The sequence below is a fragment of the Hypanus sabinus genome, chromosome 12 (genome assembly GCF_030144855.1).
Source record: "Hypanus sabinus isolate sHypSab1 chromosome 12, sHypSab1.hap1, whole genome shotgun sequence".
In the NCBI taxonomy this organism is placed as follows: domain Eukaryota; kingdom Metazoa; phylum Chordata; class Chondrichthyes; order Myliobatiformes; family Dasyatidae; genus Hypanus; species Hypanus sabinus.
In genome coordinates this window covers 48188642-48260730 of record NC_082717.1, presented here as the reverse complement: position 1 = coordinate 48260730, position 72089 = coordinate 48188642, and the positions used below count along the sequence as shown (strand labels likewise).

Genomic DNA, 72089 nt, shown 5'->3' with positions numbered 1-72089 from the left:
AAATTTTGATCGCATTCCTTCAATTCTCTTCTTCCAAATCCTTTTAAAGGCTGGGTTTGAGATCAAACAAGTATGCCAGTTCATTAATACTTCCCCTAGCAGGTGGTTCGACAATTGAGAACCCAAGCAGACCAATAAGTGATGAGCCAGACCATTAAAGAATAGACAACATAACTATCGATGCCAATCCTATCCACATTGACACTACAGTCAGAATGATAATAGCTGAAAACAAGTTTTTACACTTCCCACCAGCCCTCCCTCCCCCACCCCCATTCTCAGGCTGAGGCCATTAGCAATGCCTGGAATCTGGCGCTACACCTGAGCACACTGACTCAGAACGGACCGGGAATTAAAGTGGCAGTCCTTCACTGGTTTTATTCAGTGATGCATTTGATGGTTTACTCCCCAAATTTATGGGAACAGTAAAATATAAACACAGTGAAGGAGAAGTATTTAGTTATTATGCTCTTGTTATATTGAATTAAATTTTCAATATATGCTGCTTATTTACAGCAGTGTTATACAGGTACAGGTAAGTAACTAATAAATTATTATCCATGTTGTTTTGAATGATTTTACTTCTGAAACAAATTCCTGTGGTCATTTCATGTGTTTTATTCAGTGTGTTTTATTTTCTATGTGCTGCCCTTGATAACTATTATGTGGTGGTGGCATCCATCGGTCTCGAGAGACCATGGATCTACGCCTGGAGTTTCCAGGGCGCAGGCCTGGGCAGGGTTGTATGGGAGACCGGCAGTTGCCCAAGCCGCAGGTCTTCCCCTCTCCACGCCACCGGTGTTGTCCAAGAGAAGGGCACTAGGACTCATGCAGCTTGGCACCGGTGACATCGCAGAACAATGTGTTGTTAAGTGCCTTGCTCAAGGATACAAACACACTGCCTCAGCTGAGGCTCGAACCAGTGACCTTCAGGTTACTAGTCTGATGCCTTGCCCACTAGGGCACGCGCCAACATTATAGTTACCAATACAGGTTAGTGAGCTATCAGGGCAGAGAAGTCAGCTGCAATTGGGAAATGACACATGCAGGAGCAGAAATATAGAGGCAGGCAAAAACAATAACTAACACTCAACTCATCCTTACTTTACACTGAAAAAGACATGAATCAGAAGAACAGGGAACTAATGTAGTGATTCCACTTAGAATGGAGCATATCCCAGGCACTCACTGCTTCCTCCTGTCGACCAGGGAGAATAGTGGCAGAAGCCTAGGAAAACCATCAGGTGTTTATATTTAGTCTAGACATCAAGCCAATGATGGAGAAAATTGGAGTAAAGCACAAATTAAAGAAAATAGATCAATTAAAATAAAGTCAAAATCTGACGGTGTCAAAATCTGACAGTTTCAAAGTCAAATTTTGGTTGAATTCATTTCTAAAAATGAAAATGATTTAGAACAAGAAATAAGAATAATAAGCTATAATTTTTACTAAAAGGTATGTTGTAGGGAAGTTGCATTACATTAGAGACTCAGTGTACAGATTCAATTTTTAAAGCTTTTTAAAGATAGTCTAGTCCACATGGCCTATATGTGACATTCCATTTCTCCAAAGGACAGATTAATAATAGCCAATTTTCAGGTTATAAAGTATAAAACGTCCTTTCTCTATCTTTCAAACATTCCACTAAGCCAGAAGACAACAAAAAGATGTTAAACATTTCCAGGTCACAGATGTGTCATCTTGTATACATCTTTATATTTTATCTTTCATATTCTGGCTCCTTTTCGACCAGCATCCATTAAGACAGTGTGTTTGTTTTAATAAACACAAATGTCAGAGACAAAAGAATAGTCATATTCCAAACCATATCTTGCAATAAATAAGAAATCGGCATAGCTTACATTAAGCATTTAAGTGAATTAGTTAGGAATCTTCCATGACCAAGGTCAAGTAAAAGTATATTTTTAGTATAATTTATGAGGAGATTGTCAATGTGGTGTAAACACTATGCTGACTCAGTCTGTGGAGGAGTACTCAATAACATTAAGGACCCACCCTGAACCCTTGGTGAAATACTGTCCCTATCAAGACTGAAATTTACCAGGCTTCACTAACTATAATGAAAATATGCTCAGGTCACCTGACTTTTGTCACATGCACAATAATTAAAGCTAACTTGAAAATAAGCAATGAAAAAACATTTTGTTAATGGCATTGACTCGGTCCCATCTTCTGGCCTGCTGAATTAACTGTCAAAGAGCAAAACAAATGGCACACTGTACTCTCTTTTGCCACATTGAACTCTCTAGGTCACATATGCCACTGTTTACAAATCTTTGTATTTTGTCATTGATACCCTATGGGTTTTGATCAAAGATCATCAAGACAGCATATTTGTTTTCAAAAATCACAGTTCAGGGGTGGAAGCATTTCAGATCTCATCTTGTAACAATTAAGAAGTTGTCATTCTATTTCTAACGTCTAACATCCATCAGCAACCTCGATCAAATTGTTCAGATGTTGGATTTATTCAGACTTTTGTCAAATGTTAAATAGTTAAATAGCTTGATACTTTTCATTGTCAAGGTGTAGGCAAGGCAATAAATAGAGTGTAAGCACTAATTGTGGAGAAAGTTCCTGGCAAAGTGTCAGTATCTTCAGAAGTTGATGACTGTGAATAACAACAGGATGAATGAATGCAGTTTGTGCCCTTTTGCAGAGCTTTATTCCAGTCTGCTCCTGAACAGAAAACACTCCCAGGACTAAAGAGTTAAAGGAAATTGTAATTTATCAAATTCCCAGGAAGTTCAGAGGATTACCCAAGACCTTGATGCCACGAAAAGAAGCTACAGAGATGAGACATCGAGCATCTCTGGGGGAGTCACATGTAAGTATTCTCATAGATCTAGAGCTACCATCATGTTGTACAAAGCCTGCTGTTTAGAAGTTCAGACTGTCACTACCTCAGGTCATCTGTAGAGTATTCTGCAGGCTCTAATTTTTTTTTTGCTGCTTTTTTTGTCATTTTATTAATTATAATTATCTGTATTGTTGCACTTTGAGCCTTTTATGTGTTACTGTTAGGTCTTCTCTAGTTTACATTTAAGTTGCAATTGTCCTCAATTACTTCCAATTAATTCTCTGAAACTTTGCAGGAATCTAATTAAGTATCTTTGGACTTTTGTCTCTTATTCGAATAGTTACTTGTAAACTTGTAACTAGTCTGGGGTTGTATCAGATGGGCACAGATTCTTTCGTGCCCTGGAGTGTATTTAAAAGTGCAGTGGTAACTCCTCATTGGTTTGGTTGTCCTGATCCTTGCCTAGTGAAGTTCTAGCCACATTATCTAAGAACTTTTAAGTTCAACTGTTTTGTTTTGTTGATAAAATTCCTATTTTTGCCTAACTCTTCTGAGTCTTTGTGTGATCCTGGGCTTGGGTCTGAAGATGCAACATGACATCAGAGAGTTTTGTATCAGTTGTTGGAACTAAACCAACCTTATCTAGGGAGCTTGGAGAGAAAGATGAAACAAACAGATTCCATTTTTTTTCCAATCCCAATCTTCAGAAATTTACACAAAAAAATAAGCAAAAAGAAATAGAATTTTATGCAACTCACAAACTGCCATTTCTATTAGTATGGTTATGTCAAAGTTATTTCAATTATTTTTTACTTTATTTCAATTAGGACTAAACCTGTGTGCTAAGTTTAACCCTTGTATTTTTAATCAAAAATTGGCAATTTCATTAAAATGCTAACTTTTAACAGAGACTGGAAATGAGCCTATCACTCAAAACAGAAATGTCACGTGTGCTGACAAAATAAGGCAAGAATATTGGTGGGATACAGTCCAAAGGATCAAATGTTCAGGAGGCATGGCAACTCCAATATCAGATATGAGTATCTACAGTCATTTTTATGTGTCAGCAATATGATGAATACACTTTACTTGCCTGGATGAGCACAGTGTCAACATTTCAGCTATTTCAAGACCATTGAAGACCAAGGAGCTCTCCCTGTTAACCACCAATAAGTCATCCTTTCTCAAGTACTGAAGCTGCTGGTACCCATCTGGAGCATGATCTGGAAGAGCTCAGCCATTGGTTCGTAAGTGGTAAGTAGAGTGACAAATGTGAATGAATCCACCTCCCTTTGCAAGTATTGTGGAAAACAACTCACTCCTGACACTCCAAAGCTTTGCCACTCTTTACAAAGCAAGTCATAATTATCGTGGAATACTCCCCACACCCCTGAATGAGTAAACTTTAATAATGTTCACTGGCCGTGGAGTGGTACATTCAGTAATAAGGCTGTCTCAAAGCTCCACACAGCCATGTCTGATCCTGGCCTTGGGTGCTTCCACATTCTCCCCATCTCCACCACCACAGGGATTTACTACACATACTCTTAGTTCCCCCCACATCCTAAAGCCATGGGGATTGGTGGTGGAATCTCTCTGAAGGTGATAGAAATCACAGAGAATGAACTGTTGAACGGAAGGCTGCTGCAATGGAAAGAGAGGATGAGAATTCGATCCTTGTCTTGTCCTGGAAGAGAGAGGATGACAGCAGAGATGCAGGAAGTGGATGAAATGCAGTCCAAGGCTTTGAGAAGCTGCATTCCGTCTGGTATTGGAATCTCTTGGGAAGGACCTCTTCTGACAAAGGGTCTCCGACCTGAAACGCTGACTCTTTTCTTCCCACAGCCTGAACTGTTCAGTATTTCCAGCGATTTCTGTTTCACAATGTAGATAATAGATGGTACTATAATAAGTTTTCCAATTAACCCAATAAGTTTAAAAAGAGCATAGGAAACAGAGTGTACAGTTTAAAGAAAATTTGTGGACTGAGGCCCTGGTGAGTGAGAAGGGAGAGCATCTGGTGGGTCAATTCTGAACCATCAGGATTTCCAAATAGTCAGGTAGTGGCTTATCAATATTTTTATTTGTTAATACATTTTATATACTATATATATCTATACTTTTTTATTTTAATTAATTTTATATTCTGGAACTTAATGGTCAATATAACAGGAACACCAACAGGAGTTAAACTCGTGCCATGATTTGACTTTTATTTCTAATCTAGGTCATTCTAGACCTAATTTTCACTCTAATTTCAGATGCAATTTGCAATAGTTTCTCTGAAACTCTGAAACTGGTTCCCAAAACACTGGCTATTTCATACACCTTAAACAATATAAATAGAATATAAAAGCAAGGAGATAATAAGATAATAACAAGCTTTATAAGACACTAGTCAAGCCGCTCTTGGAGTCTTGTCAACAGTTTTGGGCCCTGTATCTCAGAAAGGGGGATGTGTTGTCACTTGGGAGAGACCAGAGGAGGTTCACGAGGATGTCTCTGGGAATGAAAGGGTTAACATATGAGGAGCATTTGGCAGTTTTGGGCCTGTACTCACTGCAAGTTAGAAAAAGGCCGGGTGATCTCATTGAAACCTACCAAATGTTGAAAGGACTAGATAGGGTGAATGTGGAGAGGATGCTTCCTGTGATGGGGGTATCTACAACTAGAGGGCAACAGCCTCAAAATTCAGGGGTGACCTTTTAAAACTGAGGTAAGGTAATTTTTTTTTAGCCAAGGAGTAGTGAATCCATAGAATGCTCTGCCACAGACTGCGGTGGAGGTCAAGTCCGTGGGTATATTTATGGCAGAAGTTGATCATTTCCTGATTGGCCAGGGCATCAAAGGATATGATGAGAAGGCAGGTATGGAGTTGAGTGGGATCCGGGATCAGCCACGATGGAAATGATGGAGCAGACTCGATGAGCAGAACGGCCCAATCTGCTCCAATGTCTCGCGATCTTATGGTCTAATATTCCCTCTCAACAACTGAGTTAAAATTAAAATGCATCCAAGAACTGCACACGGATCTCAACACCACTATCACAAACAAAAAAGCAAATACCTGATGAGTGATTCTTAAATTTAATACTGTATAGAAGTTTTAACATTGTATTCTTTACTATATCCACTTCAACTATCTAATTGGGTTTTTTGTTATTCCAAATGCGCCCCACAGCTGACCTATGTTTTCAACAGACTAGTAAAATGTCCATGTCATTTCTACCGGAGTCTAGAAGCTCATTATAACACACCAAAGAATGTGGGTTAAAATCTCACTTTGGAAATTCAGCGATATAAATTCTGCTTTTTTAAATCTTTTAAACTTACCTGTGGATTGGTCAGACTGATTTTAAAGCCCAACTATTCTTGGGGGGTGGGGGGGGAGAAACTTATGATGTTTATCCATTCCCACACTGTTGATAATTGTTAATAAGTTCAGCTATAACAACTTAATTATTCATTTATCTCAAAATGATAAAGCAGGCAATGTGCAAGTATCTTTACCACATTGAATGCACAGTACAAAAAACTTCACCACCTTCTCAAGGCCTATGAAAGCAATATATTATGGCCTTGATGCACCCATTTTCCAAAGATGAATAAAAAAGATCTTATACAGTTTTGCTGCTCCCTGCATCCCTGCAGTATTGAAACAATCTTATCACATCATTTCCTATGCTAACTCATTTATTCCCCAAACATCAAACTCTTCACTCCCTCACTGTTCCTTTCCTCCCACAACATACAGATGGAGAGAAAGCTACTTTCCATCCTTACAGTCATGTTAAGGAAGAAATAGGTACAGGTCACCCCAGCCAAATTTACTGCCTATGCAATCTCCTAATCAAGACCACAGAACTGAAAATTGTAGAAAGATGTAAAAGTAGGCAAATCAATCCCTTATGTAAGGTAGATGTGAAACACATTTGAAATAGGATAGAGTCAGATGTGTACTGGAAGCGGAGGATGAGACCACATAGAAACATAGAGTTATAAGCACAGAAACAGGCCCTTTGGCCCAAGTCAACCATGCTGACCAAGGTGCCTTCTTGAGCTAGTCTAATTTGCCTGCATTTGGCCCATGTCCCTCTACATCTTTCCTACCATGTACCTTTCCAAATATATATTAAACATTGTAATTGCATCCAGATCTACCACTTCACCTGGCAGCTTATTCCAGCACCCTTTTGTGAAAATGTGGCCCCTCAGGTCCCCTTTAAATCTTTCTGCCATCACCTTAAATTTATGTGCTTGTAGCGGTGTGCTACACGCAGCACTGAAATAACGACACGGAGTCGGTGAGCTGCAGTTGCAAAAAGAGGTTTATTCAGACCTCATGGCCTCACTTTAAAACCTTTCTGATCCCGCCCTCCCTGGACGGGAATACAGTGTATTCACAGTCCCGTCCCACGCGCGGGCTTTTCCCCTTGCTGGTGAAGCAGGCTTGGCGCCCTCTCTGGGACTGGCCTCAATGCCAGCGCGCGCCACTTTGTGAGCCGGTTCGAGTGCACTGGGAAGTGGGTCGCCACAAGCTCTAGTTTTAGACACCCCTACCCTAGGGGAGAAAAGACTGGGAGTATTCACCTTATTGATGCTCTTCATGAGTTTCTCAACCTCAGCTCCAAGGAAAATAATCCCAGCCTATCCAAACTCTCTTTAGAACAGGAAATGGGATTGTCACATATACTGCGATGCAGTGAAAAGCTTGACTTGCACACAGTTCACACAGATCAAATCATTATACAGTGCATTCAGGTAGAACAGGTTAAAACAATGCAGAAGGAAGTGTAACAACTTCAGAGAAACTGCAGTGCAGGTAAACAATAAGGCACAGGATCGTGAAGAGGTAGATTGTGAGGTCAAGAGTCCATTTTATCATTTAATAGTCTTAAAGCAGCAGATAGAAGCTGTCCTAGAGCCTGGTAAAATGTGCTTCCAGCCTTTTGTATGTTCTGTGCAATGGCAGAGGGGAGAAGAGAGAATATCTGGGGTGGGTGTGACCTTTAATTATGCTGGCTGCCTTAATGATGCAGCAAGAAGTCTAGACAGAGAGCATGGAGGAGAAGCTGGTTTCTGTGACATACTGAACTGTATCCACAATTCTATAATCTTGTGCAGTCATGGGCAGAGCATTTGCCATACCAAGCTGCTGTGCATCCAGACAGGATGCTTTCTGTGGGGCATCGATAAAAATTGGCAAGGGTCGATGAGAAGGTGCCAGATTTCTTTTTGAGGAACCAGCAGCACTGGTGACCTCTCTTGACTGGGGCGTCTACATGGTTGGACCAGGACAGGCTGTTAGTGTTGCTTTCTCCTCGAAAACTGAAGCTCTCAAACTCAACACTGTTGATACAGGCAGGAGCATGTGCACAGCACACCTCCCCCCACAGCTTCCTGAAGTGAATAACCAGCTCTTTTGTTCTCCTAAATACAAAAGTGATTACTTCATGAGATTACCACTATTGGTAGAAAAACCTTCATCTGTAAAATTTATCTGTAAAAGTTCATAAAGAGTAACATTTCACAGAGTGGTACAACAACAGAAAAACAGACCCTTTGGCCCATCTAGTCCATGCCAGTTATTCTGCCTAGTTTCATCAACCTGCACCACTACACACCATACCCCTCCCATCTATGAGGGTATCCAAATTTCTCTTAGATATTGCAATTAAACCCACGTCCACCACTTTCACTGGCATCTCATCCAACATTCACACCACTCTCTGAATGAAGAAGTTTCCCCTCAGGTTCCCCTTCAATAATTCACATTTCACCCCTAACATATGACCTCTAGTTTTAGTCTCACCCAACCTCAGTCGAAAAAGCCTTTTTACCTTAACTGTATCCTTCATAATTTTGTATATCTCTGTCAAATTCTCCTACACTCCAGGGAAAATAACACTTAACTGTTCAACCTTTCCCCTCAACTCAGAACTCCACAAGTTCCAGCAACATCCTTGTAATAATTCCCTGTACTATTTCAATCTTATTGATATCTTTCCTGTAGGTAGGTGGCCAGAACTGCATACAATACTTCAAATTTGGTCATACAATGCTTTATACAACCTCAAAACAACATCCCATCTCCTCTACTCAGTATGCTGATTTATGAAGGCCAATATGCCAAAGGCTCTCTTTATGACCTGTGACACCACCTTCAAGGAATTATGGATCTGCATTCCTAAATCCCTTTATTCTGTCACACTCCTCAGTGCCCTTCCGTTCACTGTGTATACCCTACCCTGGTTTGTCCTCCCAAAGTGCAACACTTCACACTTATCTGCATTAAATTCAATCTGCCATTTTTCCAGCTGGTCCGGATCCTGTTGCAAGCTTTGATATATTTTCTTGCTTTCATGACATCCCCAATCTCTGTGTCACCCATAAATTTGCTGATCCAGTAACCACAGTTTTGTTATGTTTTGTTATTGTTATATTTTATAACTCCAAAACGTAAAAACTAGTTGCAAGAAAAAGACAAAATCCCAGTATTTCTACACACAAAATTCCTGAGCAACTCAAGCAGACAAGGCAGCATCTATGGAAAAGAGTAAACAGTCGATGTTTTGGGCCGAGACCCTTCACCGGGACTGGAAAAAAGAGATGCAAAGTTAGAATAAGAAGGTGGGGGTAGAGAAGGAAGAAGTACAAAGTAGTAGGTGATAGGTGAAAGAGGTGAAACTGGGAGGGGGAAGGGTGAAGAGCTGAAAGGTGATTGGTGAAAGAGATAAAGGGCTGAATTATTTAAGTGAACAATAATGCTTAATCAAACAATATACTTGCAATATTACTTAAATATTACTGAAATATTAAATACACAACAGTCTTCCCAGTCTAATTAAAAACTCCATCTCAGCTTGTATCCAGAGTACACTATATAATGCAACTGCTATACAGACGTCCACAGCATAGTAAATTTTAAATTGTCCATTCAGACCTATAAATTTAATTGCCTGGTGGATTATGTAGGATTGTAGGATTATGACTTTCCTGACAAGGGAGGTCACTGTGGTTAGCAGATGAGACATGTGACTGTGAAAACAATCCCAGGTTCTTTGGCCTCCTCCGTGGCCATTGTAGGGGTTGATTATAAGACTGTGTGAAGTGGTTTTGACAGGTCTGGACACCTTTCATCTTCTTTCCTTGGCTTTTCTCTCTGGATCTACTTTGATCCTTGATCTCTTCTGGTCTCAGCTTCTTTCTCTCTCTTGATCCCTTTATCTGTCATGCTCCCTTTCCTTGTACTTGGTTCTCTCACGATCCCTATCACAGTCTCTCAACTGATCCTGTTCCTGCTCACGTTCTCATTCCTATCTTTTTCTTTCTCACGTTCCTTCTCTCTTTCAGGCCTTTCTCTTCCCCTCTATCTCTTCTCTCCTTTTTAAATTCTTGTCTTTCTTTTTCTCGCCTTCCTTTATCTTCTTGTTTCTTAAGAGTATCCCTGAAATTGCTAATTATTTGAGAAATTAGTTCTTGTTTATCCTCTTCCATTTCCATAGCACTTATGTCATCCTCCTCTTCCTTTTCTTCTTTCTGTGATATGAAGGTGAATTTAGTTCACTGGAGTATTCTCTTGTTAACGCTTCTATTGCTCTGTTTATGACCTGATCTCTCCTCTTGGTTTCTCATCCAGAACATCATTAAATTAATCCTCTCTGTTTTTGTATCTCCGTTGATTCCTTTCTCTTTGGCCTTTCATTCATGCAGCTCTGCATCTACTTTATACACCTAAAAGCCAAAAGCTTGCAATTTTACTGAAAATCCTTTTACGTTCTTCCAGTTTAACACCAAGACAGATTTCGCAAATGAATGCCAGATTAACATATCAGAAGCTTTCTCAGATAAGGTGCCTGCAGAAACCATTGTAGTTGGACCACTGCCTTCATCACTTTCACGATTCCCTTGAGCAGCTTTGTCCTCCCTTGGTTTAAAATGCTTTCAACCAGAAGCTTAGGGGTTGGCACATAAACCTCTTTATCCTCTGTTGGGAACAGTTCATGGTGTCCAGTAGTGGTCACCTACATTTTTAAGCCCAAGATCCCTTACCTCCGCCCTAGTGAAAGGCAAGATCAACCTACTAAATTGTTTAGAGAAAAAACAGCTCAGATTGTACTTGCAACTTGAGGCACTTCATTTGGGCTATTTGTATTTTAATTACATAAAATGCTTTTGTCAAACTTTCAAATTAATGTAACCAAGAAAAATCCGTAACTAGCATATCAAACAAGCCATAGCGGCATCGAGCTCATCCAATAACGCCTTGAATAAGCGGTGCTGAAGTGCTTTTGCTCGAATCAAGTTTATCAGTTTGACCACCAGTGTCATTACATGAGAAAAGTCCATGACCTTCCCAGCCAAGGCCTGCTGATGAATCACACAATGATAATCCAGGAAGTCGGGAAAATCAAGAGTCATTACGGCAAGGCTATAAAAACCAATGCGCACACCGCACATTGCTGAGGCCCCATCAGTAGTAATTGCCACCAGTTTATGAATGGGGATGTCATATTCACAGGCTTTTTTTTAAACTCATTGTAAATATCCTCACCTCTTGTTCTCTATGTGCAAAAGAATGAAGAAGTCCTTTTTTGTAAAATCCTGGAAAGCCATTCTGACAAATACAACAAGCTGAGCTGTTTGCATTACATCCAGGGATTCATCAAACTGTCGCGAAAAAATATTCACGGAGTGACAAGTCCTTTCACGCTTGTAGATCCACGTCCTCTGAGCAGCATGTTTGCTGGGCCTTCAACCCCGATTTCAGCTCCTCAACTTTCCTGGTATTGGTGAACTGTTACTGAGACACTAGTATAAGTTTCCGGGGTACTCAAGCTAATGACACCACTGTTTTTGTTTCCCATTTCTTGTACATTTGGGGAATGTTGGAATTTAAAGGGGGAGAAGGGTTGTAATGTGAGCATTATAAAGATAAGTTAATACCAGTTAGGATCATGGTAAAGCTGTTTGTAAAGAGAGATTGTTTCTGGGGTTGCAGGGTTTTCCTTCCGGTCTTTTCTGCCTGGTGCACATTAGTGAAAACCTCTGTATGCAAATGTCATTCTACCATCCTAGAAAAAGTTGTTCCTTTTGGGCCTGAAGTTATCAAGTAGTCCTTTATCAAAGTAGAAGTTACTACATATTTGCATCAAAACGTCTATCAGGCATAATGTGTTTATGTATTTATTTTTCTTTTTTTTCTGGATCTAGTGGGTAAGTCTCAAAGATTGACCAGTCAATCACGATCGACTGGTTGGTGACCACTAGTGTACAGCACGGAGACAGTTGTGGCATCATCCATTTCTTAATTTCCTTTCAATTGACTCTATTGCAGGCAAGTAAATGGTGGTTAAAGCTCCAATCAAGTTGCAGTAGCCTCAGCCAATCATGTCCCTACAATGAGAAATACCACAGACATGCTCAATGTGGTTTGTTGGTTGTTGTATTGCACTGTTACGAATATAATTCCCACCGTATAAGTTTGGAGGTCTACATGCTTCAGTATAGTATCTTTGAAATGCCAGTCAATCATTTTGTGGAATGACTGAAATAGTCAAGCCATTTTAATTAATTCACCATTAACTTCTGGTGTAAGCCACATTGCTTGTCTATTGTTTGTTTTCACATTGGAAATCTCAAGAATACACAGTCTTATGTCTCTCATTATTATCAAATTGTCTTCAACAGCATGCAGATTAGTGTTCTTTTGGAATCTGTAATTTGACATTTTATCTCTTCCCTATGCAGCCCATTTATTTTTGGCTGTCTGACATGTTCTTTGTATGTGTTCTACTTTGGTGAATTTTCTGCAAGTTTCAACTTTAAATCTGCATTGGACTGGTGCACGTGAGCCACTGCTACAACAGTAACACATTTGTTCAGGCAGGCAGGTTTCTATTTAGACAATGCAATTTTGTTCAACTCATTTTCATTCCTGACTGCAACTCAATTGTGTCTCTCTCTGCCTGCTGTTTCCATTGATACAGATATTTCAACTGCTCTCTTAAATGTGAGTTGTACATCAGTTAGAACCAATTTTTGAACATTTTCTTGTAAGATTCCACAAACTAAATGATCTCTCAGTGCATCATTAAGTCCATTACCGAACTGACAATACTCTGACAATCTCTTCAAGTCAGCCACATAGACTGAAATGGACTCCTGTTCCTTTTGATACTGTTTTTGAAACTCAAAGCATTTTGCTATCAACAATGGCTTTATTCTAAATGTTCCTGTATTATGGAGCTATGATGTTGTAGCCATTACAGAGGCTTGGATAGCTCAGTGGTAGGAATGGTTACTTCAAGTGTCAAGTTTCAGAAAGGACAGGGAGGGAGACAAAAGAAGTGGAGGCATTGTTGATCAGAGACAGTATCACGACTGCAGAAAAGGAGGAAGACATGCAGGGATTGTCTACGGAGTCTCTGTGGATGGAAGTTAGGTACAGGAAGTGGTCAATAACTCTACTGGGTGTTTTATAGACCATCCAATAGTAACAGGGACATTGAGGGGTAGATAGGGAGACAGATTCTGAAAAGGTGTAATAATAACAATGTTGTCGTGATGGGAGATTTTAATTTCCCAGATATCGATAGGCATGTCCCTAGAGCAAGAGGTTTAGATGGGGTGGAGTTTGTTAGGTGTGTTCAAGAAGGTTTCTTGACACAATATGTAGATAAGCCTACAAAAGGAGAGGCTGTGCTTGATCTGGTATTGGGAAATTAACCTAGTCAAGTGTTAGATCTCTCAGTGGGAGAGCATTTTGGAGATAGTGATCACAATTCTATCTCCTTTACCATAGCATTGGTGAGGGATAGGAACAGACAAGTTAGGAAAATGTTTAATTGGAGTAATGGGAAATATGAGGCTATCAGGCAGGAACTTGGAAGCATAAATTGGAAACAGATGTTCTTAGGGAAATATACAGAAGAAATATGGCAGGAAATGTGGTGTACAAAGGCAGTTATAAATCTAGTCAAGAAGAAAAGAAGATCTTACGAAAGGTTCAAACAACTAGGTAATGATTGAGGTCTAGAAGATAATAAGGCTAGCAGGAAGGAGCTTAAGGAGCCAGAAGGGACCATGAGAGGCCTTGGTGAGCAGGAAAACCACAAGGCATTCTACAAGTATGTGAAGAGCAAGAGGATAAGACGTGAGAGAATAGGACCAATCAAGTGTGACAGTGGAAAACTCTTATGGAACCGGAGGAGATAGCAGAGGTACTTAATGAGTACTTTGTTTCAGTATTCACAACGGAAAAGGATCTTGGCAATTGTAGGGGTGACTTACAGCATATTGAAAAGCTTGAGTATGTAGATATTAAAAAAGAGGATGTACTAGAGCTTTTGGAAAGCATCAAGTTGGATAAGTCACCAGGACCAGACGAGATGTACCCCAGGCAAGGGAGGAGATTGCTGAGCCTCTGGCAATGAGCTTTGCAACATCAATGGGGACAGGCATGCTTCCGGAGGATTGAAGGGTTGCAAATGTTGTTCCATTATTCAAGAAAGGAAATAGAGACAGCCCAGGATATTATAGACCAGTGAGTCTTACTTCAGTGGTTGGTAAGTTGATGGAGAAGATCCTGAAAGGCAGGGTTTATGAACATTTGGAGAGACATAATATGATTGGGAATAGTCAGCATGGCTTTGTCAAAGGCAGGTCGTGCCTTACAAGGTTGATTGAATTTTTTGATGAAGTGACTAAACACATTGATGAAGGTAGATGTAGTGTATATGGATTTTAACAAGGCATTTGATAAGGTACCCCATGCAAGGCTTGTTGACAAAAGTAGGGAGGCATTGGCTCCAAGGGGACATTGCTTTGTGAATTCAGAACTGGCTTGCCCACAGAAGGCAAAGAGTGGTTGTAGACAGGTCATATTCTGCATGGAGGCCTGTGACCAGTGGTGTGCCTCAGGGAACTGTTCAGGGGCCCCTACACTTTGTGATTTATATAAATGACCTGGATAAAGAAGTGGAGGGATGAGTTAGTAAATTTGCTGATGACACAAAGGTTGGAGGCGTTGTGAGTAGTGGTCTGTCAGAGGTTACAGCAGGACATTGATAGGATTGAAAACTGGGCTGAGAAATGGCAGATGGAGTTCAACCAAGATAAGTATAAGGTGATTCATTTTGGTAGGTCCAATATGATGGCAGAATATAGTATTAATGGTAAGACTCTTGGCATTGTGGAGGATCAGAGGGATCTTGGGGTCCAAATCCACTCAAAACTACTGCACAAGTTGACTCTGTGGTTAAGAAAGCATATGGTGCATTGGCCTTCATCAATCCTGGGATTGAGTTTAGGAACCGAGAGGTAATGTTGCAGCCATATAAAACCCTGGTCAGGCCCCACGAGCTCAGATCTGGATGCCTCATTACAGGAAGGACATGGAAACCATAGAAAGGGTGCAGAGGAGATTTACAAGGATGTTGCCCGGATTGGGGAGCATGCCTATGAGAACAGGTTGAGTGAACTCAGCCCTTTCTCCTTGGAGCGACAGAGGATGAGGGGTGACCTGATAGAGGTGTACAAGATAATGAGAGGCATTGATCGTGTGGATAGTCAGAGGCTTTTTCCCAGGGCTGAAATGGCTAGCATGAGAGGGCACAGCTTTAAGGTGCTTGGAAGTAGGTACAGAGGAAATGTCAGAGGTAAGTTGTTTTTTTTTTAAAAAACGCAGAGAGTGATGGGGTGGTGACAGTGGTGGAGGAGGATATGATAGGGTCTTTTAAGAGACTCCTGAACACGTACATGGAACTCAGAAAAATAGAGGGCTCTAGATAATTTCTAAGGTAAGGACATGTTCAGCACAGTATTGTGGGCCGAGGGGCCTGTATTGTGCTGTAGGTTTTCCATGTTTTCTATTACTTTCATGATATCAGCAGAGCTAACATCAGATGGTTTGGTTGGAGCAGCCAAACTCCTAAGCAAACCATATGCCCTTACATCCAATGGACTCAACAAAATAGGTACTGTACTTATTTCTCATTTGCCATTCCATTTGCTTCAAAAAGCTATTCAGTCCATTTAGTAAATAAAATCCATTTATCCGTTGTGTAATCAAACAGGTCAGTCTTTCTGATGTAGCCAGTCATTTCTGTTTTTTCAATTTATGATTGTTATCACTCGGCTCTCCCTCTTTATGAACACATGAGTTCTTCAGTTTCTGTCTTTTTAAAAAATTTGAATGTCTTCTCCCCTTCCAAAGAACACATGCTGTGATTTTTTTCAAAATCAGCCATTTTTCACTGCGCTCTTTTTAAAACTCCAATGTCTCACTGTGCTTCATCAGGTAGGTAGTTGTCCCAGATTCACTTAAGACTTCCTCATCACCACTGTTACGTTTTGTAACTCTGAAACACAAAATCTATTCGAAAGGAAAAGAGAGCTGAGGGATACGAGTCTTAGTTTTGTTCCTCACTTTAGAGACATTCACCTATTATGTGGCAGTGTCATAATGAATGCAATTCTCTTAATTTTACATATAACCCTTAATGAATTATTTAAATAAATAAGCAAGCTTAATCATGCAATATGTATACAATATTACTGAAATTTTAAATGCACAAGTATCATGCAGATTGTTGTTACGGATGCCAAACAAGAATGGACCCAATACCAATCACTATGTTGTGTATCCCTAATTAGGCCCTGTCTATCCTGTCCCTTAGAATGCATAGAACATAGAAAATATACAGCACATTACAGGCCCTTCGGCCCACAATGTTGTGCTGACCATGTAACCTACTCTAGAAACTGCCGAGAATTTCCCTACTGCATAGCCCTCTATTTGTCTAAGCTCCGTGTACCTATTTAAGAGTCCCTTAAAAGACCCTATTGTATCTACCTCTACCAATAATTTACCTGCTACTGACATCAGTATCACCAGCCAATAATTTCCCAGTTTATTATTTGAGTTTTTCTTGAACAATAGGACACCATTCACTGTCCACCAGTCGTTTGGCAACTCACTCATAGCTAAGGACATATAAAATTTAAATAATCTAATAAAAGAACATTATTTGGTCTCTCTACTCTCTATTTACCCATGACTGTGTGGCTAGGCATGGCTCAAATACCATCTTTAAATTTGCTGATGATACAACCATTAATGGTAGATTCTCAGGTGGAGACGAGAGGGCGTATTGGAGTGAAATGTAGCAACTAGTGGAGTGGTGCCACAGCAACAACCCGGCACTCAATGTCAGTAAGACAAAAGAGCTGATTGTGGACTTCAGTAAGACGAAGGAACACATACGAAGGATCCCTCATAGAGGGATCAGAAGTGGAGAGAGTGAGCAGCTTCAAGTTCCTGGGTGTCAAGATCTCTGAGGATCTAACCTGATCCCAACATATCGATGTAGTCATAAGGAAGGCAAGACAGTGGCTATACTTTATTAGGAGTCTGAAAGAGATTTGGCATGTCAACAAATAGGGTTGTAAAGAGAGCTTTTGGTACATTGGCCTTTATAAATCAAAGTATTGAGTGTAAGAGTTGGAATGTTATGGTGAGGTTGTGTAAGGCATTGGTGAGGCCAATTTTGGAGTATTGTGCGCAGTTTTGGTCACCAGGTTAAAGGAAAGATATTAATAAAGTTGAAAGAGTGCAGAGAAGGTTTACAAGGATGTTTCCCGGACTTGAGAAACTGAGTTACAGAGCAAGGTTGAATAGGTTAGGACTTTATTCTCTGGAGTGTAGAAGAATGAGGGGAGATTTGATAGAGGTATATAAAATTGTGATGGGTATGGATTCAGTGAATGCAAGCAGGCTTTTTCCACTGAGGTTAGGGGAGAAAAAAACCACAGGACATGGGTTAAGGGTGAAGGGGGAAAAGTTTAAAGGGAACTTGGGGGTGGGGGGGGGCTTCTTCACACAGAGAGTGGTGGGAGTGTGGAATGAACTGCCAGATGAAGTGGTAAATCCGGGCTCACTTTTAACATTTAAGAAAAACTTGGACAAGTACATGGATGAGAGGTGTATAGAGGGATATGGTCCAGGTGCAGGTCAGTGGGACTAGGCAGAAAAATGGTTTGGTACAGCCAAGAAGGGCCAAAAGGCCTGTTTCTGTGCTGTAATGTTCTATGGTTCTAAATACACTCAAAAACTTCTACAGTTGTGCTGTGGAGAGCAAACTGACAGGCTGCATCACTGTCTGGTATAGGGGGGCTACAGCACAGGACCGAAAGAAGCTGCACTTTAGAGAGACAGCTCTATCTTAGGTACTAGCCCACAAAGTACCCAGGACATCTTTTGAAAGCGGTGTCTCAGAAAGGCAGCGTCCATTATTAAGGATCACCACCACCCAGGTCATGCCCTTTTCTCACTGTTACCATCAGGTAGGAGGTACAGAAGCCTGAAGGCACACACTCAGTGATTCAGGAACAGCTTCTACCCCTCTGCCATCTGATTCCTGAATGGACATTGAATCTTTGGACACTACCTCCTTTTTTAAAAAAAATACAGTATTTTTGTTTTTGCACATTTTAAAAAATCTATTCAATATATGCAATTGATTTACATGTTTATTTATTATTATTATTTTTTTTCTCTCTGCTAGATTATGTATTCCATTAAACTGCTGCTGCTAAGTTAAAAAATTTCATGTCACGTGCCATTGATAATAAACCCGATTCTGATTCTCTATAGTGAAATTGGGGCTGGATTTCTTATCCACAAGCTCATTATTAAACAGCCCTGTTAGACAGGGCTTATTACATTTTGCTGTTTTCTGTAAGAGTTGAATACTTGTCACTGTTTAGAATAAACAGTTTGCTTCATAGGCAAGTAAACTGTAATGATGTTTTAGCAAATCTTAAAATTTATGAATGAAGTCTAGCAATATTTGACAATACTTTGTTGCTGAGGAATTAATGTATTTCAATTAAATTTACTTTAACATGTTTTTAGGTGGATAATTTCATAAAATCGTGACCCTTTGAAGACTGTCAAAAAGAACCAGTCTGAAGTTATTATGTGCCTGAATACACACAGTATTGGTGCTGCCATACAAATATTGCACTGTTCTCTCACTGAAGAGTTCAACTACTCCTACAAAAGTAGAGAGTCGGAAGAACATTTAGCTCTTTTTTTTGTATTAAATAACAAATAAATAAAGCTTTTCTGCAATTCATATTGGTGTCTCTCCTACCTGTTTAATAATTGTTTATCTCAACTAGTTGTAAAATTAATATATAGAAAACTATCTAATGTTTATTCAGTAACATTTGACACTCCTCCCTGATACTTTTTGTTCCTCTCTGACATCACCTGCCTCTGTCCTGCCAGAGTATAACAAAAGATCATTAACTTCTTTGAACAAATTTACAATGCAGACAGAAGAAACAGTAACATTTCCGTGGAAAATTCAGTTCACCTTAAGCAGAAGAGAATCTGAAATTAACAAATCATAACTGCATTAGTCTTGGCAGTTAAAGCAATGCTATTTCCACAGTAAAATCTGCTACACAAATAATCATTTTTCCTCTGTTATGGCATTCAGCTGACAAGAATTGTTCACAAATGAGTCCTTGTGGATGATAAATGTAGGAACCATGTGACTGCAGGGTGATCGATTGGTGGTTTGTTTACTGAAACCCATCTTCATTGACATTAGCCAGAACTTTGGAAATGAGCAGAAAGGAAGACTGCAGCTGTCACTCTGTCCCATGAGTCTCTGAACCCACATTCTAATAGGTGTCTAAGTAATCTGATGTTACCTTGACATAAACAATGTAGCCCAATTAACACACTGTGACTGAAGCCTAGCAGGTGTACAGCTGTAGGATGAGCACAGATGCAATATTATGACTAAAAGACATCTATTCATACCTTTATAAAGATGAACTTTCCCTTGTCATTCTCCAGTTTGCTCTGACGGCATTATGGGATAAGGTTACTTAGGGCACATTATAGCCAAACCTGTTCCAGTTATCCTCCAATAATTTTGCATACTTCTCCCAGCTGTTGTCATTGCAAAATTGGTCAACATTCCCATCACTCAATGCCTTATAATGAACATTTCAACAATGTAGAATTGAATGACATGTACTCGTGTTCGAACAATATGAGGCACAGTATAAGGTCAGAGGAGACAATTATAAATTCCTTAATTGTCTTTTTTTGATCAAGTATTTAAATTACCATTAAGTTACTCTGTTTCTTTAAAACAAAATCTATCATGTTACTCAAGGGCATTTGTAGCACAGTTCAGTGCAATGTTCCCTTATAGGTAAACAGCTTTATTTTAAGCACAATCTGGGAAAATTCTTCCACACACTTTCAAAATAAGCTTTCTTGGCATAAGAATATAACACAAACTAAAAATTACAAGATTCCCTTAATTTTTAGCAGATGTTTATGTATTGTACGAAATAATTTTACAGAATTGTCATTCCGACCTACTTACAGAAATGTTGACAGTAATTACCTACTGCACTCACTACCCAACAAGATGTACATGTCACTCATGTCCAGAGAAGCAACTTCCTAACAAAAGATGACAGGTCATGTATTATCAGAAAGACTAAAGAATGACAACAGCAGACTTAGAGGCAACCAAATTTGAAGCAATAAAGGTTATTTGTACCTGAGGTTATTCACATTGACAAATACTAAGGGGCTTAATGTAAAGTTTGGAATAAATAGTGGAGTTGGATAAAAAGCAATGGAACCTTTATGATCATATAAATACAATTTATTTTTAATGCTGCTTGCTTATTCAATAACAATGAGATCTACAAACTCTCATGATTTCAGTGAGCCACACAACTTTGGTTTTTATTTCTCATATAGCATAAAAACACAACCTAATTCTTTTCAAATCTATTACACTTAAAGTATTTAAAAATAGAAACCAGACACATCAGCAACATTTTTATTTGAAACTAGAAATTTAATAAAGGCTTGTGGAGAAATGTGCTAGGAACCAAGCAGTGTCACAAGAAACTAGATGTACATGTACAGTTATAGAATAAATGGTATTTACTAATGAGGGTAGATTATAGATAATAAAAAGCATCATCTTACTATTATTCAGTGTCCTCTACAGTGTTTTAAAACTTGACATCTGAAAAACTGCTTGTTTTTACTAAAAATATTACAATCTGCAGATTGCTTTTGCAGATAATGCTACCTTTCTTGTCAGAAAACTTTGCTTTTCATGTCTTCATTGTTATTATATTAATATTAATAGCTTTAACATAATTCTCAAAATCAACAGCAAATACCATTCAAAACAGATTCACAATTGCAGCCTTTCACATCCATTGCAAAACATCCCAAAGCACTTTTCATCAATTAAAGGCTTTTAAAGTATGGTTACTGTTGTAATGTAGGAAACATGAAAGCTTATTTGCAGACACCATGCTCCAACAAGTCATTTAGGCCAAATAATCTGTTTTAATAATGCTGAGTACTGTAAATATATTTCTCTTCTCTATTTCAATTTAAAATAATGGGATTTTTATGTGCAGATGATAAAGCAGACATGGCCTCAGTTTAATATTTCATCAGTCAGACAGCACCTCCTTCAGTACAGCACTTCCTGTGCACTCCTCTGGCAAATCAGCATAGTTATTTTGTGTTCAGTTCTCTGGAGTGAGACCTGAACACATAACCTTCAACCTCAGAGGTGACAGTGCTACTAACTGAGCCACAGATGGAACTAATAGCTGTATGCCTTACAGAATAGTTAAACAATTTTTCATAGCATACAGTCCCACATCATAATGTCTAGCAATTACACATTGATTTACAGTAAGATAAAATTCAGTTATGAGTCACATCCAGCTGTACACTGCAATGCTGTAATATTCTACAGTACAGCACCGCTATAATGGGACTTGATAAAGTATATCGCATTACATTGGAACATGCTAAGATAAGAGATTCTAGGTAACTTTATAGTATAATATAGAGCAATTCAGTCTGGCTATGCATCAATAAGAAAAATAAAATTAGATTAAGATGGGTTATATTTGTGTTTTATACTGTAATATGCTAAAGCTGAGATCCACGCAAGATCTCATAGCAATACTATATATAATGAAACTGCAGTCTCTGTAACATCCCTCAGAACAGTCCACACTAATCACGATGTTCCACTGCTTTCCATCTCCATGTAAAACATAGAGCACAGGAATAGGTTCCTTGGCCCACAATGTTGTGCCAAACCAATTAAGTTAGTAATCAAAAGGCCAGCTAAACTAATCTCTTCTGCCTACACAGTGTCCATATCCTTCCATTTTCTTCATATTCATGTGCCTATCTAAACATCCCTTAAAAGTCTTTAATGTCTCTGCCTCTTACCACCACCCCAAAGCAGTGCATTCCAGGCACCCACAGCTCTGTGCTTTAAAAAAAAACTTGCCCTTCACATCTCCTTTGGAATTGCCCCCATCTCAACTTAAATGCATGCCATCTTATATTAGATATTTCAGCCCTTGGAAAATGATATTGTCTGCCTACTCTAGCTCTCATAACCTTATAAACCTTTACCAGATCTCCCCTCAGCCTCTGTCACTCCAAAGAAAACAATCCAAGTTTGTTCAGCCTTTCATTATAGTACATGCCTCTAATCCTGGTAAAACTTCAGCATCCTCTCTAAAGCCTTGACATCATGACCAGAACTATATGGAATACTCCAGATGTAGCCGAACTGGAGTTTTATAAAGCTACAATATAACTTCTTGACATTTGAACTCAATGCCTTGACTAATAAATCATGCCATATCCCTACTTAACCACTCTATCAACCTGTGTAGCCACTTTCAAGGGGCTATGAACTTGGACCCCAAGATCCCTCTACTCTTCAACATTGTTAAGGATCTTGTCCTTAACAGTGTACTGTCTCTTTCACTTGGCCTACCAAGGTGCAACACTTCACATTTAGCTGGGTTAACCTCCATCTGCCTTTCCTCTATCCATTCCTGCAACTGATCTATATCCCATTGTATTCATTGCCAGTCTTCTATGCTATCCACAATTTCTCAATTTAAAAGTACCACACAAGATTTGAAAATATTTTATCCATATGATTATAAAGGTATGATAGGGGTTCAAAACCTTCAAAGTTAATAATTTATGTTGTCCTGTTGATATTGTAGTTAAATTGTAGTTACACTGCAGAGCAAAATGACAAATAGAAATTCTGTGGTTGACTAGAGCTCGTTGAGCGTTTGTATTTCGCATGGACCTAGTGCTGAAGGAATGAGACGTCTATGAAGTTTGATTGCATAAAATAATTTTAGGATTGTAGATGTAACTAGTTAACAGATTAACAAATGAAAAAAGAAAATGTCATAACAAAATTTCCCTCAATTTTTGCCTGCAGTCATTTAGAATCGGGATGTCAGGTTCTGTGCTCATCCCGCCTGTATTCCAATCTATCAGCTTTGAGGGACAGAAAAGCATAAGCTGGATGCACTTACATTGTTTTAAATATATACATTAATTGGATGACTGTCTCATGTGGCATCGGGATGCAGATTTGTGCAGAATATCAAATTATTTAATTTTACAATGACTGATAATTAGTCAAAGATGCAATTTTATTTAACAATTTGCAAATCCTTTTAAAACAAATTTTCACATTGGCCAGACAGAAGTAATATGGACCTTGTCTTTTCAGTGATGTAACCCTACAGGAGCTGAGGTTCCCACATTTTTACTTGGACCAAGTAGAAATTGGTCCTCTTAAAGATCAGAATGGTAATCAATGTGTGGAGCTGATGAGATGGGCGAGTTCTTCAACGGATTTTTTTCATTGTACTTTCTGGGGAGACGGACACCAAGCCTTCAGATACGAGGCAATGCAACAACAAGGTCATGACCCCTATACAGATTACAGAGGTGGAGGTGCTTGCTGTCTTGAAGCAAGTTGGTGGATAAATCCCCAGGGCCTGACAATGTGTTCCCTTGGGCCCTATGTGAGGCTAGTGCAAAAATTACCGGGGCCCTAGCAGAGATACTTAAAATAGATACTTGGCCACATGTGAGGCGCCAGAGGACTGGAGGATAGCTAACACTGTTCTGTTGTTTAAGAAAGGCTCTAGGAGTAAGCCAGGAATTTAAAGGCCAGTGAGCCTGACATCAGTAGCGGGAAAGTTATTGGAAGGTATTCTAAGAGACCAGATATATAAGTATTTGGATGGACAGAGATGGATTAGGGATAGTCAACATGGCTTTGTGCATGGTAAGTAATGACCAACCAATCTTATAGAGTTCTTTAAGGAAGTTACCAGGAAAGCTGATGAAGGCAAGGCAGTGGATATTGTCTACATGGACTTTAGCAAGGCCTATGACATGATCCTGCATGGGAGAATGGTCAAGAAAGTTCAGTCCTTTGAATTCAAGATGAGGTAGTAAATTGGATCAGACACTGGCTTCGCAGAAGAAGCCTGAGAGCGTTGTAGGTGATTGCCTCTCTGACTGAAGGCCTGTGGCTAGAGGTGTGCCACAGGGATTGGTGCTGGGTCCATTTTTGTTTGTCATCTATATTATTATCTGGATGATATGTGGTAAACAGGATCAGCAAATCTGTGAGTGACACCAAGATTGGGAATGTACTGGACAGTGAGGAAGATTTTGGAAGTTCGCAGTGGGATCTAGACCAGCTGGAAAAATGGGTTAAATAATGGCAAATACAACTTAATACAGACTAGTGTGAGGTGTTGTACTTTGTACTGCCAAGGTCTTACACAGTGAGTACTGAAGAGTGTAATAGAATAGAGGGACCTGGGAATACAGAGTCATAAATTCATTGCAAGTGGCACCACATATAGATAGGATTGTAAAGAAAGCTTTTAGCACATTGGCCTTCAAAAATCAATTATCTGGGTTCAATTGTTGGGATGTTGCATTGAAATTGTACAAGACATTGACAAGACTTAATTTGGAGTATTGTGTTCAATTTTAGTCACCTACCAACAGGAAAGACGTAATTAAGATTGAAAGAGTGCAGAAAAAATTTGCAAGAATGTTGCCGGAACCTGAGGACCTGAGTTACAGGGAAAGGTTGAATAGGTTAATACTTTATCCCCTAGAACATAGAAGATTGAGGGGAGATTTGCTAGAAGTATATAAAATTATTGTCTTATTCACTCATGTGATGGTGAGAGAATGGAATGAGCTGCCACCACAAGTAATGCATGAGGGGTTGATTCAATATTTAAGAGAAATTTGGATATGTAGATGGAAGGGATGGGTATGGAGGGCTAAGATCAGGGTGCAGATCGATGGGGCTAGGCAGATTAATAGCTCAGGCTAAAAGGCCTGTTTCTGTGCTACAGTGTTCTATGACTCTATGACAATAATTGCACAGAAACAGACCAGGATAACTTGTGCTCTAATGTATCTTCAGGTCTTTCCTGAAGCAGACCACAGCTGGACACTAAGGAATAATAGATTAGATACGATAGTGGGTACATCTACTTTCCCTTCACTCAAGACTGTGATAAAATCCAGAAAAGAAGATGACTCCTCAGTGTGAACTGTTTGAGCAGTTTAAACCCTGTTGTTCATGACTTTTATGAGAAAGTGCTACTCAGTGGAGTTTCCCTCATAATGGTCACAAGAACAGCCGCAGTAAAGATGACCTTCAGCTTAAAAAATGTGTAAAAGGAAATTCTTCCAGACTAAACAACCTACTTGTACAGATACAGGAGATCATAAGACAAGTCAATTCTCTAGTCTTAATTGTAATTGTGGAAAATTTTATTCTGCTTGGCAGAGACTGGAACATAACGGGTTATAATGTGTTCAGAGATTATTAAAGAATTCCATGTGTATTTTTTAAAATGATAAATAAGGGAACCTGCAAGTGAAAAACAATATTCAACTGGCTCCGATGTAGTGAATTGGGAATAATAAGAGAAGTTAAATTAGGAATCCTTTGAAGTTTGTGGTCATAAAGTTGTTAGATATAAAATGGTCTTTGGCAACAGTGCCAAGCAGTGAAGAATTAAATGGCATATATTTTACGAGCCATCTGATTTTACTTTTCGTTCTTTGTCTGCAGCAATCAAAGACCAATTTCACCCAAGGACCAGTTCTGAGGACAGAACAGAACAGTTAAAAAAAACACAATTAAGATTTGTGAAGAGCACAGTCTGAAGGAATGCAATGCTCCAGGAACAAGACAGAAAGAACTTCAAAAACAGAGGAATGTAATGAAAATAATAAAAAGCACAGAGGAACACAGCAGTAAATGACACAATCTCATTAAGTATTCCTGAGGTTACACAGCATGGAACTGATCTGGGGAATTTGGTAAGAAGAACATTAATAAAATCAGTAAATGTCATATTGGGCAAGAAAAACAAATAAACCATTGCTACCTATGGCAACATCACTTCAGTGATTTTGAAGTTACATCTTTCCTTAGTGTAACAGGAGCAAAGGGGAAATGTGAGCTTTTTTAATGGATGGTAGAGTTTTGATAGAACCAGTAGATTTAAAAATGGATTCATGAATTTCTTTAGGAATGGGGATTCGTGTCTAAGCTTCCATAATCAAGTTTAGAACTTGAAAGGTTACGCTCAGAGCAGCAAGGTGTTCACAAACTAAACACGATATTTTTTCCAAAACTATTAACCAGAGCAGTATGTTACTAAACACCGAACACAAATAACAGCACTGTCCTAAGCTGTTTAACTACGTAACAACCTCTTCAAAGAAAATATCTGTATCATGTATTTCCCAAATTTATTTCTGTTATTGCATTGTACTATAAAATTTAAATGCGATTCTAAAACCATGCATTGATTCAATCCTACCTTTCTCTCCAAATTACAAAATATACAAAATGATTTACAAGCTTTGGAATTAGGACCAAGAGCACACTCATCCCGGAAGGAATTAATAGCAGAGGTACAGGAGAGTGAAAAACCGAAGAGCTTATGCAATTTCAATTTTAAAAATGTGGTTTATTTCCCAATTAACCACTGCCATGAGTTGTTTGTCTAGTCCTGAGTACAGTCAGTGAGTACATCCAACATTGACTCTCGGGAAAAATAAATTACTGAAATTAACTGACCGCTGGAATCACTGAATGGCAGTTTAAAAATACAATATCCATTAGGGAAAATAGATGGAGCAAAGAATCTATGTAAACCACCTGCAGCAGCAGACATGGACTCTCTGTGAAAATCATTAGAAGTTCAGGTTTCTTCATGCAATAAAGGAGCATCTTTAGGTAATAAATTCAGCAAAAGGGCTCTACTGTCCTAAATATCATTACATTGGCTATTTTCACTTCTTCTTTTAAAATTATGGAAACATTACTCCGTTATACTACCAAAATCATTCTCAGCTGTTCTGGATTCTGGCACATAAGCAGGCAACACAAAGGGTTGGAAAAACAATTTATTTTTACCATGATAGGAAGTGGAGTTGATATTGACTGAGATCAGTCATTGACCTAATAAGTTAAGGAGACAGTGGCTTGATTGGTTACTTCACTTTAATGTGCTTGGTCAATTCTTTAAGCCAGTTCCCCAAACGGATCTTTAACACCTTGTGTTCCATTTGCAATAAACACTCCTATAGTAACTACAATGTTTTGTGCTCTTTCTTCCAAGGTAGAGTACATCACACCAAAGCTACTATACAGTACATATGCCTTTACCAACTGTTTCAAAATTCAGATGGTTAAAGGTAGTCTAAACGTTGTTCTGAGCCTTATGTTGAGCTGGTGCTCAATGATGGTAAGGGAATGAGTCAGAAGGAAGCAAAACATGTTTTGCCATATACAACATATTGGGCATTGGGAGGGGTCTGTCATTGAAAGAGGCAGGGAAGTGGAGTAGTGGATAAACAGGACAGACTTTAAGTGTTAGGGGGTTGATTGTGATCAGTTAGTGAGAGTATACTCAAGGTGTTCAGTTAGCGAAGCTGATGATGGTACGTTTGGGGAATGCGTGGGGTTGGTATGAAATTTAGCTGCTGCAAGGGATGCCAGAGTGAGTAAAATGAATCAACCTACAGCTGGATGTTGGGGGTCATGGATTGTTCAAGGCTGGCCATGCAGAAAGAGACCTCTCTATTCTGGTGGACTCTGCTTCTGACTTGAACAACCTCACGCAAGCAGATTTCATCCAATGTCAGAACATGACTGGCACGTCCATTGAAACCACTACATCTATCCATCCAATGACTAAACAAGTATCACATTGTGAGTATCTGATTCCACTTTGGGATTAGTTTTTGATTAAATCTCTTTCTGCAACACACAATAATAGTTCTAATATCCAAAATAATTTCTAATAAATTATTTTCATGAAAAATATACCAACAATATGCATTGATATTTTACAAGGCAGATTTAAATACTTCATGCCAATAGAACTTTATAACATGTTTCATATAATTCGATCTTCAATTTTTTTTAAAAGAAGAAGCCTTACCTGTCAAGTAAGGTAGATTGCAGGTGAAAAATCTGGTTTTAAGTCTTCAGTTTATGAATCTTACAAACTAGTGTTACCAAAAGGAAATACATTAAACATGTAATAATTTTACAAGAGATATAACAGTCTTTCAATCTGCACTCCTACTTTTCAACAATCATATACACAGGGTCGCCGACTCGAATCACTCCTGCTTTGTCAATTCCATAGTGCGAACCAAAAATGGGCTGGGACTTGTAAATATGTTTCTCAGCTGGGTCACACTGGCGATATCTGGGAGGAGAAATACAATGAGTTGCTGACATGGACAAAAAACAAATCATGCCATGTTAAAACAAAGAATAACTTAACATTCACATTTAGACAGAGGCAAAATTCATCAAGGCTCAATTAGAGTAAACAGAGGAGGCCCTCTGAGCATCTGTTACAAGAACTGATTTATAAAACGTTTATTTCAAGAACAATAATGAAGGTATAAAGCCCTTACTGAATTGTGGAACCTACCTCAAAGTGAACTAACTGCAACTAATGAAGACAACAAGCTTCTGAAAAATTATTTATTCCTATTAATCATGGTTCTATTTGCTTGTAAGAGGAGAAATCACTTAAGCTACATAAATGCTCATTTTACTTTGTGAAACATTTAAGTCATATTCCTTAATCATGTCTCTGGACCATTTTAGCTTGGTAATTATTCTCTCAAGTCACATCCCTTAGTGCACTGTGGTTCACTGCTCCAGTGCAGAGGTGGAGATAGTCTGGTTTGAGGGATCTGCTGCAGACTCAGATGAGACTGACTTCTCAGACTGAATGGATAGACACTCGGGCTGAATGTAAAAAAAAGGACCAACTTGGCCAACTACAGGTCCCTTACAGGTAGATATTAAATAATTTATAATAAGGAGTAATTAAATGGGCCAGCTGGTGGTGTAGTGGCATCAGCACTGGACTTCAAGGCAGATGGTCCTGAGTTCAAACCCAGCTGGGTCCCAACCTGGGCAGCAGCAAAATCTGTGCGGAAGAAAGGCCTGGCCATCTACTTCCGTATCTTGCCACGAAAACTCAGTGGACCCTATGCTCCATGAGATTATAAAGAGTTGGAGTAGCCTTAATGACTGAACAACACAACAATTAAATGACAGAGAAGTTAAATAAATAATTTATGTCCTATCATCAGGGAAGACACAAATAACTGTCAGAAACTTTAAAGAACCAAGGATCCAGCAAGAGTAAGGAACTGAAGGAATTAAATATCTGTCAAAAATAGCACTAAATGATATTGGTGAATCTGATAAATCCCAAGGAGCTGTTGATCTTGATCCCAAAGAGGTAGCTTTAGGGATAATGAAAGCTCGAGTTATCATCTTTCAAGGTTCTACAAATTCTGGAATGGTTACTAAGGCACTAGAAGGTAGCAAATGTTACCCCACTAGTTAAGAAAAAGGAAGAAATAGAGAATATCAAACTGAAGGCTAGAATCCATACTAATGGACGTGACAGCAAGACACCTTATTTGTAAGTTTATAAGGAAGCAAGTTTGATTGACTATGAGGTCATCCACTTTGGAGTGCAAATAAAACAGTGCATTTGTTATAATACAGAGAAATTGATGAATGCTCAAAGGAACGGAGGTGAGCTTATACAATGAAACCAATCTACAGGTACAAGAAGCTATTAGGAAGGTAACCGGCAAGGTACGGAACCAACCTCCCCTCCATGGACCCTGTCTATACGTCACAGCCTCAGTAAAGCAGGCAACAAAATCAAAGACCACATCCACCCTGTGCATTCTCTCTTCCCCACTGTGAAGATACAAAGGCCTGGAAGCACATAACAGTAGGATCAAGGGCAGCTTCTGTCTACTGTTGAAAGATCATTAAACAGTCTCCTATTATGATAAAATGGACTCTTAATATCACCACCTACCTTGTTGTGGTCTTTCATCTCATTGTCTACCTGCACTGTACTTTTTTGGTAACTTTTGAACTATAATTTCTTATTTTTTTTCCTTTATACTACTTCAATGCACTGTTGTAATGAAGAGATCTGCACGTATGGCATGCAAGAGTTTTTCACTGCTCCTCAATACATGTGACAACAATGAACTAATTTACAAGTTAGCAAGTGAACTGGTGAACCACTCCTCTTTATCATGTAAGCCCCAGGGAGTTGAGAGGGAGAGCAAAACCTTCTGAAGTAATTGGTGCTTTGTAGTTAAAGTCAGATATTTTGGGATTTGCAATGTATTCATTTTTACAGTTTCCAGAGGGCCTTATTTATTAGTCATAGGTTTCTTTTTTCATCTCACAATGCAATACTTCAGTTGTGCTGTAGATGGCAGGCTAATACCATTGTGACTGTCACAGCAACAAGGTATTTCTGATTGTTGCATTACACAGACATAGATAATACTGTAGCGATGTGTTACACACAGCGCTGAAATAACAACACGCAGTCAGTAAGTCGTTTCGAGACTAGTTTATTCAAACTTCGCGGCGCTGGCATTTAATCCCTAACGCCCGCCCTCTCCAAGCGGAAATGACATCAGAGGTGCATTACCAAAGTCTCCACCCGCGCACTAGCTATTTGTGAGCTGGTTCGCCTGCGCAGAAAGTGGGTCACAATGTAACCCCCCCCCCCCAGAACCGGCAATACACCCCCCAATGTCCTCAGTCTGGGTCGGACTCTGTTTGGGAGGTCTGCCTCTGCGCCGCGGTGCCTGAACCTCGGCCGGCTGCACCAAGTCCACATGGGCTGGTTTGAGTCGGTCCACCGTGAAAACCTCCTCTTTCCCCCTAATGTCCAGAACGTACATGGACCCGTTGCTGTTGATCACCTTGAACGGCCCCTCGTACGGCCGTTTTAGCGGTGCCTGGTGTCCGCCCCTTCGTATAAACACAAACTTACAGTCCTGCAGGTCTTTGGGTACATGAGTCGGGGTCCGTCCGTGCTTTGAAGTTGGTACGGGGGTCAGGTTGCCAAGCCTCTCACGTAGTCTGTCCAGGACTGCTGCGGGTTCTTCCTCTTGCCCCCTTGGGGCTGGTATGAACTCTCACGGGATGGCCAGGGGTGCGCCGTACACCAACTCGGCCGACGAGGCGTGCAGATCCTCATTGGGCGCTGTACGAATTCCAAGCAGGACCCAGGGAAGCTCGTCCACCCAGTTAGGTCCACTCAGGCGGGCCATGAGAGCCGACTTCAAGTGACGGTGGAAGCGTTCCACTAGTCTGTTCGACTGTGGGTTGAGGCAGTTGTGTGGTGTAGCTGCGTTCCCAACAGACTGGCCACAGCCGACCACAGGCTGGAGGTGAACTGGGCGCCTCTGTCGGAGGTAATGTGGGCCGGTACCCCGAAGCGTGCTACCCAGGTTGCGAACAGTGCTTGGCACAGAAATCAGCAGATGTGTTGGTGAGTGGGACCGCCTCTGGCCACCTCGTGAACCGGTCTACCATAGTTAGGAGGTACCGCACTCCTTGGGACACTGGTAGGGGGCCCACGATATCCACATGAATGTGGTCGAACCTCTGGTAGGTGAGTTCGAACTGCTGCGGTGGGGCTTTAGTGTGCCGCTGCACCTTGGCTGTTTGGCACTGTGCGCATGTTCTGGCCCATTCACTGACCTGCTTGCGATGTCCGTGCCACGCAAACTTGCTGGAGACCAGCCGGACGGTTGTCCTGATAGATGGATGCACTAAACCGTGTATGGAGTCAAAAACCCGCCGCCTCCAGGCTGTCGGGACAATGGGGCGAGGTTGGCCGGTAGTCATGTTGCACAGGAGGGTCCTCTCACCTGGGCCTACGAGAAAATCCTGCAGCTGCAAACCCGAGACTGTGGTCCTGTAGCTGAGCATCTCGTCGTCTGCCTGCTGCGCCTCCGCCAGTGCTGCATAGTCCACCCCCAGGGACATGGCCTGGACAGTTGGTCTGGAGAGTGCGTCCGCCACGACGCTGTCCTTTCCCGAGACATGCTGGATGTCTGTCGTGTACTCGGAGACGTAGGACAGATGTCGCTGCTGGCGAGCCGACCAGGGATCAGACACCTTCGTGGACGCGAAGGTCAACAGTTTGTGGTCCGTGAATGTGAACTTCTAAGAAGTACCTGAAATGCCGGATTGCCAGATACAGTGCCAACAGCTCCCAGTTGAAAGCACTGTACTTGAATTTGGGTGGTCGTAGGTGCTTGCTGAAGAATGCCAGAGGTTGCCAGCGCCCCTCGATGAGCTGCTCCAGCACCCCACCAACTGCTGTGTTGGATGTGTCCACCGTGAGTGCAGTCGGAACGTCTGTTCTGGGGTGCACCAGCATCGTGGCATCTGCCAAGGCTTCTTTGGCTTTAACAAAAGTGGCCGCAGCCTCCTCGTCCCAAGTAATGGCCTTGCCTTTACCCGACATCAGGGTGTACAAAGGGCGCATGATACGGGCTGCTGAGGGGAGGAAACGGTGGTAGAAGTTCACCATACCAACGAACTCCTGCAGGCCTTTGACCGAGTTGGGCCGGGCAAAGTGGCGGATGGCGTCTACATTGGCAGGCAGAGGTGTTGCCCCGTCTTTGGTAATCCTGTGGCCCAGGAAGTTGATGGTATTGAGACCGAACTGGCATTTGGCCGGGTTGATCGTGAGGCCAAAATCACTCAGGCGGGAGTAGAGCTGGCGGAGGTGGGACAGATGCTCCTGACGACAACTGCTGGCTATAAGGATGTCGTCCAAATAGATGAACACAAAGTCCAGGCCGCGTCGCACTGCATCCATTAGCCGCTGGACATCTGTGCGGCATTCTTCAGGCCGAATGGCATTTGGAGGAACTCGAACAGGCCGAATGGGGTGATGAGAGCTGTTTTGGGGAGATCTTCAGGGTGCACCGGGATTTGATGGTATCCCCGGACGAGGTCTACTTTGGAAAAGATTCTTGCCCCGTGCAGGTTTGCTGCAAAGTTCTGTATGTGCGGCACAGGGTAGCGGTCTGGAGTTGTAGCCTCGTTCAGTCTGTGGTAGTCGCTGCATGGTCTCCAACCCCCGGCTGCTTTGGGCACCATGTGCAGGGGGGGAGGCCCATGGGCTGTCGGACCTCCGTACGATCCCCAATCCCTACAACCTCTTGAACTCCTCCTTCGCCAGGCGGAGCTTTTCCGGGGGGAGCCTTCATGCGCGGGCGTGGAGGGGTGGTCCCTGGGTCGGGATGTGGTGCTGTACCCCTTGTCTGGGCATGGCTGCCGTGAACTGCGGTGCCAGAATCGATGGAAAGTCCGCCAGGATTCTGGTGAATTCGTTGTCCGACAGCGTGATGGAGTCCAGGTGTGGGGCCGGCAACTTGGCTTCACCCAGGGAGAACATCTGGAAAGTCTCAGCATGTACCAGTCTTTTCCCTTGCAAGTCGACCAGCAGGCTGTGAGCTCGCAAGAAGTCCACCCCCAAGAGTGGTTGGGCCACAGCGGCCAGCGTGAAGTCCCACGTGAACTGGCTGGCGCCGAACTGCAGCTGCACTGTGCGGGTGCCGTAGGTCCGTATCGTGCTGCCATTTGCGGCCCTCAGGGTGGGTCCTGGCTTCCTGTTGTGAGTGTCGTACCCCGTCGGGGGCAAGACGCTGATCTCCGCTCCAGTGTTGACCAAGAAGCGGCGTCCTGACTGTTTGTCCCAGACGTACAAGAGACTGTCCTGGTGGCCAGCCGCCATAGTCATTAGCGGCAGCTGGCCCTGGCCCTGGCAGGGCGGGCGACAACAGTGGGCTTTTGTGCCCCATCACTGGTGGTAGAAACACCACTGTTTACTGTCCTCCTCACTCCCGTCTCTGTGTTGTGTTCACCCCCCTGCCGGGCCTGGTCTGGTCCGCTGTTGGGCGGATGGCCTGGTAATCTTACCGATGGACGCCACGCTCTCCCTCTTGGCTTTCCACAGCATGTCTGCCTGGGCCGCTACCTTCCGGGGGTCGCTGAAATCTGCGTCGGCCAGCAGCAGATGTATGTCCTCGGGCAGTTGCTCTAGGAACGCTTGCTCGAACATGAGGCAGTGCTTGTGTCCGTCAGCCAGGGCCAGCATCTCGTTCATCAATGCTGACGGCAGTCTGTCTCCCAAACCGGCCAGGTGAAGCAGGCGGGCACCCCGCTCACGCCGTGAGAGGCCAAAGGTCCCAATGAGCAGCGCTTTGAATGCTTCATATTTGCCTTCTTCCAGGGGCGACTGTATGAAATCCGCAACCTGGGTAGCTGTCTCCTGGTCAAGGGCGCTCACCACGTGGTAGTAATGTGTGGAATCAGAGGATATCTGATTCTTCAGAAGTTCATAACTTGAAGTAGTGGAGTCATTTCATTTTCACTCCCAACTGTTTCTGGCATCTCCAAGCTGGAATGCTTGAAACCACAGTGAGAAAAACAGTTCTGAATTGTCCTACTGCTTATTCCTTGCCAACTATCAGTGACAAAAATCACTGATCTGTTAACACAACCACACATGACTGATGCCATTTAACAACAGTTCAGTATAAGCACAGAGCAGTGTCTAGCGACCACACATGTGCACACCTGACACTGGTTAGAAACTGTTTGGCAAGTCTCGTGCCCCAATTAAGTGGCATTGTGTCCCAAATAAATGAAGGGAATCCTAGTTATTTTCCTGATACGTTTTTATTCTTTAAAAGTTATCCCAATTAACCCAAATTCCCCAATTAACCAATTAACCCAATTACCGGAAACCACTGTAATTATGTTAACCCTAACAGTGTCAACAGAATTTGTTACTTTGCCTATCCTTCAACATTTACAAATATAAATCCCATTAGCATCACCAGTTACCAAGCTCGTGTCAAATATCCCAATAGAAGTAGGTAATACTTCTGGATCAATGATCTGACTCTTCTGTGCTGGATAACACTGCCCACACTGCTGGCAAGGAGCTATGAGCTCAGCACCACATGCCGCTGGCAGCAAAAATAATTCCTGTGTGATGCCCGGATCAAGAAAAGGTGACACTATTGCACCTTTTCACTCAGTACCAAAGCAGATGGCATGTTAAACACACCCTGAGAGCAACCTAATGATTTCATATCGATGGAGAACAAAACGGTTTCACGGTACATGCCCAGCTGAAATATGAACTGTTGTAAGATGTAGAGATAACTCCAAAGATGTTTGCACACTTGCTGGGTTGTCTGGAAAACAAAACAAAACTGAGATTTTGATTTGCCCAAATGTTTTGGCCAAATATTGGACTTACTGAACCTAGCTCTAAAGGTAAATAAGAACAGCTGACTCAGAACCAACCACATAATCAGCCACAACTGTCAATTACCCAATGGGACATCTGGGAGCTTTGCACTTCATTACATCAGTGATTGCATTAGCTTATTTTTACATATACCTCTTGAGAGTCTCGAGTGGTTCTTTCCTGTTTATAATTCCTGTATCTGGATCCACTGTTGTGAAAATACACCTAAAGAGAAAATAATTTAAAAACATTAAAGCATGAAATATTTTAGTGATGTCGAGAGGTAAGTGCAATGACAAAGTGTACTGTTGAAGTTATCACTATTCAGTCCTTGTGGTAACAAGGACTCACCTTCAGACAAAAGATACCTGCTATCACATTGTGTGACAAGCGGTGTGTTAATGAGTTAGATTCAATATCAAGCAGGATTTCCTTCCATAGTGTCAGGTCCATTTTAGAAGAATGTCATTTACCAAATTTTCCTGCAAGTTTTACATATGGTTTTAAGTTTTAAATGCATTGCAGTTCTTTCATTGAGGTATTGGATCAAAATCCTGAAAGTGCTCTGAAAAAGTGGTAAATACCTTCACCACAATTCCTGCAATGACTTGAAGCTACCTTTTCAAGGGTAGTAAAGTTGAGCAATAAACATCAACCTTTTCTGCTATACATACCATAAGCAAAGGGAACAATTTTTACTGCTTGTGGCTTTCAGTATGTTGATGGTAAATTTAACAGTGGTGTTGCGTTGAAGGAGTTAAATTGTTCAAAAGTCAAAGTCAAATTTATTATCAAAGAACATCCTCCAAGAGGACCATAAACTTATCACTGGGTTTGGAGGCTTGTGTGCCGCAATGACCTGGAGAGCTATATTGGCTGGAGTCAGGGCTTTATGCTTTGGCTCTTGGTAGGGTCACCCCTTGCCAAACAGGTCAAAGGGTAGAGGCCAGACTAAGGGTGGTCCACTGGTCCTCGAGCTTCCAGGGTTCAGCTCAGGACTAACAACCCTGACTGGTAAAACAAAACTGCTGCGGAAACAGCAATGAAGAATCCTTCTACATCGGAGTGTGATGGTATTCCCAAGTCTCAACCCAGGACTTAAGATGATTGACAGTAGATGGAGGACCTTCATTGCTTCCCTAAATGCCAGCGGTGTAATGGGCAGCAGATAGACCAAAGAACGTTTATGCCACCATATACTACCTTGAGATTCATTTCCTTTCAGGCATTTACAGGAAAATAAAGAAATACAATCAAATTTATGAAAAAAGCTATAAATAAAGCTGATGAACAACCAACGTGCAAAAGCAGACAAATTGTACAAATAATTTAAAAATAAATAAATAAATGCTACTGAGAGCATGGGTTGTAACGTCCTTGAAATTGAGTCTTTCAAAATTGTTATTTGTGCAGATCATCATGGCCTGGGTGTATAACGGTGTATGGTTTTGGCTATTAGATGTATTTTGAACCTGGCTAATTTAACATAACGCAGCAGTGAGTAGATGTTGTGTGGCAAAAGAATCACCTCTTCACTTCCCATATCCTTCCAGCCACCTGGAAGGCACATCGGGAGTCCCTCTACTTGCTGGAAAGACTGCAGTAACAACTTAAATAATCAGTAAGTTTTACAGCATCCAGGACAAGACAGCCTGTTCAATACAATCTCTCTCCATCATCAGTGCATCGTGGATGTAGCAAGCATTGCCACAAAATCCCATTCTCTTTAGAGTGAAGGAGAATGAGAGACGGCTCAGTAGAAGTGTACAAGATGATAAGAGGTATAGATCGAGTGGATAGCCATAGCCAGAGATTTTTTTTTAAAACACAGTCTGGGTGAGTGTTTGGAATGCTCTGCCAGGGGTAGTGGTAGAAGCAGATACACTAAAAACATTTAACAAAATCTTAGATAGGTACATTGATGACAGAAGAGTGGAGCCCATATAGGTGGGAAGAGTTAGATTAAGTTAGAAGATCAGCACGACATCATGGACTAAAGGGGCTGTATGGTGCTGTAGTATTCTATGTTCTAAAAGCACACCAAAATTTTTTCAACAGCATCCTCCTGACCCATGATTCCTACTATCTGTAAATACAAAGGCAAAAGAGACACAGACTCGCCAAAACCAACAGGCTCCCCTCCAACTCATGCACTGAAAGAATACTGTGACTTCGTTGTCATCTCCAGCTCAAAATCTTGGGACTCGTTCCCTAAAGGCTCTGTGCTAGTGCCCTCATCATAAGAATTACAACAGCATTAGGGATAGGCAAATAAAAGCTCGTTCCAAACATGAGTAAAACAGTATCAATATCCAGCATAAAAGATTGGTGAGACACAGGATCAACTAAATGATGCATGTATTCAAGAGGAGAGAAGTGACACAGAAGTTAATAATTCATTGGCTATCACTGTGCAGTTCCTCATATTGAGCTCAGTGCATCTACCTTTATCCTCCCACAAGTTCCATAGGCCACTGCCAACTTTAAAATAGCTGAGAACCTACCTAGTGCAAGACATTGTACGATACAACTTTGCAGTCCCAATCTGTACTCCTTTCCAAGTATCCTAAAATTCAAAAACATAGAAATTAAGTGTAAAGGAACTTTTATAGAGCAGGTCAAAGCTTCACTTCATTGTCTTACATTGATATCTATGTACATCTATGAATATAGCTGAAGATCCTTCTTTCATTTTGTATACAAGGAAATCTGTACAATCAGCTCATTCATTAATGCTATGTGACTTTACTGAGCGTAGCTGTCTATTAGCAAAGAAACTACCATGTAGGACATAGAACACTAAAAAGGCCATTTGGCCCACAATGTGTTGGCAATCTATATACTAATTTATACTAAATGTCCTCCTCTTGTGCAGCATACATATCCCCCCACTCCCTTCAGAGTGGGTAATTATTGTAATCGCAATTCACAGCTAATATGGAAGTACATTCCATTCCACAGGTTTAACATCCTCACTTCCATAAGGAATCACAGAATGATGCAGCACAAAAGGAAACCAGTGCCTGCTCTTTTGAGAAATCTGTCCAAACAGTTGTTCTTTGCTGTTCTTTACTCTTTGCATTACATGTATTTTAATGTTTAAAAATTCCTTTGGGAAGTTTTATACTATTTATGCTCCTCATTCTATACTTCTTGATCAAAAGCCTTCTTTCTAAAAATCCATTTACAATTTCCATTTAAAAGGACAAGATCCATGACTCCTCCCTCTCTCTGTAAAACCATCTCTGGTAGCAGTAGTACCTGGGGGTTATGTTAATGATGTTGCAAGTATTAGATGTTCAGAGCTCCATATCCTTTACTAAAGACAACTGTTCTTAAATAGTGTAAAATGTACATAATAATATCATTGTCACACCATGTAGTCCATATAGTTCCATTGTAGTAAATCTCCTCTGCACCCTTGCCAGGACCTCAACATATTTCCTAAAGTGTAATGCACAAAAATGGAGCAAAACACTTCAGTGAAGTCTAAATAGGATAAGTTTTAGCACAATTTCCTTGCTTTGCTATTTACTTATAAAACCTTTTTTTAACTGTTTACACCTCATGCGACAACCCCAAATATTATTGTACATACACACGAGGCTTCCACTGTCCTGTGTCCTCTTTAAAACAGGACCACTGAGTTCAGATTGCTTTCATTCTTCCCATCAAATGAATTCATTCACAACTCTCTATGTCACACCTCATTTGTCTTATTTCTGGCTATGTCATTCAAAATCTGTGCTATCTTTATCATTAATTGCATTTCCAAGTGCACATCATCTGTCAAATTTGAAAATGAGCTATTTTAGAACAGCAGTTTTGGGGAAATGGGATGTAAGGACTAAGTAGGAAAACATAACTATAACATTCAAAAATTAACTGTCCACTAGATTTATAAAATATTTAAGAAGCAACAGCACAAATCCAACCAATGGCTTCAAATAAACAATATTTAACATTATGTCAATAAGATTTTTTTTAATGTATTGCTTAAACTTAAAACTAAATGGAGTTTAAAAAATGGAGGATTGTTGAGCAAAACTATTCATAATCTTCCAGTCATTCACATGCTCAATGGATACCTGCCACGCATTAGATATTAAAATTAACTTATTGGAAATTTTAATCAAACTATACACAATAACAGGATACAGAATATGGTAATAATCCTTTGGGAATTGGCTGCTTTGAACTAGTTTAGCTCAGTCGTTGAGTTCTGCGCCAAGTTGATATTATTCTTATTCATAACAGAGGAAGGGGTATGTCTGCATAGCTTGTTCCAGAAAAAGATAGTTTATTCCTATGTGATTCTTCACTTTTCTGATCCTCAGAATGCAACAAAGAATGCTGCACTTTTGAAATATAAGAAACACAGGAGCCAAATTATGTACTTAAAAGGCAATAGGTTAACAAACAGATAATCTGAAAATTAACCCCCAAATGATCGAGATGGTGCTTTGACAAAAAATTGGCAATGACACCAGGTAGACACTCCTGCTTTTCTTCAGTGACACATGGAAATGTTTGCATGTAAATAAAAGCTACAAGTTCTTAGTACAGAGCTCCTTTGGAGCTCAAATGAAATACAGAACACTGAAACACAAGCTTGAATATTGCCTTCTGGTCTCCAAGTATATAAATTGAAATTCATTTTTCATTTTCTGACTCAAAGGCAAGACTGATATCCCTGTGTCAGAGCATTACATTTCATACAAGGGTTTGTGTATCACCTCAAAACATCCACCTTACACATGATTATATTCTCTGCAAGTTCAGTGAACATAGCGATTACATCAAATACAGAATACATCTACATTTTAATTGTCATTCCCTTGTAAATGGACACAAGCTCTTACCTCGGCATATGGCTTGCAATCCTTCACTACCAGTACAGGCCTGAAAGTCTCCATCTTAGCCTTTTTCTCCAATTTGGTGTTAAAATCTTCAACAGTTGCCTCAGACATCATCATGCAGGAACTAAGATCATTGTACACAGTCTACAGCAGGGAAAACAAAGTGCAGACATTATTTCAATGCAGGTTTTAATCACAAACTAAATTAGGCATACTGGAGTTTTATTTGCAAACAGGATTATATCAAATTAACCTTTCAAATTAGAAGTGTATCATCAATATTCTTCAATGAATGACAAAAATCAACAAATATAAACAATGCATACAATAAGAATAAATAATATATACAATATCTTAAAAGGTTCATTTAATGGACATCATTCATCAAGATATTAATTTGTATCTTCCCAGGGTTTTGACACCTGTAATTTTTAATTCCAGAATAGCAGCATCCACTTCTCTATATCCACTGTCTAGGAACTAGTGTTATCAAGACTGACTTAAGAAAAGCAAAAGTGAAGAGGCATGAAAGAATGGGCAAACACCATACAAACAGGCCAGAGTCAAGCCAGTTGATTCTAGTCACTTGTAATGTTTCTTGTATTGAGCTAGATGCTATTCTGCTGCAGCATTCTTCACAAAAAGGTTACTGAGAAGCACAAGTCAGGAGATGGATACAAGAAAATTTTCAAGTCACTGAAAAGTACAGTTAATCATCAAGAAATGGAAAGAATATGACACAGCTGTAAGTCTGCCTAGAGCAGGTCGTTCTCAAAAACTGAGACACTGTGCAAGAAAGGGACTAGTGAGGGAGGCCACCAAGGGTCCTATGACAACTCCGGAGGAGTTACAAGCTTCAGTGGCTGAGATGAGAGCGACTGTACAGACAACAACTGTTGCCCGGGTGCTTCACCAGTCACAGCTTTATGGGAGCATGGCAAAGAGAAAGCCACTGTTGAAAAAAAACTCACATAAAATCTCAGCTACCGTTTGTTAGAAGGCACATGACAGACTCTAAAATCAGCAGGAAGAAGGTTCTATGGTCTAATTAAACCAAAATTGAACTTTTTGGCCATCAGACTAAGCACTATGTTTGACATAAACTTAACATTGCACATCATCAAAAACACACCATCCCTGCCGTGAAGCATGCTGGTGGCTGCATCACGCTGTGGGGATGCTTCACTGCAGCAGGCCCTGGAAGGCTTGTGAAGGTAGAGGGTAAAATTAATGCCACGAAATACAGGGAAATCCCTGGAGGAAAACCTGATGCAGTCTGCAAGAGATCTGCGACTTGAGAGAAGATTCGTTTTCCAGCAAGACAATGACCCAAAACATAAAGCCAAAGCTACACAGAAATTGCTTAAAAACAACAATGTCCTGGAGTGGCCAAGTCAGAGTCCAGACCTCAATCCAGTTGGGAATTTGTAGCTGGACTTGAAAAGGACTGTTCACTCACAGTCCCCATGCAATCTGACAGAGCTTGAGCAGTTTTGTTAGGAATAGGGAAAGATTGCGGTGTCCAGGTGTGCGAAGGTGATAAAGACCTATCTGCATGGGCTCAAGGCTGTAATTGCTGCCAAAGGTGCATCTACCAAATACTGACTTAAAGGGGGTGAGAAATTATGCAATTATTTTGTGTTTAATAATTGTATTCAATTTCATCCAATTTGTAGAAATTTGTTTTCACTTTGAAACAAAAGAGCCTTTTCTGCTGATCAGTATCAAAAGAGCCAGATTAAATCCACTGTGATTCAATGTTGTATAACAATAAAACATGAAAACTTCCAAGGGGGTGAATACTTTTTATAGACACTGTATATCATTCAATTTGCTTAGGAGATTTATATTACTATCAGCATGATATATTTTTTTATTCCACATGGGATAAGTCCATGGAGTTTATATATAGGTTCCAGCTTCATAGTGCGCAGTAATAGGAGGGCTTTTGATAATTGGGGAACCATTTCACAAGATCCTCCATCCATTTTCCTACAAGAACTTCAAGGCCATTCTTTGCTTGAATGTCTTGGAGTTAAAGAATATTTTCTCCACACACTTTCATACAAGGGACAGGTGAAATGGCATATGATATCAGAATGGCATATTCCATAGCAACATAACAATATCCTTTCTTTCTAGAGTACATACAGAATATATAGCTAGAGTGCCTAAGGCTTTTGCATGGTACTGTAGTAATTTTATGTATTGCACTGTACTGCTGCCACAGAAAAAACATCCATGACATATGTGAGCTATGATAAACCAGATTCTGATATGGGGCTTTCTTGTAGACAGATTGAGAAAGGGATAGGGAGAAGGGGAAGGATGACGGAAGAAAGGGAAAGCACCAGAGAAACAGAGCAGAGAGAGGCAGCCACATCTATCTCCAGATTTGATTGTGAAACCTTCCTTTTTTCTATAATTTGGACACAGCTACTAAACATCATAAAATGTTTATGGATATCCTCTATAAATACTACTTGTACTTTGTGACTTTGCCCATCATTCTGTATCTGGAAATGCATGCAATACAGGCCTTCTTTTAGTGCAAGCTGGCAAAGCAAGTGTCCCACATGTACACAATCATATCCCTGAGTAGCACAAGGCTATCCTGCTGGGTACAGTGCAGATCCAGTCTAACTAAAATCACCAACCCCAAGATAAACTTAACTTAATTTAGACAAATTATCATATTAAACAGTGAGTGGGTTCACCAGGATGAGAAGGGGTTTTTTCCGAATACAGTGGTTTCCAGTTAATTGGGATACATCAGGACCAGTACATATTCGCCCAATTAAGTAGTTGTCTCAATTAGCCAAAATATAATGGAAGTAGTTAAAAAGGTATAAAAAAGACAAGCAACACACACAAAATGCTGGTGGAACACAGCAGGCCAGGCAGCATCTATAGGAGAAGCACTGTCGACGTTTCAGGCCGAGACAATGACAAGCTACCATTTAGTTATTTAAATGAAATATAGAATAAATTAGATCAGAATCAATAGTATTATAGTACTATAAAACTGTATTATTTCCTAATAGTTATCAACAGAGGAATTTATTCAGTGATTGGCTATAAATGAACAAAATTAGCGCTGACACCTAGTCCAGATAGTGGACTGACTTCAAACAGTGCTTTCAGTGATTGCATTCTCAAAATCTTCATTTTAATTGTAACATTCAAGATGGTTGTCAACACCTACAGATTCCCACAGACCCTAACTTGTTGAAGTAGTGAAATCATTTCATGTTCACTCTCGACCGTTTCTGGTATCTCCAAGCCTGAATGCTTGGAACTGCAGTGAGCAATACAGTTCTGGATTCTCTTACTATTTATTGCTCGCCAATTGTCAGTGACAAAAATCACTGCTTTGTGAACACTAGCACGCAAGTGGGGTTATCTAAGCAAGGTTTAGTGTCTAACAACCACACAAGGTGCACACAACTGATGCCAATTAGGAACTGTGCAGCAATGGTCATTAAGTGGCATAGTATCCCAAATAAATGAAGGGAGTCCTGGCTATTTTCTCAATTTGATTTTGTTCTCTAATGGTTGTTCCAAGTAAGTCGATGGCCCAATTAACTGGAATCAACTGTATAGTGAATCAGCTCATGGTCATCACCTTTATTCTCAAGTTTCTAAGAGCACAGGAACATAGGAGCAGGAATAGGTCAGGCAACCCTTTCAGCCCATCTGTCGATATATTGCAGCTGACCTATCCATCTATTCTTCTAAACCACAGTGCTTTAATATTCCAACACGTTTCACCAATTCTAGTTTTAATAACTATAGAATGAATTTTTTCTCCTATTTTCAGGCTTTTCACAATAAAGACCATTTTGACTCACAAGGCCTTTTCACCGGGCTTTGAGCTAGCTTCCTGAAGGTTACCATGGAAATTCCCCCAGATCAAAAAATGGACACAATCAGAATCAGGTTTAATATCACTACCATTTGTCGTGAAATTTGTTGTTTTATGGCAGCAATACATTGCAATACATAATATTAAAAGAACTATAATCACAGTAAGAAATACATTTTAAAAATTAAGTCATGCAAAAAAGAGCAAAATGAAGGGAAAAGTAGTGAGGCAGTCTTCATGAATTTTTTGTTCATTTAAAACCTGATGGCAGAGGGGAAGAAGCTGTTCCTGAAATGCTGAGTGGGTGCCTTCTCCTTCTCCTAAGTGATTGGGTTCCTTATTGATGTCCAAGGAAGGCATGGAAAGAGTATGAGACAACCAGGTATTGAAAAAGGTATTCAAAAAGTTTTTTGTCAATGGAGAGAAAGTAAAGGAGCAGAAAAAAACAACTTGACACATAAGGAAAGAGTTTTTAGAGACGGAAGGCATAACTGAGGTGTTGAATGAATTTTTAGCATCTGCAAGAAGGAAATAGAGTTGGAAATGCCTGGGCTATAATGACAGAACTATATGGATAGGAATAGTAAATAGATGGACACCACAAAACAAGTTAACAAATTCACTAACTCGGGTAAAATCCATTTCAGAGAGTTTGCTGATAGAAGCTAAAGTGAAGAAGAGTAACACCATCAGATTTAAACAATGCAAATTATACACGCCATTTCTTTAATAACAGGGCTTAATCCCAATAACAAAAGCCAATCAAACAAGCAAACATAAAAATGGATACTTAAAAAACCAGTTTTTTTCCTTATTAGTTATTAGATTGTTAGATTAGTTTTTCTTGTATAAATTTTTTTTCTTTCTTCTTTCTGTTTTTTTTTAATATATATTATGATATACCTAGGTTTGCCCTGTTTATTTGTTACTTGTATCGTCCATGATTTGGGAATACTCATTTATACTGTAACTATTGCTTATGTATTCTTTCATGTTCAGTTGAAATGTGTATGTTTGTAATCCCATTATCTATGTATCAATCTTATTATGTTGATATTAATAATAATAATAAAAAGATTGAAAAAGAAAGAAAAAACCAGTTTGAATTCTTTGAAGGGATGACAGAAGGGTTAATTGTTGTAATGCAGCACCTGTTATAAATTATTTGAGGAATTTGATTTTTAAAGACTACATGACATACTCATTTGGTATTTAAAAGCATTTGTTAATAAAGCAACAATTCTACAAATTAGTGAGGAGCTATATGGTGCATGCCGGTAATGATTGAACAGAAGTTTTCATTGGGACACCCCAGTAGGTCAATAAAAGGACAACAATGCTTCTTTCTCTAAATAACCTGGGTACAGAATTTCAAACTGGTTGATACAAAAGTTTGTAATACAGTCTGAGTTGAAGCAAACATGAAGAGAACACAGACTGGTGAAATGGACAGACATATGGCAGATGCAGTTTGTAATACATTTAGAATACAGCATTTTGGGAATAAAGCACAAGTAAGCAGTATAATTGAAATGGTTTATAACTTAAATTACCTTGTTCAATGAATTCACAAAAAGTTATGTGACTTGGGCCTCACCATTATGACAAACTATTGAATCGGCTTAGTACATTGAAAAAGAGAAAGGGTAAAACTAGACAGAACACTTAGCATTGACATAATCACTGAATCTGGACAAGGCCAACTTCCTTATGGCACAGTCAGTTTCATGATCCTCCTTGTGGACATCCTGGAACTGGTGACTCACAGGGAAGCAACAGCCACTATAATCTGAAAAATGGGAAAATAAGCCAGACTTCTCCAGCACAATCCCCAACTACTTTTTGTCAAATGGCCAAGAAATTCACAGTTGGGTGGGAGTGACCCTGAGTTTTCAATATTGATTCCAAAAAATCTCAAGACATGTTAAATATCTCTAATCACAGATCAACAGTTTAATACCAGACTTGTTAAAATGTTGACAGCCCTAGTTCTCAAGACCAGGGAAATTCAAGAATGTAAAATTATCTTTACTTCCAATTAAATAAAAAATGATTTTAATATCATTTTACACATCATATCTGTTCTACATATGCCAATGAATTACCTTATCTTTATCCCTGAAAAGTGATTCGTGCTGTTTTGGAAATCTTGGCTTCATTGAAGGTTCATAGTTCACAAGTCGGAAAGCCCGGCTATGTTTTAAGTAGGTGCTGATCCAATCAGCAGCTTCATCACCACAATCTCTACCTTCTATATTGCATCCCCACACTCTTTACAAAAGAAAAATGTTTTAAAAGTAGATTAAGTTCATTTTATCAGATACCACATATGATTAAGTCATAGAGTACCACAGTGCAGAAACAGAACTTTTGGTCCATATGGTCTTTGCCAACCTGATCTTCTCTGGTCCTCGTCTACCTGCATGTGGACCACATCCCATCCATGTACTGTACCTATCCAAACTTCTCTTAAATGTTACAACTGTTTTGATCCCTACATGTAAGGATTAAATTCATGTCCCCTGGTTCTCAACTCCTCTGTAGTAAGAATATTCTCTCTCTAGATTTTGAGCGCTATTAAAACTCTTCTCTGTCTTCTCGGCTCCAATTGAAAACAATGTTTAAGAAAGGTTCAGCCATGACCTATTTTACTCTTGTACTCTGTGCCTCTATATCTAAAACTAGTTTCTCAACTTGTCCTGCTTCCCTCAAAGATTTGGGTTTATCTCAGTTCCTGAACTTCCTTTAGAATTGTAGACTTATTATTTTACTCTTCCTAATTCTTCCCCCCAAACTGTATCACCTTACATTTATTTGTGTTACAAACTTCAGCTCAGGTCACTACTTTGAGAATATCCTTGTGAATTCTATTAATCTGCTTCTGAGGCATGTGACAGATCAGATTTTGAAATGGTGGCCCTGACGCAGCAGTCTGAATTGGCTATACGTAAAGAAAACTGGTCGGCCTAGTACCAGCCCTTGACAAGTAGCACTGCATACCATATTCTAAATCAATAAGCAATTGTTTACTGTTCCACCGCCAAAGCAAACTCCATGTGGCACTGCACTATGTTCACAACAACATCACAACCCGCATCAACCCACTCCATTACATCATCAAAAAGTTCAATCAAATCAGACATTGCACAATTTATCTTTATTAGTTTACTAGTCCATGCTTATCCAAATGATAATGAGCTTTGTTCCCTATTTTTATTTCTAGCATCTTTCTCAAAGGCCTGTGTAATCTGACTGGCATGTAATAGCAAGATTTAACTTTACATCTTCTTGTTTGAACAGAGGTGCCGTAATATTAAATTTCTGCCCTCTAGCATTATCACCTAGTGATAAAGAAAGTTGGAGAGAAACAGCCAACGCCTCTCCAAGTTCAGCCTTACTTCCCCTCAATAGCCTAGTCTATATTACATACAGGCCCGGTGATTTATTAACATCTTTCTAGAATCTTACAGTGTCTGCTCCACCATTTGATCACGGCTGATATCCCATCCCTCTTAAACCCATTCTCCTACCTTTACCCATAAACTTTCATGCCCTTACTAATGAAGAACCTATCAACCTTCACTTTAAATAGGCCTCTGCAGTCAACGACGGCAATGAATTCCACAGATTCACTGTCATCTGGCTAAAGAAATCTCTCCTCATCTTTATTCTAAAGGGACATCCTTATATTTTAAGTTTGTGGCCTCTAGTCCTTAGACTCTCCCACTACTGGAAACATCCTCTCCATGTCCACTCTGTCTAGGCCTTTCAATATTTGTATGTTTCAATGGGATCTCCTGCCTTTTTTCTAAACTCCAGTGATTTCAGGTCCAAAGCCATCAAATGCCCCTCATACATTAAATTTTTTATTCCCAGAATTATTTGTGTGAACCTCCTCTAGATCCTCTCCAATGCCAACATATTCTTTCTTAGATAAGTGACCCAAAACCGCTCACAATTCTCCGTATGCTGTTTGACCAATACTTTATAAAACAGCCTTAGATCCTTACATTTATATTCCATTCCTCTCAAAATGAATGCTAGCTAACATTGCATTTGCCTTCCTTACTACCAACTCAACCAGCAAGCTAAACCTTGGGAATCCTGCATTAGGACCCTCGTGTCCCTTTGATTTCGGAATTTGCTCCAAATTTAGAAAATAAGCTGCACCTTACACTTGAACATAACTTCCCTGAACTATATTCCATCTACCACTTTGTCCATTCTCGTAATCTGTCCAAGTTACAGTGTTACAGAGTCGTAGAAAAGTACAGAACAGAAACTGGCAATTCAGCCCATCTAGTCCATGCTGAACCATTTAACCTGCCTACTCCCATCAACCTGCACAGGGATCATAGACCTCCATACTCCTCACATCCATTCTGCACACTCCCTGATTCCTCAAAACTGCCTGACCTTCCACCTATCACCATATCATACACAAATTTGTTCATAAAGCCATCAATTCAATCATGCTGATTCTTAACATAGATGAGTAAAGAGGCTGTCCCAACACCAAACATTGTGGAAGACCATAAGTCATCGGCAGCCAACCAGAAAAGGCCCCCTTTATTTCCACTCTTTGCCTCCTGCTAATCTTCTGTCCATGCTACTATCTTTCTTCTAATACCACGGGCTCTTATCTTATTAAGCAACCTCATGTGTGGCACCTTATCAAACATCTTCTGAAAATCCATTTAAAAAACATCCACTGACTCTTCTTTGTCTATCTTGCCTATTACTTCCTCAAAGAATTCCACAAATTTTTCAGACAAGATCTTCCCTTTAAAAAACCATCTTAGGAGGTTTTAGCCTATTTAGTCATGTGTCTCCAAGTACCCTGGAACCTCATCCTTAATAATGGGTTCTAACAGCTTGCCAACCGCAGAAGTCAGACTACTTGGCCTGTAATTTCCTGTCTTTTGCTTCCCCTCATTCTTATAAAGTGGAGTAGCATTTGAAATTGTCCAGTCCTCCGGAACCATTCCAAGATGTAGTGACTCTTGAAAAATCTAGTGATTCTTTAAAGATTATTACTAATACCGCCACAGTATCTTCAGCTACCTCCTCCAGAACCCTGAGGTTTAGTCCATTTGGTTTGGGTGACTTATCTACCTTCAGATATTTCAGCTTCCCAAGCCCCTTCTCCCTAGTGATAGCAACTACACTCATTTCTGCACCCTGATACTCAAATATCTGGCACACAGTTGGTGTCTTCTACAGTGAATACTGATGCAAAATACTTAGAGTTTGTCTGTCATTTCTTTCTCCCATTACTACCTAATTTTCTCATGGTACTATAACCACTCTTGCTTTTTACTCTTTATATATCTGAAAAAAACCTTTGGCATTCTCTTAAATTATTAGCAAGCTTACTTTCTTATATCATCTTATCTCTTTTTATTGTTTTTTAGTTGCCTTCTGTTGATTTTTGAACGTTTTCCCATCTTCTAGTTTCAACAAATTTTTGCTAAATTGTATGCCCTCACTTTTGCTTTTGTCAGCAAGAAGCCTCATCCTCCCTTTAGAACATACCTTCTTCTTTGGGGCAAAATGATCCTATGCCTTCAAAATTACTCTCAGAAACTTCAGCCATTGCTATTCTGCCATCATTCCTTCTAATATTCCCTCACAATCAACTTTGGCCAGTTCTTCTCTCAAGCCTCTAACTTTACTCAACTATAATACCAAGCATTCTCTCCCACTCAAACTGCAGGGTGAATTCTATCATTTTACAACCACTCGTTCCTAAGGGTTCCTTTACCTTAATCTCTCTAATCAAACCAATAACTTTGTCCTTAGTGGGCTCAACCACAAGCTGCTCTAAAAAGCTCTCTCCTAAGGTTTCTACAAGTGCCTTCCCAAGGGATCCAGCACCAACCTGATTTTCCCAATCTACCTGCATAATGAACCCCCCCCCCCCATGACTATTGTAACATTACTTCCTTGACTTGCATCTTCTATCTGCCATTGTAATTTGTACTCCACATCCTGGATACTGTTCAGAGACATGCTTATAACTCCCACCATGGTCTCTTTATCCTTGCAGCTTCTTAATTCTACCCACAAGGATTCTACATCGTCTGATCCTAATGTCATTTCTTTCTAAGGATTTGATTTCATTTTTTACCACCGAACACACACCAGCCCCTCATCCCAACTGCCTGTGTTTTTGATATGATGCTCATCTTGGATGTTAACCTCCCCACGTTGATTGTCTTTCAGCCATGATTCAGTGATGCCCACAATGTCATATCAGACAATTTCCAACTCCAAAACAAGAATATCTATTTTATTTTGCATGCTGCGTGCATGCAAATACATCACCTTCGGTCTTGTATTCATCACCCTTTTCAATTTTGTCTCCATGTTACTAGAAGCTAAATTTTTATCCCTTTCTAAAATTTCTGTCATTCTCTTGTTCTGGAGACTGCCTTAACCTTTCCTGCACTCTCCTTCCCTTTTACTTCATCGTTACTTTTCCACACCACACCCTAATATTCATTATAGTTTATAGCCCTATCCACAGCCCTTGTTATGTGATTTGCCTGGTCCCAGCATGGCTCAGGTGAAGTCCATCCCTTTCGAACTGCTCCCTCCTTCCCCAATATCCTACAAGTTCATAAGACCATAAGACATAGGAGCATAGAAACATAGAAAATAGGTGCAGGAGTAAGCCATTCGGCCCTTCGAGTCTGCACCGCCATTCAGTATAATCATGGCTGATCATCCAACTCAGAACCCTGTACCTGCTTTCTCTCCATACCTCCTGACCCCTTTTGCCACAAGGGCCATATCTAACTTCCTCTTAAATATAGCCAATGAACCGGCCTCAACTGTTTCCTGTGGCAGAGAATTCCACAGATTCACCACTCTCTGTGTGAAGAAGTTTTTCCTCATCTTGGTCCTAAAAGGCTTCCCCTTTATCCTCAAACTGTGACCCCTCATTCTGGACTTCCCCAACATCGGAAACAATCTTCCTGCATTTAGCCTGTCCAATCTCTTTAGAATTTTATACATTTCAATAAGATCCCCCTCTCAATCTTCTAAATTCTAGTGAGCATAAGCCTAGTCGATCCAGTCTTTCTTCATATGAAAGTCCTGCCATCCCAGGAATCAATCTGGTGAACCTTCTTTGTACTCCCTCTATGACAAGAATGTCTTTCCTCAGATTAGGGGACCAAAACTGCACACAATACTCTAGGTGCGGTCTTACCAAGGCCTTGTACAACTGCAGTAGAACCTCCCTGCTCCTGTACTCAAATCCTTTTGCTATGAATGCCAACATACCAGTTGCCTTTTTCACCGCCTGCTGTACCTGCATGCCCACCTTCAATGACTGGTGTACAATGACACTCAGGTCTCGTTTCACCTCCATTTTTCCTAATCAGCCACCGTTCAGATAATAATCTGTTTTCCTGTTCTTGCAACCAAAGTGGATAACCTCACATTTATCCACATTAAATTGCAGCTGCCATGAATTTGCCCACTCACCTAACCTATCCAAGTCACCCTGCATCCTCTTAGCATCCTCCTCACAGCTAACACCGCCATCCAGCTTCGTGTCATCCGCAAACTTGGAAATGCTGCATTTAATTCCCTCGTCTAAATCATTAATATATATTGTAAACAACTGGGGTCCCAGCACTGAGCCTTGCGGTACCCCACTAGTCACTGCCTGCCATTCTGAAAAGGTCCCGTTTACTCCCACTCTTTGCTTCCTGTCTGCCAACCAATTCTCTATCCACATCAATACCATAACCCATACCATAATACCATGTGCTTTAAGTTTGCACACTAATCTCCCATGTGGGACCTTGTCAAAAGCCTTTTGAAAATCTAAATATTCCACATCCACTGGCTCTCCCCTATCCACTCGACTAGTTACATCTTCAAAAAATTCTATAAGATTCGTCAGACATGATTTTCCTTTCACAAATCCATGCTGACTTTGTCTGATGATTTCACCTCTTTCCAAATGTGCTGTTATCACATCTTTGGTAACTGACTCTAGCACTTTCCCCACCACCGATGTCAGACTCACTGGTCTATAATTCCCCGGTTTCTCTCTCCCTCCTTTTTTAAAAAGTGGGGTTACATTAGCCACCCTCCAATCCTCAGAATTAGGCCATGTGACAAATAGAGTCTGTTCCACTGTTCAATCATGGCTGATCCTTTTTTTTCTCCTCCTTAACCCTAGTTCCCAAATTTCTCCCCAAAACCTTTGATGCCATGGCCAAACAAGAAACTATATCTCTGCCTTAAATACACCCAATGACTTGGACTCCACAGCTGCATGTGGCAACAAATTCCACAAATTTACCACCCTTTGGCTAAAGAAACTTTCCTGCATGTCTGTTTTAAAAGGCCAATCATCTATCCTGAGGCTGTTCCCTCTTGTCCTACATTCTCCCACCATGGGAAACATCCTTTCCACACCTACTCTGTCTAGGCCTTTCAACATTCAAAAGGTTTCAAAGAAATCCCCCCACATCCTTCTGAATTCCAGCGAGTACAGACCCATCGAACATTCTTCGTATGATAACCCATTTCATTCCTGGAATCAATCTTGTGAACCTCCTCTGGACCCTCTCCAATGCCAGCACATCTTTTCTAAGAGAAGGGGCACATAACTGTTCACAATTCTCAAGGTGAGGCCTCACCAGTGCCTTATAAATTCTCAGCATCACATCCTTGCTCTTGTATTCTACACCTCTTGAAATGAATGCTAACATGGCATTTGCATTCCTCACCACCGACTCAGCCTGCGAGTTAACCTTTAGGGTGTTATTAGCATAAGGATTCCTAAGTCACTCTGCATCTCAGATTTTTGGATTTTCTACCTGCTTAGAAAATCGTCTGCACATTTATTTCTACCACCAAGTTCATAACCATGAATTTTCCAGCACTGAATTTCATTTGCCACTTTCTTGCCCATTCTCCTAATCTAAGTCCTTCTGCATCCTACTCATCTCCTCAACACTACCTGCCCCTCCAGCAATCTTCGTATGATCTGCAACTTGGCAACAAAGCCATCTGTCCCATCATCTAAATCATTAATATAAAGCATAAAAAGAAGTGGTCCCAACACCAACCCCTGCAGAACACCATTAATCACTGACAGACAACCAGAAAAGGATCCTTTTATTCCCACTCACTGCCTCCTACCAATCAGCCAATGCTCTAACCATGTTAGTAACTTTCCTGTAATACCATGAGCTCTTAACTTGGTAAGCAGCCTCATGAGTGGCACCTTGTCAAAGGCCTTCTGAAAGTTCAAATGTACAACATCCACTACACCCCTTTATCTATCCTACTTGTAATCTCCTCAAAGAATTCCAACAGGTTTGTCAGGCAGGATTTTCCCTGAAGGAAACCATACTGTCTTTGTACTATCTTGTCCCGTGTCTCCAAGTACTCCATCACCTCATCCTTAACAATATCTTCCCAACCACTGAGGTCAGGGTAACTGGTTAATTATTTCTTTTCTGCTGCCTTCCTCCTTTCTTAAAGAGTGGAGTGAAATTTGCAATTTTCCAGTCCTCTGGCACCATACCAGGGTCCAATGATTTTTGAAAGATCATTTCTAGTGCCACCACAATCTCTAACACTACCTCTTTCTGAACTATAGGGTGCAGTTCTTCTGATCCAGGTAGCTTATGTACCTTTAGGTCTTTTAGCTTTTTCAGCATTTTCCCACTTGTAATAGTAACTGCACCCACTTCTCTTCTTTCACACACTACAACATCAGGCACACTGCTAGTGTCTTCCACAGTGAAGACTGAGGCAATATACTTGTTCAGTTCATCAGCCACCTCCTTGTCCCTCATTATTATTTCTCCTGCCTCATTTTAACAATCCTATATCCACTCTCATTTCTCTTTCATTTTTAAAATAACTTAAAATACTATCCACTTTGATATTATTTGCTAGCTTGCTTTTATATTTCATCTTTTCCCTTCTAATGATATTTTTAGTTGCTCTCTGTAGGTTTTTAAAAACTTCCCAATTCTCTATCTTACCACTAATTTTAGATACAACACCTTGAGTACCATGTTTGCTATTCTTTCTAACTCTGTGTCCCTAATGTTTTGATACTCAGCCTGTTGGCTGCAACTAAGTCCCATCACCTGCCTGCCCTTGCTGACAATCTGACTGCATGCTGTCTTTACTTTTTTTTTACCATCCGCCCTATCCTGAGTCCTTTCACTCTGGTTCCCACCCCACTGCCAAATTAGTTTAAACCCTCCCCAACAGCTCTAACAAACCTGCCCACAAGAGTATTGCTTCCCCTTGGGTTCAGGTGCAACCCATCACTTTTGAACAGGTCATACCTCCCCAGAAGAGATCCCAATTATCCAAGAACCTGAAGCCTTTCCCCCCACACCAGCTTCTCAGCCACACATTTATCTGCCAAATCATCCTGTTTTAACCCTCACTGGTGCGTGGCACAGGCAGCAATCCAGAAATTACTACCCTGGAGGTCCTGCTTCTCAGCTTTCTACCTAGCTCTCTAAGTTCTCTTTTCAAGACCTCTTTGCTTTTCCTTCCTATGTCATTGGTACCAAATTCAGACCTACTCCTCCCACACTAATCTTTGAGCCTCACATTTAGCTCACTGATCTTATTAACCCAGTCTGAATCTGCACATGACCCAGGCAACAATCCAGACATTATTACTCATTTAGTTTGTACATGTAATTCCATTAATGTAGACACAACATCTCCACATAATCAAGAAAATATTATCTTTTTTAAAAACACACAGTGTAAATTGAAAGGTTAGCCACTCCTGAGGTGGCAAGAACATTTAATCAGCTGGACAACAGAAGTGTAGCTGATTTCACATCTGTTGTTAGCTCCCTGATCCCAGGATGGGCAGCAGGCCTCTGCCCAAGAATGGAGTTAAGAGTTTTAAGAACTACATTATAATCATCCAGATAATATTTATCCATTATAATTTGGAATAATGTCACAATTTCCAATGGTTCATGTAGTAGGATATCAACAATTTAATTGCAAAAATGTTGTTGCTTTATTAAAAATGCTGATTTTGGTATGATTTGATTTTGGAAGAGACGACATTTTTGATGGCTAACATGATCTCTGAGGCACTTCCTACTGTTGATTATGCCACAGATGCTTTATCCCACTTCAGCAATTGATTACAAGACGCAACCAGTTAATATTTCATAACTCTAAAGTATGCGATAAGAATACAGAATTGGTCTATAATTATTAACCCATTATCTTAAATTTGTTTGAAATCATCAATTTACAATTGTTCCACAGAGTCTTAATTATAAATTAAACTAAACATTTGTCCATTGTAGTATAAAGTTTAAACATAGGTCACAAAGATGAATAATGGTTTTTGTTTTGAAAATAATGATCCAATTCATTGCACCACAAAATCCATCTGTGCATCAAGTGTGTCATTCATCCATTAAAATCTTATAGACTGTATGTCTGCTTAGTTACCTCATTGAATTAAAACTCTTCAGCAAGAAACACACAACTTCAATTTACCTTCACTGTATGTGGACAAAAGGAAACACAGTAGGCACAGAAAAATGATTTGGTTACCTGCACGTCTTCACAGGATTGGACTTTGGTAGTTTCAAAGGGACCCTCAGTTCTTCCATGTCTGGTGCATTAAGACACAGATAGCCACCCTCACTTGATACTGTGACAAGCACCAAGGTAGGCTCCACTCTACCAGTAATCATATGCCATTTCTCATCGACTATAAGCCATTGTCTAGAGCATTAAAGAAAAAGCTGTTTAGGAGACCTAAACGTACATAAAAAAATAATTGCCCAAATATTATTCCCAAATACTTCAGATTTTACTGCCTTTTTTCCTCTATTGATTATAAATATCAGGAAGGTGGTACTGGAAGCTGAGGATGCACACCACCAAGTTCAGAAACGGCTATTACTCAATCATCGGGCACTTGAACCAGAGGGGATAACTTCATTCAACTTCACTTGCTCCATCACTAAACTGTTCCCACACCCAATGGACTCATTTTCAAGGAGTCTTCATCTCGTGATCTTGATATTTTTTGCTTTTTTTTTGCAGTTTGTTGCCTTTTGCATACTGGTTCAATGCAGATGTGGCCTGGCCTCCTGAATACTTTGAACATTTTCTATTTTTTAATTTCAGATTTCCAATATCTCTGTCCTGACTACTCTGAGCCTAATATGTGGCTCTTAAACCAAAGGGGATAAGTTCACTCAACTTCAGTGTCCCATCAGTGAAGTGTTCCACAACCTATGGACTCACTTTCAAAAATTCTTCATCTCATGTTCTCAATGTTTATTGCTTATTATCATTGTTATTATTACTATTATTTCTTTTTTCTTTTTATATTTGCAAGGTTCGTGGTCTTTTGCACACTGGTTGTGCACCCAGTTAGTGTTGTTTTTCATTGAATTTATTATGATTATTGGAATCTCCAGGTTGCATACAGTGACATATGTACTTCAATAATATATTTATTTTGAAGTTTAATCTTTGAACCAAAATGATATCCTTACCTTTCTAATTTTACCATGTCCCTCTAAAGTCCCATCTACCTTTTTGTATTAGTTTTAACCATTGTCATTAAAGAAATTGCAGTTTATTAAATTTAATCCATGTAACCACATGCTTGAACAACTCTTCTCATGGGTCCTTAACTTACATTTCTTTTCTTCTGCTTTAACAGAAAATAGCAAGGTATTAGTGAGATCAGTCTTGAGTAGCTCTGGTGATCATTGTCCATTGCCCTTCACCTCTTCGTTAATCATATTATTTACTTAATCATTATTATTATTTAATCATATTATTGCTTTGCAATATTTTGTTTCCTGTCACGTTACTCAGACTTTAAAAAAGTTCAGCTCTGCAGTCTCTCAACAGGAACCTACACTTTTTAATCTACAGAGGATTTTATTTAATGCATAATCATTTAAGAGCAATTCCACTTCTGTCTTTTTTCATTCAGAAGAAATTAAATAAGTAGTAACTTCTGAAATACTTATTTTTTTGGCAGCTGTCATTTTGGATGTTTGCTCAGTAAAACATAGATTCCGTGAGGCAGTTATCATTGAGGTTTAGCTATAGCTTTCTGACTCAGCTAAAGCAGATTTGCTATTCCGCCTACTGTATGTTTCTTTTATTCCCTGTTCCACAAAGTGAGATATGAGGCATGTAGCAAGTGCAGATTGGCCCAGTTACAACTAAAGAGGAAAAATGTGTTTCTATAGTTTATTTTGTTACTCCAGGGTATTGAATGCATTTCCAAAATAATGAAGTGCATATTAATACATTTAGATACAGATAAAAATCTAGTTAAGCCATTACTGGAACTTGCTGGCAACCAAACAGCCAAACTGCAGCTGTCAGTTCAAATTTCCCTTAAAGCAATGGAAGAGATGGCCAATTAAATGGCTGTAGCACATTACTGAAAGAAACTAAAACTCACGTGTATATATTATTTATAATCATACTTTTTTTAAATGGACAACTCTTCTAGAAAAGTTATATTTTGCAATATTAATCCTTAACATAGCATGATGAAGTTTATGTACCCTAGTGACTGTGTTATCACACAGTCCAGCTGGACACTCCCTATATCTACACTAACACACCTTCCACCAGGGCCCGCTGGTCATATTCAGGATTTTTTCTTTCACCTTCGCTTAGTCAAAACTGCAAATAGTGTGAAATAGTGTGAATTTTTCTTTTTCCTTCATTAAAGAATATAATTACCACCTTATGATGAGAGGCATTGATCGTGAGGATAGTCAGAGGTTTTTTCCCAGGGCTGAAATGGTTGCCACAAGACGACACAGGTTTAAGATGCCGGGGAGTAGGTACAGAGGAGATGTCAGGGATAAATGTTTTACTCAGAGAGTGGTGAGTGCATGGAATGGGCTGCCAGCAATGGTGGTGGAGGCAGATACAATAGGGTCTTTTAAGAGCCTCCTGGATAGGTACATGGAGCTTAGAAAAATAGAGGGCCATGGGTAACCCTAGGTTATTTCTAAAGTAAGGACATGTTCAGCACAACTTTGTGGACCGAAGGACCTGTATTGTGCTGTAGGTTTTCTATGTTTTTAAACTGGATTATGGCATTTAGTTTTTTGCTCATACTGATCAGATTTATTTCAGCACAACCTACCTCCTTCTAGACCACTGTTATTGTGGTAAACCATGTATATCTGTCTGGACATGCTCCTCTCTTGACTGCTCCTGTGGCTCCTTGCACAGACCCCTGGATAAAGGCGATTGTGTTTCTGTTCCTCCCACAGTCATCAAGCATGGACCTGCTGCGTTGTATTGCTAACAAAGCCCTTTCAGTATTTACTCTACATCCAGTCTTTTGGGGTTATTGATAATGCATCAGTTATATAATAAACATGAGAAATTCCTCAGATGCTGGAGATCCAAAGCAACACAGAAACAACGCTAGAGGAGCTCAGTGGGTCAGGCAGCATCTATGGAAATGAACAAACGGTCGGCTTTCCAACACCAGGTTCTTCTTCGGGACTGGAAAGGAAGGAGGAGGACGCCAGAAAAGTAAATGTTTCGAGGAGGGGAAAGAGGCTAGCTAGAAGGTGAAGCCAGGTAGGTAGGAATCTGAAAGGAGAGGAGAGTGGGGTAAGAGATCAAAGTGAGGAATGGAAGGGGGAGGAAAGCTTTTTATTCGCGGAAGGAGAAATCGATTGGATTGGCGGCTACCCCGACGGAAAACGAGGATGGCCTCATTTTGGCGCCAGAATAGGCCATGGACTGATAAATCGGAATGGGATTGGGGAAAATGTTTGGCCACCGGGAAGCTCCGTTTCCGGCGAATGGAGCGGAGGTGCTTAACAAAGCGGTCCCCCAATTAACTGCGGGTCTCAGCAACATCGAGGAGCACCGGATACAGCAGACGACCCCAGCAGAACCGCAGGTGAAGTGTTGCTTCACCTGGAAAGACTGTTTGATGCCCTGACTGGAGGCGAGGGAGGAGGTGAATGGGCAGGTCTGTAATTATAAAACTGGTGGGCATGCTTTTTCAAGCACTTTGGCCGCTTGCAGGTATAAATGCCAGGAGGGAAATTAGTGGGGCGGGACGAATGGACAAGGGAATCATGGAGGAAGCGATACCCACGGAAAGCCCCCGGGGAAGGGAGGAGTAAAAATTGCTTACATATGCCCTAGCCCTTTTCCAGTCTGTCACGCAACAATCTAACACTCCACTTTCATTGCTCCAAAATCCCAAAGGCTCCCATGGATTTTTGTACATGTTAGCTTCGCTCCGATTCACAAACTAAAGTCAGTTTTAAGGCAACATACACAAAATGCTGGAGGAACTCAGCAGGCCAGGTAGCGTCAATGGAAAAGAGTATAATCGACGTTTCGAGCCGAGACCCTTAAGCAGGACAATTTAAGGTAATTTACTCAAGTTTCTCATTTTAAAAAAGCATACCCATCAGCCTTATTGTTACAGAATTTTCTACGTACTTAAAATTAAACATACACATCCACTACAGACTATTTGACCAATATTTTCCACATTAATGCCTATCCACTCTTCCCTCAAGGTCAAATACATCACATTATTTACAAAACCAACTTCCTACTCTTCTCAAACAAGAGAAAATCTACAGATGCTGGAAATCCAAGCAACACATACAAAATGCTGAAGGTACTCAGCAGGCCAGGCAACATCTATGGAAAACGTTTCTGTCCGAGACCCTTCAGCAGGACTCTTCCTACCCTTCTCCATTTCCCTCTGATTTAAAGCAGGGCGTGTATTCAGTTTCTGACATTACTAACCAGAGTAAAAGAAGGAAAAAAACAGGACAATAGTGATGGTGAATAGCCCTTGTTAAAATGCGCGTCCACTGGGACCTCGCAACAAAGCGTGCAACACGAAACGCTATTCAGACCTAAATTACAACGTAGCAGTAGAATGAATGAAATAGAACACAAATATTTGCTTTCAGACAAGGTCAAAATCAAACGCTATAGGAATCGTCGTCTGATCTGCCGTGATGCGTGTTAAATGTGTTGCAAACAACGTCAAGATAAACGAAGAATAAAATTCGGTGATACACAAAAAGTTATATTTAACAACATCCTGCTACCAATTATAGTGTTACGCAAGAAAACAAGTTATGGCAGCGTCAAACAAGAAAATGTGTGTTGCTGTCGTTATTGACACAAAGCAATGTTATGACTTGTGGAGGAGCCAAACTTGAGAGTCTGAAAACACTTGCAGAGAATCAAAGGATATTGACGGGATTAAAGTATGGCGAGTACCTGTCCTTCAAGGGTCCCTTCTTAAATCCTAACTCGTCAATCTCCACCTCGGTCAGGGGGATGCCCTTGCAGGATTTGACGGGGTAAATGTAGAGTCTGGAAACTTCAGCCACTTTGACCAGCTCAACTTGACTTGCTCGGAAGGTTTGCCACAGCCGCCTGAGCCCGAGGGCTCCCAGCCCCAGGCCGGCGGCGACCCCAAGCCCTGCCGCCAGTGCTAACATGGTCTGCCTTCAGCTCCCCAATTTTGGACAGGCACTGTGATCACTGGATCGTGTCCATCCGTCCGCCGTCGCTAGTCGCTCTGCCGGCTCTCTCGCACAGTCCCCAGCACTCGGCTGTCCTGATGTCAGCAAAGGGGCGGTCCAACTCTTCCCTCTCGACTTCAAAACATCCCGTACAGCGAATCCTCTTATGGGATCCAGATCCAAGGTCCTCCTGGGCAAAAATCCAAACTTCGATCAACTTTCCGTAAGTGCCGGGTAACTGTGTGCGTTGCAGCACATTGACTGGAAACACTTGCTCCGAAACCATGTTTGTCCTGGTCGCAATTCCGGTCAACCGCAGAAATTTCCGGCGATTTTCAATGGCACGGATTAAGAATCGAAGATTCAGTCACGAAGCCAAAATGTTTCTGGTCTCAAGGCCAGGCATTAGTCCGTACACTGCTGCAAAGTCACAAATGTTAAGTTTCCGGGGTGGGGGGAGGGAAGAATTAAAAAGTTAAAGCTCTTGGTAATTCTAGGAGGAGGTAAAACTGGGGTAAGAAAGATCCGACTCTTCTCTTGGCTGAAGAGTAAGTGGGAAGCGCATTTCTTAGCTCCTGGCCTTGTTCAAGAACCAGACCTACCCTTCACCCTCACATTAGCACCTCTTCACTTCTAACCCTACCAATTCATTCTCCCTTGTGTTAGGCACAATCATTTTTATTCCCATCAACCCCTCCCCCTTTGAATTAGAAAATTCAAGAATTTCTTATGCTGGTAACTCTACCAAAAAGTGGTGTTCTGCAGGGGTCGGTGTTGGGACCCCAACTCTTTACAATCTATATTAATGATTTGGAGAAAGGGACTAAGTGCAACATATCGAAGTTTGCTGATGACACAAAGATGGGAGGGAGTGTAATGAGTGCGGAGGACATTGAAACCCTGCAGGGGGACATAGATAGGCTGAGTGATTGGGCAGATATTTGGCAGATGAAATATAATACTGACAAGTGTGAGGTCTTGCACTTTGGCAGGAAAAATAATAGAGCAAGTTATTATCTAAATGGAGAGAAACTGGAAAGTGCTTCTGTGCAAAGGGATCTGGGGGTCCTGGTGCAGGAAACACAAAAAGTTAGTATGCAAGTGCAGCAGGTGGTCAAGAAAGCCAATGGAATGCTGGATTTTATTGCTAGGGGGATGGAGTATAAAAACAGGGAGGTCTTACTGCAGTTGTACCGGGTATTGGTGAGACCACACCTGGAGTACTGCGTGCAGTTCTGGTGTCCATATTTAAGAAAGGACATACTGGCTCTCGAGGCAGTGCAGAGAAGGTTCACTAGGTTAATTCCGGGGATGGGTGGGTTGATGTATGATGAGAGGTTGAGTAGATTGGGACTCTACTCATTGGAGTTCCGAAGAATGAGAGGCAATCTTATTGAAACATATAAGATTGTGAAGGGGCTTGATCGGGTGGATGCGGGGAGAATGTTCCCAATGATGGGTGAAACTAGGATTAGGGGGCATAATCTTAAAATAAGGGGATGCCGTTCCAGGACTGAGATGAGGAGAAATTTCTTCACTCAGAGGGTAGTGGGGCTTTGGAATTTACTGCCCCAGAGAGCTGTGGAAGCTACTACACTCAATAAATTCAAAGCGGAGATAGACATTTTCCTGGATAAAAATGGCATTAGGGGATACGGTGAGCAAGCAGGTAAGTGCACATGAGGCTAGGTTTAGATCAGCCATGTGATCTCCTGGGCCAGTTTTCGATAGCCTGGATGGGTCGGAGAGGAATTTTCCAGATTTTTTCTCCTCTATTGGCAGATCAGGTTTTTTTTCCCCGGGTGATCACATGGGTTTCGGCGGGATGAATAATAAAATAAAATGGGCGGCATGGTGCCCTGTTGGTTGGCATTGTTGCCTTGTGGGATTTGGTGATAACTAGAGTTAAGATTGGATCAGCCATGATCTTGTTGAATGGCAGAGCAGGCTTGAGGGGCCGATTGGCCTACTCCTGCTCCTATCTCTTATGTTCTTATGTTAAACCACGGCCACACTGCCTAGGTCAGGCCACCGTTATAAACTTAGACACCAGAGAAGATTGTCAATTGTAAAAGAGGCTACTGTCAACAGTCACTCTGAGGGAGCTGCAGCAGTCAATGGCCACAACTGGAGATGAAGTTCATGGCTCCACAATCACAAAGTCCTTCACAAAAAGGGTATTAATGAAAGAGTGGCAAGGAAGAAGCTGGAAAGGAAGTTTGTCTTTCAGCAGAACAACGTCCCAAAGCACACTGCCAGAGAAACGATGGAGTGGCTTCAAATGAAGAAAATTGATGTCTTCAAGTGGCCCAGTCAAAAAACTAATCTTAACCCAATCAAACATCTTTGGCAAGACCTTGATTGCTCTCTACTGCCACTTCCCAACTAACCTGGCACAACTTCAGCAATTTGGCAAGAAGGAATGGGCAAATCTTTTTCTATCACATTGTGCAATGCTAATAGATTTATCCAAAAAGAATACTGGCTGTAATATCTGCAAGAGATGTTCCAACTAAGTACTGAGCAAAGGGGAGGAATGCTTTTGATCTGCTGACATTTCAGTTTTTGAATTTTTGGTTTTTCTTGCTTTCAATTTTTCTATGATTATGGGTTCAACAAGTGAAAATGGAGCATGTAATTCACAAATAAAAATTCTCAGTTAAATTAGTCAAAATCCCTGGCTGTAACATTCATTTATGTGAACAAAGGGTCTGGGGTTGAATACTTTGCCAAGGTACTGTATCTAATAGATGAGCTTTAATTTTGTTGATAGCAGATATTACAAGAGTCATGCTTGAAAAAAGTCTCTGGCTGAGGTTTTTAGCTGCGAGATGTCGATGATGAATTACATTATTATTGCAAAGAGGCATAGAATTTCATTTTTCATAAATGCCATTAAATCAGCATGATGCTCCATCTGTTGCACAATATAAGAACATAAGAAATAGGAGATTGGAGCAGGGGGCAGGGATTCATATTTCTGGATCATTGGGCCTCTTTTGGGACAGGTGTGACCTGTACAAAAAGGACGGGTTGCACTAGAATCCGAGCGGGACCAATATCCTGGCAGGGAGGTTTGCTAAAGCTATTGGGAGAGTTCAAACTAGAATTGCTGGGGGTTGGGAACTGAACTGAAGAGACAGAGGAAGGGGAGGTTGGCTCACAAATAGAGAAAGCTTGGAGACAGTGCAAGAGGGAGGATATGCAGGTGATAGAGAAGGGATGCACTCAGACAGATGGTTTGAGATGTGTCTATTTTAATGCAAGATGCATCATGAACAAAGCAGGGATGAGCTTAGAGCGTGGTTCAATACTTGAACCTATGACGTTGTGGCCATTACAGAGACTTGGATGGCTCAGGGGCAGGAATGGTTACTTAGAATGCCAGGCTTTAGATGTTTCAGAAAGGACAGGGAGTGAGGCAAAAGAGGTGGGGGCAAGGCACTGCTGATCAGAGATAGAGTCACAGCTGCAGAAAAGGAGGAAGTCATGGAGGGATTGTCTACTGAGTCTCTGTGGGTGGAAGTTAGAACCAGGAAGGGGTCAATAACTCTACTGGGTGTTTTTTATAGACCACCAAATAGTAACAGGGACATCAAGGAGCAGATAGGGAAACAGATTCTGGAAAGGTGTAATAATAACAGGGTTGTCATGGTGGTAGATTTTAATTTACCAAATACTGATTGGCATCTCCCTAGAACAAAGGGTTTAGATGGGGTGGAGTTTGTTAGGTGTGTTCAGGAAGGTGTCAAGAGGGGCCGGATGGACCCAAACGCAGGACGCAGGCACTGAAGTACTATGGGGAGGACAGGATGGGGATGCCATGGCACTTAAGGGTAGCTGGGGTTCAGGCAGATGGAGTTCAGGCAGGTGGAGCGGAGCGGCTCCTGAAGTTCGAAGTCCGGTAGGCAGGCTCCCGGGATTCAGGCAGGCAGGCAGGCAGGTCCCCGGGGTTCGGGCGGGCAGAGCAGAGCGGATTCCCGTAGTTCCAGTCTGGTAGGCAGGCTTCCGGATTCAGGCAGGCAGGCAGACAGACAGGTCTAGGTGGCGGTAGGCTAGCGGAGAGCCCTCCCTGGGCGGGCCACATGAATCCCAGGTAGGGGCGCCTCCCAGGTGGAAACAACGGAGGCCTGGGCATGACATGGACCCCTAGGCAGATGCAGGCACTATCCCATAGTTCGGGCGGAAGAGAAGGAGGGGGCAGAACCCCCGCCAGGCCACGGTGGGTCGGCCGGATCCGCCCAACGGAGGCATGGGGTAGGAACAGGCAGAACCCCCGCCGGGCCACGCTGGGTCGGCCAGATCCGCCCAACGGAGGCAAGGGGTAGGAACAGGCAGAGCCCCCGCCGGGCCACGGTGGGTCAGCTGGATCCGCCTGACGGAGGCAAGGGATAGGAACAGGCAGAACCCCCGCCGGGCCACTGCGGGTCGGCCAGATGTGCCCGACAGGGGCAAGGGGTAGGAACGGGCATAGGTCCAGGTCGACCAACACAACAGCCGTGACAACGGGAAATTCGGAAACAGCCGGCAGACAACGTGACCGCGCGAAACTCAAAACCAAGCAGAGAAGCGGGACCAGCGCATGGGAAGAAAGGTGGGAGAGTGGACCAACCTGGCAATACTGGTACGGGCAGAGAAGCATGATGAAGAATAGGTCTGAGCCCGGGCAGGATAACAGAATGCAGAGATGAGTTCAGAGCCGGCGAGGAAACAGAACTAAACGACCACCCGTCTGGTCCCAGTCCCAAGGCCCCTTATAAACACCTGCGGCTCAATGAGTTACAGGTGTGTCTCCTTGAACCAGGAGGGTCCTAACTAGATCACAGGTGGCGGGAGGGACAACTGCAGGACCCGGAATCTGGAGCCCCCGGACCGGATCAAAACCTGGAACGCGGTTCCAGATCGGACCCTGACAGAAGGTTTCTTAACATAATATGTAATTAAGCCTACAAAAGGAGAAGCTGTACTTGATCTGGTATTGGGAAATGAACCTGGTCATGTGTCACATCTCTCAGTGGGAGAACATTTTGGAGATAGTGATTTTTACCATAGCATTGGAGAGGGATAGGAACAGACAAGTTAGGGAAATGTTTTACTGGAGTAAGGGGATATATGAAGCTATCAGGCAGGAACTTGGAAGCATAAATTGGGAACAGATGTTCTCAGGGAAATGTACGGCAGAAATGTAGCAAACGTTCAGGGATATTTGCATGGTGTTCTGCATAGGTACAATCCAATGAGACAGGGAAAGGATGGTAGGGTACAGGAACCATGGTGTACAAAGGCTGTAGTAAATCTAGTCAAGAAGAAAAGAAAAGCTTACAAAAAGTTCAAAAACCTAGGTAATGATAGAGATCTAGAAGGTTATAAGGCTAGCAGAAAGGAGCTTAAGAATGAAATTAGGAGAGCCAGAAGGGGCCATGAGAAGGCCTTGGTGAGCAGGATTAAAAAAAAACCCAAGGCTTTCTACAAGTAAGTGAAGAGCAAGAGGATAAGACGTGAACAAATAGGACCAATCAAGTGTGACAGTGGAAACGTGTGTATGGAACCGGAGGAGATAGTGGAGATACTTAATGAATACTTAATTTCAGTATTCACTATGGAAAAGGATCTTGGCGATTGTAGGGATGACATATAGTGGATTGAAAAGGTTGAGCATGTAGATATTAAGAAAGAGGATGTGCTGGAGCTTTTGGAAAGCATCAAGTTGGATAAATCTCCAGGACCGGACTAGATGTACCCCAGGCTACTGTGAGAGGTGAGGGAGGGGAATGCTGACAGGGGAGGGGACAGGAGAGGCTCTGGAGGATTGGAGGTTTGCAGATGTTGTTCCATTATTCAAGAAAGGGAGTAGTGATAGCCCAGGAAATTATATACCAGTGAGTCTTATTTCAGTGGTTGGTAAATTGGAAAAGATGGAAAAGATCCTGAGAAGCAGGATTTATGAACATTTGGAGAGGCATAATATGATTAGAAATAGTCAACATGGCTTTGTCAAAGGCAGGTTGTGCCTTACGAGCCTCATTGAATTTTTTGATGATGTGACTAAACACGTTGAGGAAGGTAGAGCAGTAGATGTAGTGTATATGGATTTCAACAAGGCATTTGACAAGGTACCCCAGGCAAGGCTTATTGAGAAAGTATGGAGGTATGGGATCCAAGGGAACATTGCTTTGTGGATGTAGAATTGGCTTGCCCACAGAAGGCAAAGAGTGGTTGTAGACAGGTCATATCCTTTATGAAGTTTGGTGACCAGTAGTGAGCCTCAGGGATATGTTCTCTTTGTGATTTTTATAAATGGCCCGGATGAGAAAGTGGAGAGATAGGTCAGTAAATTTGCTGATGACACAAAGGTTGGGGGTGTTGTGGATAGTGTGGAGGGCTGTCAGAGGTTACAGTGGGACATCAATGGGATGCAAAACTGAGCTGAGAATTGGCAGATGGAGTTCAATGCAGGTAAGTGAGGTGCAACACACACAAAATGCTGGCCAGGCAGCATCTATAGGAAGAAGTACAGTCGACATTTCGGTACACATCAGTCCTGATGAAGGGTCTCGGGCCAAAACGTCAACTGTACTTCTCCCTATAGATGCTGCCTGGCCTGCTGCATTCCACCAGCATTTTGTGTGCGTTGCTTGAATTTCCAGCATCTGCAGATTTCCTTGTGTAAGTATGAGATGGTTCATTTCGTAGGTCAAATATGATGGCAGAATATAGGATTAATGGTAAGAGTCTTGGCAGCGTGAAGGATCAGAGGGATCTTGGGGTCTGAATCCATAGGACACTCAAAGCTGCTGCACAGGTTGACTCTGTGGTTAAGAAGGTCATACAGTGCATTGGCATTCATCTATCTTGAGATTGAGTTTAGAGCCGAGAGGTAATGTTGCAGCTATTTAGTACCCTGGTCAGACTCCACTTGGAGTACTGTGCTCAGTTCTGGTTGCCTCACTACAGGAAGGATGTGGAAGCCATAGAAAGGGTGCAGTGGAGATTTACAAGGATGTTGCCTTATGAGAATAGGTTGAGTGAACTCATCTTTTTCTCCTTGGAGCGACGGAGGATGAGAGGTAACCTTATAGAGGTGTATAAAATGATAAGAGGCATTGGATGAGTCAGAGGCTTTTTCCTAGCGCTGAAATGGCTAACGCGAAAGGGCACAGTTTTAAGGTGCTTGGAAGTAGGTACAGCGGAGATGTCAGGGTTAAGTTTTGTTATGCAGAGAGTGGTGAGTGCATGGAATAGGCTGCCAGCGACTGTGGTGGAAGCAGATATGACAATGTCTTTTAAGAGACCCCTGGATAGGTATATGGAGCTTAGAAAAATAGAGAGCTATGGATATCCATGGGTAATTTCTAAAGCAAGTACATGTTCGGCACAACATTGTGGGGTGAGGGGCCTGTATTGTGCTGTAGGTTTTCTGTGTTTCTAGGAGCAGAAGTAGACCACCTGACCCATTAAGCCTGCTTTGCCTTTCAAGAAGATCGTGGCTGATCTGATTATGGACTCATCTTCACCTTCCTGCCTTTTCCCCATAACCCTTAATTCCCCTACAATGCAAAAATCTACCCAACCTGGTCTTAAATATATTTACTGAGGTAGCCTCCACTTCTTCATTGGGCAGAAAATTCCACAGATTCACCACACTTTGGGAAAAGCAGTTCCTCCTCATCTCCATCCTAAATTTACTCCCTCAATTCATGAGGCTACGTCCCCTAGTTCTTGTCTCACTTACCAGTGGAAACAACTTCCCTGCCTCTATTTTATTTACCTCTTTCATCATTTTATATGTTTCTATAAGATCTCCTTTCATTCTTCTAAATTCCAGTGAGTACAGTCCCAGGCAACTCCATCTCTCCTCATAGTCTAACCTCCCCATCTCTGGAATCAACCTGGTGAACCTCCTCTGTACCACCTCCAAAGCCAGGATCTCGTTCCTCAAGTAAGAAGACCAGAACTGCAGTCAGTACACCCGGTGTGGCCTCACCAGTACCCCGTACATTTTCAGCATAACCTCCCTGCTCTTAAATTCAATTCCTCTAGCAATGAAGGCCAACATTCCACTTGCCTTCTTGATTGCTTGCTGCACCTGCAAACCAACCTCATGCACAAGCACTCCCAAGTCCTTCTGTACAGCAGCATGCTGCAGTCTCTTACCACTTAAAGAATAATCTGATCTTCCATTTTTCCTTGGAAAGTGGATGGCCTTGCACTTAACCTATCTATATCTCTCCACAGACTCTCCGTATCCTCTGCACAATTTGCTTTTTCACTCAATTTCATGTCATCAGCAAACTTGGAGACACTACACTCCATCCCCTATTACAAATCGTTAATGTATATTGCGAACAGTTGTGGGCCCAACTACGACCCCTGTGCCACATCACTCACCACTGATTGCCAGCCAGAGAAACACACATGTATCCCAACTCTCTGCTTTCGATTGGTTAATCAATTCTCTATCCATCATGATACATCATCCCCAACCCTTTGCATCCTTATCTTTTACGTGGCAGCTTATTAAACACCTTCTGGAAATCCAAGTAAGTGTTGTCCATCTGTTTCCCTCGATCCACTGTGCTCATTATATCCTCAAAGAACTCCAGTAAGTTTGTCAAACAGGACCTGCCTTTGCTGAATCCATGCTGCATCTGCCTGATGAATCCATTTCTTTCCAGATGCCTGTTTCTTCTTTAATGATAGTTTAAAGTATTTTCTCAACAAGAGATGTTAAACTAACCAGCCTATAGTTACCTGCCTCTCACCTACATACTTCTATGAACAGTGGCATGACATTTGCCTTGTTCCAATCACCAGGACCTGCCTAGAGTCGAGAGAATTTTGGTTATTTATCACCAAAGCTTCAACTATAACCTCTGCCATTTCTTTCAGTACTCTGGGATGCATTCCATCAGGACTAGGGCAATTGTCTTTCTTTTGAAATCAAGGAATCACATTCCTAATTGGAATACTTTTATCCTCTGAATACATTTCGAGCTTGTCATAGATTGATTCTCTGTTGATATTTGCTTTTTTGACTTTTTACAAAAGAGAATCTCTTCATAAACTTTCCCATTTTTGATAAACCGTACATAAGCCATTAGCAATGCCTCATTGTCTTGCACAGTTGACTCATCCATTTGTATCCCAGATTCTGTCTTTTGTAGCTCTGTGTATAGTTGATATTCAATGTCTTCACTCATTTCATCAATACGATGAGCTACAGAGTTATTACTCAGAGGAATTGGTTTTAAGATACTGGTATCCATTTTGAGGACAGTGGTGAGCTCTTCTGATACAGCAGGCATTACTAATCTTTCAACATTTGTATGAGATTTTCCACACTTTGCTATTGTTTTGGTAATGTTACAAAAAGCAATGAGACCACTATCAAGGTAATGTTTAGCTTTCTTGGCAAATGACTCAAGTGTGCAACACTTTCCAAAATGTCTTTTACGGAAGTCTCCTGCAACCTTAATGGCTTCATTAGACAGTGCAGTATTAATAATTGGAGTCATGGGGTGTCACTGATCTTTGGGAATGGAATAAAACCATTCTCCAGGTGTATACCATGGCATGTTCTGTACTTTCTGTTTCTGTTTCTTAGCAGGCTTAGAGTTCAAGGCTTCACCACCTTCAGCCTCACTGTGACTGTGTCATACATGTTCATCCATCATTAACGGGGCTAAATTAAATCAAAAATTTACAACAGACTGGGAGTACCTATCGGATGTTGATGATGGCAGTAAGTTGATATGGATGGAACGAAGGTAGTGGCATGCAAAGGAATGGCAAGGCAAAGTTGAAGGCAGCACAGCAGTGAAAATTACGCTGACAAGGATTCAGATTGGAATCTGAATGTTGATCGGGATAGAGCTGGTGTTCGGCAAGCTACCTTAATACTATTCTAGTTAACATGATTGACCAATCACATATGGTTTCATAATCCCCAAAGATGGTTCTTGACCACACATATGAAGCCAAGGTCACTTTGAACACCACACGAGGAATCCTCAGAGTCGGCAGGTTCACTTATTGGGTCTTTTTCACCATTTGGTTCCAACCAGCACTGTATCGTTGTGTGACCTGTTTTCCATAGATCTATGGAGAAAGTTGAGAGGGTGTACTTGGCTTAGTCAAAGATATAGTAAATTTAAAAGATTAACATAAGGAAAGAGAGGTTGAAATGTGGAGAAATTTAGGGAGGGAATATCATGTATAAGCACATTCCCGAATATTTAAGATGGTAATTGATAGATACTTAGATACTGTAGGAATCTAGGAATGTTGGTATCATCTAAGATAGTGTTATTCACCCAGAAAATATTAGTGAATTATAGAGTAAACTTGAAAACTTGAACTATTCCTGTTCTTTTTTTTTTATTCTTCCATTAGCAAATTTGCTGATTTTAGCCAACTACTGAGAAATTCTATCAAAGCAAGCAATTTTAACAAGTTCCAGAATTTTACCAAATTGAATTGTTTCTTAATTCAGATAGCCAAATATATGCCCATACATAAATATTCTAATCTAGAAAACATTAAACAATGCTGCAGCTAATGGTATAAATATGGACATTATCTAAGTATGTTATACCAATAATATTACTTTCCAGTGGCTTTACAGTGATTTTACTGCAATCTTTCAATGTCATTATCATTATGCATTGAAATTACAGTTAATCATTAGCGTTGTAACACTTGGAAACCCAGAAAAATAATCAGTCTATTACATAAAGGAACTTCAAAGCAACAATCCCATGCCTGGCAGTTTCAGACAAACAAATCTATTGAGAGACACTTTGCAGTGATTGCAATTCCTTAGTCAGCTTGCACTGTTAATTCTCACAAAATGATGAATACATTCTTCTACATCTTGGAGGAAAGGAGCTTGTTTTACTTTTATTGCTTTGTCGTTGTTGTTGTTGTTTAGATCTTGCTTGTGTTGTTCTGCTGAATATTGTGGGCAGTTACTTGCAAAATGTGGTTTGGTTTTAAGCTGGAAAAGAGTTCAAGGAGCTTCGGGAAAGTTGCAAGCATTTGGTTTTTGTGAATATAAAGATCCAGAATCTAGTCTGTGTGTATTAAGGATATTGCATGAACTTCAAGTGGGAGACAAAAAGCTGCTTGTAAAAGTAGATACAAAGACCAAAGCCCAGCTAGATGAATGGAAGATCAAAAATGAAAGGAGTCAATGGAGATACAAAAGCAGAGGATTCATCAGGTGAGGTTGTGGATGAGAAAACCAAGAGGAGAGATCAGATTGTGAAGGAAGCAATAAAAGGATCAAAAGTGAACTAAATGCATCTTCCCAGGACCAAGAAGCACAAACTAGACAAAGAAAAGGGAAGAAGAAGAAAGGTGTCCAGAGCCGTCAGAACCACTTCCTACC

At 41.0% G+C, this 72089-nt stretch overlaps 1 protein-coding gene across 1 annotated transcript; it reads right to left on the bottom strand.

Annotated features, from left to right (window-relative positions):
* Positions 1–20438: 20438 nt before the first annotated feature.
* marc1 (mitochondrial amidoxime reducing component 1) lies at positions 20439–60828 on the bottom strand. Its single transcript, XM_059985896.1, has 7 exons — positions 60453–60828; positions 55740–55913; positions 46259–46424; positions 40292–40432; positions 37934–37995; positions 35583–35654; positions 20439–28505 (listed from the first exon to the last, which is right to left on the bottom strand). Exons 1-7 carry the CDS (start codon positions 60674–60676, stop codon positions 28376–28378), a joined length of 969 nt encoding a protein of 322 aa, XP_059841879.1. The 5' UTR covers positions 60677–60828; the 3' UTR covers positions 20439–28375.
* Positions 60829–72089: the final 11261 nt, after the last annotated feature.

What these genes read in the sequence shown, in the direction of transcription:
- marc1 (XM_059985896.1), bottom strand. Translation starts at nt 60,676, where the DNA reads ATGTTAGCACTGGCGGCAGGGCTTGGGGTCGCCGCCGGCCTGGGGCTG. An exon ending in CGTACAATGTCTTGCACTAG is followed by an intron (nt 35,655 to 37,933) that starts GTAGGTTCTCAG and finishes TTTTCTCTTTAG; the next exon opens with GTGTATTTTCACAACAGTGG. An exon ending in CCACTCGAGACTCTCAAGAG is followed by an intron (nt 28,506 to 35,582) that starts GTATATGTAAAA and finishes TTCTCCTCCCAG; the next exon opens with ATATCGCCAGTGTGACCCAG.